The 72089-nt window shown below is 34.3% G+C and overlaps 3 protein-coding genes, 3 long non-coding RNA genes and 3 other non-coding genes across 11 annotated transcripts in view; 3 read left to right on the forward strand and 6 right to left on the reverse strand.

Annotated features, from left to right (window-relative positions):
- Positions 1-15846: 15846 nt before the first annotated feature.
- LOC145122714 (S-norcoclaurine synthase 1-like) lies at positions 15847-17700 on the forward strand. The gene is made up of 4 exons (XM_079058281.1): positions 15847-16501; positions 16583-16827; positions 16996-17320; positions 17427-17700. The coding sequence occupies exons 1-4, from the start codon at positions 16232-16234 to the stop codon at positions 17664-17666; spliced, it is 1080 nt and encodes a 359-aa protein (XP_078914407.1). The 5' UTR covers positions 15847-16231; the 3' UTR covers positions 17667-17700.
- A 15299-nt stretch (positions 17701-32999) lies between these two features.
- Positions 33000-37715, reverse strand: LOC145120907 (uncharacterized). The gene is made up of 3 exons (XR_013714415.1): positions 35432-37715; positions 34705-34782; positions 33000-33271 (listed from the first exon to the last, which is right to left on the reverse strand). It is a non-coding gene; the product is annotated as an uncharacterized LOC145120907 (long non-coding RNA).
- LOC145122901 (small nucleolar RNA Z101) lies at positions 36984-37075 on the reverse strand. The gene has a single exon (XR_013714798.1). It is a non-coding gene; the product is annotated as a small nucleolar RNA Z101 (small nucleolar RNA).
- LOC145122908 (small nucleolar RNA snoR14) lies at positions 37148-37236 on the reverse strand. The gene has a single exon (XR_013714804.1). It is a non-coding gene; the product is annotated as a small nucleolar RNA snoR14 (small nucleolar RNA).
- Positions 37332-37420, reverse strand: LOC145122909 (small nucleolar RNA snoR14). The gene has a single exon (XR_013714805.1). It is a non-coding gene; the product is annotated as a small nucleolar RNA snoR14 (small nucleolar RNA).
- A 10328-nt stretch (positions 37716-48043) lies between the features above and the next one.
- LOC145122243 (uncharacterized) lies at positions 48044-48508 on the reverse strand. Its single transcript, XM_079057876.1, has one exon. The coding sequence runs from the start codon at positions 48506-48508 to the stop codon at positions 48044-48046; it is 465 nt and encodes a 154-aa protein (XP_078914002.1).
- A 10595-nt stretch (positions 48509-59103) lies between these two features.
- Positions 59104-62341, forward strand: LOC145122851 (uncharacterized). Of its 3 annotated transcripts, none has more exons than XR_013714762.1 (7): positions 59104-59515; positions 59686-59719; positions 59800-59947; positions 60092-60530; positions 60725-61309; positions 61771-61870; positions 61956-62341. It is a non-coding gene; the product is annotated as an uncharacterized LOC145122851 (long non-coding RNA). The 3 variants fall into 3 exon arrangements; XR_013714763.1 differs by having other exon boundaries at positions 60092-60173; positions 60365-61309; XR_013714761.1 differs by having other exon boundaries at positions 60092-61309.
- A 2493-nt stretch (positions 62342-64834) lies between these two features.
- LOC145119966 (pyruvate kinase isozyme G, chloroplastic-like) lies at positions 64835-68468 on the forward strand. Its single transcript, XM_079055751.1, has 12 exons — positions 64835-65258; positions 65760-66011; positions 66122-66287; positions 66393-66527; positions 66608-66718; positions 66802-66890; positions 66972-67034; positions 67120-67295; positions 67394-67502; positions 67571-67719; positions 67798-67906; positions 68119-68468. Exons 1-12 carry the CDS (start codon positions 65022-65024, stop codon positions 68230-68232), a joined length of 1710 nt encoding a protein of 569 aa, XP_078911877.1. The 5' UTR covers positions 64835-65021; the 3' UTR covers positions 68233-68468.
- Positions 68469-70158: 1690 nt separating this feature from the next.
- LOC145121061 (uncharacterized) overlaps positions 70159-72089 on the reverse strand; it is a 2724-nt gene continuing 793 nt past the window's right edge. Inside the window, exons 2-3 of the long non-coding RNA XR_013714480.1 lie at positions 71674-71738; positions 70159-70350 (exon numbers count right to left, since the gene is read on the reverse strand). This is a non-coding gene — a long non-coding RNA (uncharacterized LOC145121061). The remainder of the gene's footprint in view (positions 70351-71673; positions 71739-72089) is intronic.

Raw genomic sequence — 72089 nt, forward strand, 5'->3', positions numbered from 1 at the left:
GATCACATAATTAATTCTAAATTAATTCTTGATCAATACTAATTAAATATTATTATTCTTATTATTAATATATTAGAACTTATAATATATTAATAACCATAAGTGTCTTATTTCTCTCATTTAGTCTATCCAAGTGCATGATGCCATGCAACCCAAATGGACCATGCCTGGTCGGGTCAAGTACATACCAAATATAGTTATGGACTTAGACACTAATCCAACAGTCTCTCACTTGGATAAGTCTAAAACTATTATTTCGTATGACTTCAAGAACCAACTGGCAATCGTAGCTCTCAAAAGCCGCTGTCGAACTCTGACCTTGTAACTGAACTCTGACCTTGTCAATGACTTGTCCAGTAGATAAGGGATCATATATTCCTCCATTCTAGATATCATATGGACTGAGACATGGATTATCAATCATTATCTCTGTCCATTTGTTGTTTCCCGATTTCCGATTCATGATGACTGACTGATTGAACAAATCAAATCAGTCCTGGCTTGGCCAAGCACTCACATGTGTCATCGCTAAATCATCGAGGGGCCCACAAATATCGCTTTTATCCCGAATGTAAAAGGAATGGATAAACTTCGACTCATATGGCTTGTTCTACTACTTGTTGAATCATACACAAAGGCACGTTTTATAACATCGAGTTACCAATGTGGTTTCATGCAATCAATGTATAACCAACTCATAGTAACAACTCATATCTCTAGGTTTGAAGAATATAAGATATTATCGTCTCATGATCACTCGTGATAAAATCCATGAAGTGATTCAAATGAGCGCGGGTTGAATCCAATACTCATAACTTATGAGCACTCATGAGTGTTGTAGCACCAATTTGTCCACCAACTTGGACCTCTACAAGCCAACTCATGACAGTCTTAATTCATATCTACTTCCAACATATGACCGACTGTGGATGGTTTGAATAACTTAATCATTCAGGAAGAGCGGCTTAGTTATTCTGGAAGTCAAAACATGCAAAGAGAAACACAAGAATAAATGAATCAAATATGGTATCAAACCCTATGAATATAAATAAACACTTTTATTTATCACCATACTGATTACTCATTATTCATTGTTTCGGTTTTATCAACTTTATACTTGAATTAAAACACTAGTTGTCCCATGCTCCAAGCATGTACACTATGTTTTTTCTTAAACAATAGCTTTGCCATACACCAAGTATGCACTCTATGTTTGTCTATGATCCTTACTTTGTGAACTAGATCGATTGAACATACTTTCGATGATTCTCTTTTCACACTCCCAAATCCTTATCAAAAAATGTAAGAATTCCAAATTCCTATCATTTATCGAAATTTGTTTAGATTTTAAACTTATATGCACTGACCTCTTGTAATGAAAGTGTACAAAGTTACAAAGACTTGTCAACAATCATTATAAGGTATTCCAATGGAGTTCAACTCCATGGAAACTAAGTCTCATATTCAAGGTACATTGCTTTGAACATGCTTATTGCATTAAGTTTTCTAATCTTACACAGATAACTTCCACCTATGGAGACAACTCCATATTCTCATTTTGACTATCACTTCTGAACAAGAGATGCCTCTTTTTTCAGAATATGTCAATATGGTCCTTCCAATATTAACAGTATACTTCCAACTGTCCTTGAGCAACCAATCTTTGGTAAACCTTAGATTGTCCTCGACAATTGCTTAATCCTTTTAGTCATATCCAATTCTAGACCTTTTCCCTTCTAGAAAGGACAAATATTATAGCACATGCAATCGATCCTGTACCCAAAGCAAATGGGACACGATTCATGATGTCTCACATAAAGACATGATTCTAGACCAGTCTTTTGCTACAATAATTTTTGTTTGCCATGTTCTCAAAATTTGACTATGAAGAGGGATGTCGTAATCATAATCGAATTTTGAGAACGCAATATATAGAATTTCCTTAAGTTGAACCAATCCAACATGAAATTCATATATATATTCTTGACTAAAACGATTAAAATCTCAATCTAAGCCTTTTAGAATTGAAATGAAGTATAATTTCATCTCCCTTAATTATAGCAAAACAACTTTTTCAACCCCTGCAACCTCACGAATTGAAACTTTTGTTTTCTATAATTAACATTGCTAACTTGCAATACTTATCATAATTATCATGCTCCCACTAACATGATGATTATCAGCATAATAATTATGCTCCCACTAGCTTTGACATGTATTCAGAAATTAGTGGACTTCTAGAAATCAATACTTTATTGACTTTCTTACCAAAGTTTAGATTTCTGATACGAGATGCTTTGATAAAACTTTATCAAAATCATACACCTTTCCTTAGATAGCATGCATGTGTGTCTAAACAATTTCAGAACTATGAAAAGGGATGCCATAATCATAGTCTCAATTGTTTAGACCTTTTGTCATCTGCTTCAAATCTTCTTGGTGGAAGTGTTTCCTCACCATCATTTTCATGAATCGGAGAGAAACCTTATGACCCTTAGATTTTATGGTGTATGTGTTCTTATCCATGTGAATCGTCAAAACCATAGTCACAAGACAAGGATAATGACAAATCCAAACTCATATGGACTGAACTTATGCAATCTTAACTTCTTGCCACCTGGCAGTACATGGCCTGCTATTGCTTCCAAGTTGTGATGCAACCAATTGAGAACTTTCAGAACTCCTATGCAAAGCCAACTTTAACTGGAATGGGCACAGAATATGTCAACACGATAGGTTATAAACCTCAAGTCGTGTGCTAGTGAAGAACCTCAGGATTTATTCTTGATTAGTTCTTGAAATTCTTTTTAGGATCTTTAAGACTCCCACTATCCTCTTGACATATAAGACTATCTTGCCAAATATTCAAGAGATAGTGCGGACTCTTTATCAAGACAAACACTTCACACAATTGGCCTTAGTTGGTCTTTGTTTTATCCAAAACATCACAACTTACCAATTTCAAATGTACAAGAGTAGGACACTTTTACTCTTACATTTGACAAGTGTTTTAAACCTTTCTTTAAAATATGTCACTCAACTTACAGTCTTGGAGTATAACTCTAAGACTTGTTTTGAAACGAAGTATGACTCATCTTCTTGATTTAACCATTTCAACAATTCATGACTCCCCTTCTTAGTCATAAGAATGCACTAAGATGTCCTTAGAAGACCAATTGTGATGTGGTTCTTTAATCATTAAGATGATCACTAAACATTATACTAAGGTACTCTCCCATCTTTTCAGATTTGAGAAACTTTAATCTTTCTGCCTAATTTGATTCTTCTCATTCGTTCTGTCATACATCGAGACTTTTCCAATGCTTCAGAATAGTCTTAACGAGCTTTGTGGTGGACATGACTAGTGCACAAGTATGTGTACTCGATCCCTTTAGTCCTTCACTTGATTCACACATCCATGTGAACAAGTCTTAATTTTCCAATGCTTGAAAGTTCTCATTCATCATACTATTCAACTTGCATGATTCCAAGTTTCTATCCAACTGAAGCCTTGGGAATGAGAATCTTTCCTTATTTGGTAAATTATGACACTACCACAAACGAAAGAATCAAGTCTATTTTTTTTTCAAATATTGCTATCAATGGAATCATATAAACAACCATTTTTCACAAATGCCACTTGTAAGGATATTTAAAACAAATATAAAATTAAAACCTTTTATTTTATTTCAAAACTTTGCGGAAAAAACTTATCCTTACAGTGCATATGCCTATGAAAAACTTGTTGTTATCTATTCCTAAGCAATATATCATAACTCCTAAGTAACAACTCAAAAATTCTGATGCGATCGAAATCCATCTTCGTGATCAGAATCAGCATGTACTTCCTTTAAGTTTCTTCACTTTTCTTTGATTCTTAAAGCATCAACATGTGACCCAGTCACATCATGTAATGAGAATCTCATAACAGAAACTTAACAGAGTTAGATAGTGGACTTTTACCTGAAGAAGAGTCAAACTTCTTGACTTGATCAACCTTTTGATCTTTCAGGTAAATAGGCAGCTTCGCAATCAATGCCCCTTCCTTTGGCAAGGTAAACATATGGACTCTTTGGTAATGGGACTATCTCAGACTTAGCCTTTCTCTTTACCATTTGGTCAACCGGGTTGACTATGGCCAATCCCTTTCCATTGGGAAGAGAATGCTTTTTCTAGGTATCCAATGTTACCATTGTCAATGTCCATTGAAGGTTTTGGAAGTTGATCTACTAATCAGATTTGCTTTACTAGCCTTCCAAATCATTGCTGATTCAGCAGTACCAAGCAAATAGATAAGATCATTAAGGGTCTTGTCATAGTCTGTATCATAGGAGTCCCAAAGGAACTCACTATGTGACTTAGAAAGTGATTGAACCACCAACTTTCTCAAGACTTTGACACCCAACTCTCCCGGCTTGTGAATACTTAACTTCATCTCCAAGATGTGATTACACATAGACCTTGCTTGCCAATAGGGATTGAGTGACCTTAAACTTTTCAAGAACTTGTGGGTTAGGGAGAATAACTGGAGGAGGTGAAAGAAGTAAAGTTCCAAGAGATTTGGGAAGATCATAGATGTCTGAACTTAGACATCTTTTGGGAGATATTCAAGATAGTTGATCTAAAGTCCTTAATATGACACCCAATATGAAATATTAAGGCTAGGACCCAACAAACTATTTTATAACTTAGAAGAGGGATGCCGTAATCCAAGCTATAAAATATTTTACTTGGATTTGAAACTCCTAGATCTTTTGAGATTCATTGAACTGTTCAATGGCATGTTTCAATCTCGAGTGTGCCCTTCAGGTTTTGTGACTGGGATGTCGAGGATCACAAAACAAGGTGTGAAGTAACCATGCAAATATACTTGGTACCCTTAATAATTTACCCCTTAATCGATGTGCCGGTTAACCACACGAGCTCCACCGATACTATGATAAATATTCAGTTACCCTTTGCCTACTTTGTTAAATCCAGGTTAGTGTGCCGGTTAACCACACACGCTCCACTAACGGTTTAAGCAAAGTGCAAAGTGTAATTTCATGGATTAGCACCTTATTCACATTTTCCTAAGTAACTAAGATTGGGAATTTATAAGTGTTTAGTTACTTAGTATTTATCATTAATACTTTTAATGAAGGGAGAATTATAGTCCTTGTCCTACCTGTTCGGCTAACGACCTCCACCAGTCAAGGAAGCGGTGGGTGAGAGTGGACACCCATTAAGCTGCCATTTTATAGGCAAAAACCTTATACCCCCCTTATAGACCGGCTTCGTGAATGAGGCCTACTAATGGTAAGACTGACTTGCTCTTATACATATATATATATATATATATATATATATATATATATATATATATATATATATATATATATATATATATATATATATATATATATATATATATATATTATTAACTTATAATATTATAAAGTATAAGGGTTAAATTTTAACTTTTAAAACTCTAAGGGCTTAACTTGGAATTAAAGTATTCTTGAGGGAAACTTTACATATTCCAAAACTTGAGGGCAAGTTTTGAAAATATTCAAAACTAATTAATTCCATAACTTATGTGTTTAAAGTAGTTTTAATTAAAAAACTCTTCAAGTTCCATAACTTGAGGACAAGTTATGGAAGACTTTAAACTAATAAAAGAATGTAACTTTTCTTTATTTTTGTAACTTATGGAACTAATTAAGGTTACACATTTTATTACTTAATGAACTGACTCTTGAACCTCCATAACTTGAGGACAAGTTATGGAGTCATAAAACCATTCAATGAAGACAAGACTCTTCATTTTGTAACCTTTGCCAACTTTTATGAGTTTTAAGAAACTTTAATGTGACTTTTCATGTAACTTGAGGACAAGTTACACAAACACATTTTAGAATCATCTCTTAGATTAAAATGGATCAAAGACACATAATCAATCAACCTTTTCTATTAATCTAAGCAACTCATATGAACAAGATAATTGGAATCAAACTTTTTCATGTAATTAACATAACACTTAAACTAATACAAAACATGAATCTATTGGCAATTATCTTTGAAATTGGATTAGCATGAACATTACCACATCAAAAACAAGTTTACAAGTTCAAAAACAGCTTAGGGTAATGTTCCTAGTCCAATTCCAGCCAAAAACATCAAACAGCAAGCTGTCAGCACCCAAAACTCGTCGAGTTCCTTGAGGAACTCGTCGAGTTCATGCCCAAAATGATGAACTCGTCGAGTTTTTTGCATAAACTCGTCGAGTTTTATGGTCTGGACAGTTTCAGCTTTGAAAAAACAAGTTTGCATCAAGTATAAGTGAAAACAAGCCTAGGCTCTGATACCACTGTTGGGTTTTGAGCATTCTAACACTCCTAAGTGTACATGCAACCCTAAATACCTTGCATCTATGTTTTCTCTATTATACATGCAAATATGAACTTTCCAAGGTATTTATCCTAACTAGCATAATAACATTGATTCATATGAATATATCAAGTTAGAATTACATACCCCTTTGATGTAGAATGACTTCATGAAGCTTGAGTGCCTAGTGCCCCAAGTGTGACACCTCAAATGGATCACACAACACCAAATACACTTGGAATAACTTGAGAGAATTGGAACACTTCATCAAATCGGCCAGCCCTTTCTATCACACATAGTCGCCGATTTTGGTGAATAATATGATGCTTATATAGTATGTTACAATTAGGGTTACACCATGTAAACCCTAATTGTCATGACCTTTCATTTCCATGACCCATGGGTTAAGTAACCTCCATGGAGCATCCATGGAGTATCCTATGGGTTTAACCCAACTTGATTATCCATGGAGCTTTGTGTTGGATTAATGTCTAAGTCCATAACTATATTTGGTATGTACTTGACCCGACCCGGCATGGTCCATTTGGGTTGCACTTCACCGACACAATTTATATGGATAGTCTTTTGAGAATAGTATATTTTTGATTTATATTAATATATTATAAGTTCTAATATATTAATATGGAATCATATTATTTAATTAGTATTGATCAAGAATTAATTTAGAATTAATTAAGTGATCAAAAAGAACTAATTAAATATGGACTCTTATATATATGGAATGGGCCAAGTTCATTTAGGTTGGGCTAAGATTTCATGGATGGTCCATGGAGCTTTTAACCCATGGATCCTATGTAAATGAAAGGTCATGGGTATTAGGGTTTACATGGATGTAACCCTAATCCTCCATAATATATAAAGGGGTCCTTGGCTCACAAAATTGGCACAAGTGTGTAAAAATAAGAGTGGGCCGATTTTAGTGTGCATACATATTCTCTCAAGTTCTTCCAAGGTGTTTTGGTGATTTGTGATTCCATTTGAGGCTTCCACACTATTGGGGCTAAGCTCTTAAAGCTTGAAGACATCAAGCTACATCAAAAGGTATGTCATCTAACTAGAACTTTGTAGTATAGGTGCTTCATAATATGCTAGTTAGGATGAAACCTTGGAATAGTTAATATTTGCATGTATAATAGAGAAAACATAGATCCAAGGTTTATAGGGTTGCATGTACACCATAGGAGTGTTAGAATGCTCAAAACCCAACACTTTGGCCCACTATATAAGTTATGGATGATTTACACAATCAACCCATATATTTAATTAGTCTTCTTTTGATCACATAATTAATTCTAAATTAATTCTTGATCAATACTAATTAAATATTATTATTCTTATTATTAATATATTAGAACTTATAATATATTAATAACCATAAGTGTCTTATTTCTCTCATTTAGTCTATCCAAGTGCATGATGCCATGCAACCCAAATGGACCATGCGTGGTCGGGTCAAGTACATACCAAATATAGTTATGGACTTAGACACTAATCCAACATTTACATGGCTCATCCAGAGGGTTTTGTCAATGCGAATTATCCCAATAGAGTGTGTAAGCTTGAGAAGTCCATTTATGGACTTAAGCAAGCGTCTCGCAGATGGAATCTTTGTTTCGATGAGAAAGTTAAAGAGTTTAGTTTTCTGCGAAGCGAAGATGAATCATGTGTATATGTCAAATCCAGTGGGAGTATAGTAAGCTTCCTCGTATTGTATGTCGACGACATACTACTCATAGGAAACGACATCCCGACACTGCAGGAAGTTAAGTCCTGACTCGGGAAGTGCTTCGCTATGAAGGACCTCGGAGAGGGTGCCTATATTTTAGGAATAAGGATAGTGAGAAACAGAAGTAAGAGACTAATAGGACTTAGTCAGAATACTTACTTGGACAAGGTACTAAAACGTTTTAGTATGGAGAATTCAAAGAAGGGGGAGTTACCAATCCAAAGTAATGCCAAGTTGAGTAAGACTCAAAGCCCGAGTACCGAAGTCGAGATAGCAGAAATGAGCCGAGTACCATACGCTTCCGCAGTTGGCTCGATTATGTATGCTATGACTTGTACTCGCCCTGATGTAGCCTTCGCTTTGAGCATGGTCAGCAGATATCAGGGAAATCCTGGCAAAGCACATTGGACCGCAGTCAAGAACATTCTTAAGTACCTTCGGAGGACCAAGGAATTGTTTCTAGTCCTCGGTGGGAGTGATGACTTAAAAGTGCGAGGGTACAGTGACGCCAGCTTTCAGACTGACAGGGACAACTACCGTTCGCAGTCGGGCTGGGTCTTTACCTTAAATGGAGGAGCAGTGACTTGGAAGAGTTCCAAGCAGGAGACCGTAGCTGATTCAACGTGCGAATCAGAATATATAGCGGCGAGCGAAGCGTCAAAGGAGGCAATATGGTTGAAGAACTTCATCGGAGACCTTGGAGTTGTGCCAACCATAAAGGAGCCCATGAAAATTTTCTGTGATAATGAAGGAGCGGTTGCCTTGACCAAGGAACCCAGGGATCATGGCAGATCTCGACATATCGACAGAAAATATCACTTTATTCGACATCGGGTGGAAGAAGGACTCCTCGTAGTGAAGAGGGTATCGTCAGAGGATAACCCAACAGATCAGCTTACGAAGGGACTGAGCAGGGTTAAGCACTTGCAGCACGCTGGGAGCATCGGGCTGAAGGACGATATTAGTTTAGATTAGATAGTTTAGAAACGTGTAATAGATAAATTGTAATTAACATTCGATGATTAAATAAAAGAGTATTATTTATTAGTAATGTTACTGTCTTATGTTAATTATTTACCTGTTGTTTCATTTTGCATGTTTTGACTTCCTGAATAACAAGATTATTCGAACGGTCCACAGTCGTTCATATGTTGGAAGTAGGTATGAATGAATACTGTCATGAATTGGTGTGTAGATTGTCTAAAGTGTATTAGACATAGCAAAAGTTTGCTACAACGTTCATGAGTGCTTATGAACTTAATTTGAGCATTGGAATAAACCCACGCTTGCTGGAATCACTTCATGGAATTTATCACGAGTGATCACAAGACGATAATATCATATGGTCTTAAAACCTAGATATATGGTTTATTATTTGCTAATTGGTTGTGCATTGATAATCCGTAAACGCATCAGTAACTTGATGTTATAAAACGCATTGTTGTGTATGATTTGATTAGTGGATAGTAAATGCATATAAGTCGAAGTTTATCTGTTCCTTTTATCCTAAGAGGGTAAAAGCGATATCAGGGCCCCTCGATGATTTGATTTGACTTATGTGTCAGGCCCGGTCAGGACTGAATTGATGTGTTCAATTAAGTTCTATGTCAAATAAATCAGAGATCGAGAAACTAATTGTTGGACAATAAGTATGACTATGTTCCATGTAATTGTCCGCACGATATCTAGAACAGAGGATTATACGATCCCTTATCTAAAGGACAGGTTACTGATAAGATCAGAGTTTGACAGCGCCTTTGAGAGCTACGATTGCTAATCGGATTGTATTTGCATTTATAGTTACTAGACTTATCCAAGTGGGAGACTGTTGGATTAGTGTCTAAGCCCGTAACTATATTTGGTAAGTACTTGACCCGATTGTGCATGGTCCTTTTGGGTTGCCTTCACCAAAGCAACATGATAGGATGATTTATGAATAAAGAGGTTATTATGATTTATTAATATGTTATATGAATAATATATTAAAAGAGAAATCATATAATTTAATTAATATTAGACAAGAATTAATTAAGAATTAATTATGTGGCTAAAAGAGATTAATTAAATACAGGGGACTGGAACTGTTAATTGTGTGATAGTTGATTTGGGCTGAGAATCCTTTGGGATTAAAGTGTGGAAGAAAATAGAGTGGGAGCCCATCTAATTTTCGTCCATGGCCTTATTCTGGAAGATTATTTGGACTGCTTAAGGCCTAAGCTATCCAATTAGGGTTTTGACTAAAACCCTTGCAGCACAAGTATAAATAGACCCCTTAGGCTTCAGAAATCGGCTAACCCTATTCCTAAGAGTGCAAGAGCCGAATTCTAGAGCCTTCAACCTCTCTCCAAGATCATCCTCTTGCTTGTGGTGTTTGTAAGCCATTAGAGGAGTGACATTTGTGACTCTAAGTTCCAAGGACAAAAAGATTCAAGATCTATAAGAAGAGGTAATCATCTAGATCTGTTTTGTAATGTTAATTTCGAATTATACCTACTAGATCTAGGGTTTGCAAGACTTGGATGAATGCATGTACAATAAAGAAACCTAGATCCAAGCATTAGGGTTTGCATGAGCACATAGGATGTTCTTTTGGCTTAAACCCATCAAAAACATCAGAGTAAACTCCCAGGTTGCGACTGTGGTGTGTTCCATGCGATCAACCCGAGCCCTTCCCTTTGCTACTGGAAGTACCTGAAACCAAAACTGAAAACTATAAGCACGAAGCTTAGTGAGCTCCCCCAAACTACCACATACCATACAATAACACATATAACACATATTGGGACTTGCCCACTACATCGGGCCCCGCCCGGCATCGGACCGAAGTTCGGCATAAATTGGGCCCCGCCCACTGCATCGGGCCCCGCCCGACATCGGAACCTTATTCCGGAATAACTTGGGCCCCGCCCGACATCGGACCGAACTCCGGTATAAACTGAACATAACATAAACATAACATATAACATAATCACATATACTGCATCGGGCTTGCCCGACATCGGACCGGAGTCCGGAACATGTAACACATACCATAACATGCATGAATCACGAAGACATCAAGCATACATAACTACTTCTCGGGACCATCCCGACATCGGACTGAAGTCCGGAACTGCTATCATCTAAACGGGCCGGCATTGTGGCCGTAGACCCGTTCCTACTGGAAGGAAACTCACCTCGTTTGACTCACTGCTGAAACTCTGGGGGAGGAATATCTGTCTGCTGCTCTGGCGACTCTTCGACTATAATTTAATAAGGAAACTTAGTCAAAACAGATACTATTCTTAGGGTAAAATGACCATTTTGTCCCTGGTCAAAGTCTACATCCTGGTCAAAGTCAACCTTTCAGGTTGACCAAACTCGCCGAGTCAGCCATGTGACTCGCCGAGTCCTAGAATTCAGAACCCTAGAAATCGCGACTCGACTCGCCGAGTCACCTCTTGACTCGACGAGTCCTTAAGCTACTTGCCATCGCGGTTTATTAAACTGACTCGTCGAGTCTTTTTCAAACTCGCCGAGTCTTGGCATAATCAGGGAAGGGACAAGATCCTCCTACTCGCCGAGTTCCTAATCAACTCGCCGAGTTCTACGAACATCATCGGGGTTTCTTCATCGGACTCGCCGAGTTCCTTATGAACTCGTCGAGTCCCATGCAGATCTAACCTAGTTAGCTGGTTTCACACTGCTACAGCTCCAAAATACAAATCTAGATTGTTTCCAAGGTCCATTTCTATAAAGTTGGAGACTTGATGGCTTTGCACACCTCAAATGAACCCAAACTAAAATTATAGCAATCTACTTTCATGAACATGGTCATGTCTTGCATAAAAACGGGTTTAAGACCCTTTTTATGGCTCTAGAGGCCCCAAACTATAGAAAAGCGGTAAAGTCTTACAACAATCCAAGAGAGTAGCTTTGTCTAATCAAAAGGGTCAAAAGACCCAAGAATCCACATGCAAAAGATCTAAGTTATAGCTCATCAAGATAAAAACTTTTTACCTCAGAAAGCTGCCAAAGATGAGTGTATTCCTGGATCTAGTTCTCTTTCCCCAAGCTTTGCTAGCTCAAGCTCTTGCACCCACCTTCAAAGGCACAAAACACACTCAAAACTCAAGATAGAGGCTCACAAACGAACTAGGGTTTTCTGGAGACAAGGAGGCTGATAAGGGAAACCCTGAAAAGAGGTTTAAGATGTTTAAATAGGGTGCAAAACCCGAGAATAGGGTTTCTTCCTGGCAGTCCTACTCATCGAGTCCATGCTTGGACTCGCCGAGCAAGCTTTTTAAATCCCGCGTCTTATAAGGCATCTACTCGACGAGTTAGGGCTACCAACTCGTCGAGTGGCTCAATCCTAGACACTTGAATAAATAAAGAATTGCGTACCAGGAACGGGACGTTACATTTATGCCATGGAGTCCGTCAAAGACTCTAGATTTGTAGTTGATACACCAAATCACGCTTGCATCCATGAATGGCTCCAAAATGCACTCAAAAAGCCCTAAACTACCCCATAAGAAGATCTAGAAAACAAATGGTCAAGGTATAGACTTGATTACCAGAAAGTGAAGAAAAAGTGATGTTGCTCCTGGATCTACAACCTTCTCTTGGAGTCCTTTAGCTTCTTCTTCTTCTCATAGGCTTCAAATCACACTAAAACACTCAAAAATGGTCCTCACACCCACACAAAGCTCAAGCTCACTCATTAGGGTTTTATGGACAATGGAGGACGGTGAGGGAGGCCACAAGGGTGTTATGTTCCTTAAATAGGGGGGCAAACCCTTAGAATTAGGGCTTCCTTCTGGCAGTCCTACTCGTCGAGTCAGGGCTTCGACTCGTCGAGTAGCTCACTTATAACCCACACATATTCTGCCTTCTACTCGACGAGTTAGGGCCACCAACTCGTCGAGTAGCCCTTTTCAAAATGAATAAAATAATAAAGTTAAATGCATACCAGGAACCAGGCGTTACACTATACCCGACCTGAAAAAATATCGGGTTACCCAATTACCCGAAAAAATGAACCCGATACCCGCAAAAATCAGACGGGTAATTCGGGTATCGGGTATTTTCGACAGGGCTAGTATATGATTATGTGTCAAGAAACTCGTATAAGTATTTGTCCAACATCAGTTACACTAAGATGAGGACAATAAGAATTATCATTGGCTTATGTCTAAACCAAGTATGTTATATATGTATTAGAGTTTAGAATGTGGACTTGGGTCATAGCTAAAGCTTAAGTTGATCTTTAAAAAATGGTAAACCGCATACCGTCTATGTTTAATTTGTCTAAGGGTGTATCACGTGGAATGTTAATTTTGAAGCACTAGAAATGTTTTGGGCGTGCGATTCGAATCCTACGTGTAATATTGGTAGAATTTTGTTTTTCAACCATTAGGTATTCATCGTTGGGGAGAAATGTTACTTTAGTATTTAGAATATTGAAATCTAAGAAATTAAGCCTCATATATATGTTTAGGCTTGATGAGTATGTTAGTGCAAGTAAATGTTATGGAAATTGATAAACATGCACTTGAGTGATGATTAGGGAAGAGCATTTGGACCGGGGAACCGACCGGAACCGGTACCGGAATCGGAACCGGATAGAACCGATCGGGCCGGGACTGGGACGATATACTTGTGAATTTTTGGAACCAGGAACCGGTAGGAACCGAAACCGGTAGAACCGGCAAAAACCGAAACCGTATGTTGCTATTTCTCAAGGACCGGTTACAACATTGAAGACACGGCAAGAACCGGTAGAACCGGCAGTCCGGTTCGGTTCCTATTTTCCACCAAGTTCGGTTCCTGGGCCGGTTCCGATGCTCATCCCTAATGATGATTATTACTATGGTAATAAATTACCACCAAGGCCGGTCCAAGCCAATCCGAGGCCCGGGGCAAAATACAAAATGAGGCCCTTTAAATATAAAAGGATATGGAAAAAAAAGTGTCTAAAAAAATATTAACTAAACAAATTAATAAAAAACAGAAAATTGAAAAGATTTGATGGTAAAGATGATGGACTTGGATAAAATGATTCTTGTAAGCCATAAAAAGAAACATTTAAAAATATACAATAGATAAAGGAATGTTTTTACAACAAATTTTAGCTTTTCTTTTACCAATTTAGTTGAAGACATAACATGTCTTGAGTTCAAAAAACCATTGAGTCAAGTGCACCTACTCTTAAAATACCAAAGAGAATTATAAAAAACTATCACCAAGGGCAAAATGGTAAGGACACCAACCAAAAAGAATTAGGTCTCGCCTGAACACTAGGAAATGAATTTTATGCAGGTAACTTAACATTTCAGCACATCAACAACATTGTATTAGGCCCAGGAGGATACCTCTGAACAACATCGGGGGTAAAATACATTAGACTCCATGAATTAACATTGTAAATGCAATTAGAGATCCACAATTGCTTTAACTTTACACAACAGATCCAGGGAACACACAACAGGAATGAACTAAACAAAACATGTAAGAAGAAACGAAAACCATCTATGTAGGTAAGTAGGAATCAGAAACCAAACTAAATCAAAATTAAAGTACTTGTAGATTGATTTATTAACCAAAAACTCCAACTTGGATCAGCAATAATTGTATGTATTAAAAAACACCGCAGGAAGAGAAACAAACGAATAGAGAAACAAGATGGCAAATTTTCGTTTTTTTTTTCCTTACATAATTATGAAACAAGGAGGATGTCATGATGAATTATTCACTTCTAGAAATTGTTGTGAAGTCATGTATAACGAGGGGACTTCATCAGACATTCGTGATTGCTTCTTGAAAAATGAAGCGTCGTCTGTTGGAAAGCCACACTAAAAAAACATAATTATAAAAAAAACAAAAAAAAACATGAAAAATGCAAGAATCGAACACATGCCTCTACCATACAAATTTATGTGCATAATCAATTAACAGTGACTTTGTTTCCTTACTTCATATTATATTTTATATTATCCAAAACTATATATATATATATATATATATATATATATATATATATATATATAAACCGATCGTAACACGTAGGGGCCCCCTGATTTTTGTGAGGCCCGGGGCGGTCGCCCAGCTTGCCCATGCATGCTCCAGAGTCGGCCCTGATTGCCACTAGTGTTAGAGATCTAGACAAATGAAGCTAAAAGAAGCTTTTATGTCAAAATGGGTTTTTGATAGATATTATTTATACATTCATATGCTATTTTGATCAAAGAGAAAGCATTAGTAGTTATATTTATAAGACTAAAATTGTACTTGCAGCTAATTATCTTTTTACATTTAGTATGTTATAATCTCTGTTAGACCTGGTTCGTATTATATATACCTTTTGATTGGAATACGAAATCGCATTAACCACGAGGGAATTTTAGGATAGGTGTATTCTAACAATTGTTTCGAAACACACATATAGCACACGTTTCATATACGGATTTGATTGATCATATCTTGGAAATCATTATACATGAGTGTTTGGGATTACTTTTTAGAACAACTTATTAACTTATTGAATTATTGTTTTTTTCTAAAAGTTAATAAGCTAAAAAAATGTTTGTAAAACTCAAAAGTATTTTTCAAAATTATTTTTTCATTAGTTTTGAAAATAAAATTTGAAAAAACATATAAAAGATGAAGTGGGGTGCCCGGTGGTGAGAAAAAAAAAAAAAAAAAAAAAAAAAAAAAAAAAAAAAAAGCTCTTTCCTATACAACCGATTACCGAGTTGGCTCACCGAACTCGAGATGTCTAGGTCAAAGGATGGTGTTTGCCAATGCCGATTACCGAGTTACCTTTACCTTGACGTCCATAGTGTGTTTAGATACCTTCCGCCGGCGCCGGCGCAAAATACATTCATAACAACGTCACACACACACGCCTATGAAGTCAATTGATAAAGCTCGGTCGCTCTGGCGGCCGGCCGAGCAAGCATCTCTTGTTGTTGAATGTTTAAAACAACGTCACAACTATAAAACAATCGATAAACAATTCCAAGGACAGCAATACATAAAGCAATGGATTCGATTACAAATCGGTGAACTCGGCAAACTTATATACAAGTTTCAAATTGAAGAAACCATGTGAATCGTACAGGTTAGGCAACGACGATGGAAGAAAATAACGAGGAGGTGATGAACAGATCTGAGTATGGTGGTTCAATTCCTGTTGATAATGTACAAGCGCTTGCTTCCAAGGACTTGAAAGACATTCCGATTCGGTATATTCGACCGGAAATTGAGTCGGAAGAGGTTTTAACTGATGAATCGCTGCAAATTCCGGTGATCGACATTAGCAAACTCGCCGTCGCAGGAAGACCTGGCTACGATGATGAATTGGATAAACTTCATCTTGCTTGTAAGAATTGGGGCTTCTTCCAGGTGATTAATTCATGCATACACACATGTATATAACATATGGTGAATTTTATTATTGATCGAGAGCTTTACTAATGCAAACAGCTGATAAATCACGGGATAACGGAAAGCATAGATGCAATGAAGAAGGTTACAGAGGAGTTCTTCAAGCTGCCATTAGAGGAGAAGATGAACTGTGCACAAATTCCGAGTTCCATTGAAGGTTATGGTCAAGCATTTGTGGTTTCTGAGGATCAAAAACTTGATTGGGGTGACATGCTCTTCATCTTACCCTTGCCAATCCCCCAACGAAACATGAGATTTTGGCCTCAAACTCCCCCTTCATTCAGGTAATTTCTATGTCTTTGATTCTTAAACGATCAAATTCAATCTGAATAAAGCAAAAAAAAAAAAAAAGGTCATGCATCTGTACTTATGTATTCAAAGTTCATAAATTTCAACTCAATCATGATTTTTTTTGAACAAAACATGATCTCATTTGAACTATTATGATCCAGGACTACTTTAGATGAATACTCAAAGGCGTTACAAGGTGTTTCGATGGAATTGTTCAAGTTAATGTCTATAAACCTCGGAATCAAACCTGCAACACTTAGCAACATGTATGAAAATTGCACACAAGGTATCAGAATGAACTACTATCCTCCATGTTATGAAGCAGACAAGGTTTTAGGGTTAGCACCACACTCAGATGCAACAGGGATAACCCTCTTAGTTCAAATCAATGAAGTTCAAGGTCTACAAATCAAGAAGAACTCAAAATGGGTGCCCATAAAACCCATTCCAGGATCAATTATTGTCAACATCGGTGATGTCATGGAGGTAATCAATTAATCTTTTAGAATATTATTATATGTGTAGGGTTAAAAAGCAAAAAGTAGCCATTTTAAACAAATGAATGAAAATATGTTGCTATTTTTTGAAACAGATAATGAGTAATGGAGAGTACACTAGTATTGAGCATAGGGCTATGGTCAACTTTGAAAAAGAGAGGATTTCCATTGCTGCTTTTCATAGTCCGGGAGTCAAAGCTATGATTGGGCCATTGATGGAGCTTGTTAAAGATAAGACACCAAAATATAAGACAATTGATTCAGAAGATTATGTGAGATTAGTTGTTAATAGCAAACTTGATGGCAAATCCTTAATTGATCATATGAGGATTTGATTTAATAGCAATTATTGAAGGTTTTATTTTATAAGTTTATAATCAAATATATGACTCGAAAAAATCATATAAAGGTTGACTTTTTGGTAATCGGATTTTAATTTTTCTAGCTAACTTATTCTTAGCAAATGATTCTTGTTAGAGGTGATGCTTATCGACATGTAGATGTGTTGTATGTGGCATTGTTGGAATGGTGGAAATCATCCACTCTTGCAATAAATGGGTGAATTCGAGTGTGATACTATGTTAAAACAATGTGTTTAATGTCCCATTATGGCCCTCTAATCAATTGAAAATAGTTGGTTTGAAGTGAAAATCAATTTGAAGAAGTTTTGTGACGAAAGTACAATCTAGGTTCTTATTGACAAGAACAATAATATGATTGACTAGTTTATTAATTTGTCATTTGGTGGCTTAATTAGAATATAGAAGGGAAAATGACATTGTAGCATATTAAAGTTACATCATTTGTCCGATTTGATCACTATAATTATTTTTTTGCGCAATAAACCACTAAACTCGTATTTGACCTATCAATTAAGCCCATTTTTCCGATTTTAAAAGGTTTATCGGTCATTTTAATTACATGGCATTTAATATTTACTTTTGGAGAGAAAAATATTTCACCTCATCTCTACCATTTCTAATAAACTTATATACATAGGAACTAACGGATCATTACGGAAATGGATGAAGAGTCTCAAATTTCAAAATGAAATACTTTAAAGAACAATCGTCATCCTCAAATTCGAGATCGTTTCTTCCAAATCAATTTTTACATTACAAATTTAATTTAAATATCTTCTTAGATCTAAATTTAATTAAATAGACTTTTAAGAAAACATAACAAATAAAAAAGAAGAATCATAAACGAGAACTTTCCATATTAACAATTGACTGAGTACTAATTGGCATATTCTTGGTTTACAATTCATACTTCACGGCATGATGAACAAACTAAAACTAAAAGGTTGTTTGATAGCTTCTTAATTTAAAAATTAAAAAGATACTCTTAAAAATTAGGTTTGTTAGCATCTTAATATTTCAAAAGCCTTTAAATTCAAACATGAAATTGTATTTGAAAAACAAAAAAAAGTGTGTGCTCCTATTTTGCCTTAAACAACATCTCTCCTCTTTTCTATTTCATACATTGACCCCTTTTCTTTCAGCACACTTCCACAACCTAGTCAGGTGTCTCCACCTTCGTTCCAGTTCCATCGTAAGGTGCCTCCACCTCCGCGAGGCACCACCATCATTACCCTCGAGTTCCGTCAATCTAGTCACATCATATATGGTTCACTCATTCCTCTATGGTTTTCTACCGCATTGAAATGTATTTCGTTCCAAAAAAAATTTAATGATTCAAACTAGGTTAAAACCTATGTAATACAAGGTTGAAAACATAAAATATTGTAAATAATATATATTAAGTGATTGACTATATGAGTTGATTAAATAAATTAAATACAAATGAGTAACATTAAAGGTTTATAAAATGATATTTGAAATGAGAAATAAATAATATTTTGAGTGCAAGATGTCATTGTCTATTTCTTGTTGGCGTGTCTTGAAAATGCATCAATATCAATAAATGTTTTGATGTATTTTTTAATCCAAAATAACAATACTTAGACTTTTTCAAAGCATAATAACAATGTATTTATGTTTTGTTACCTATAATAGCAATATATAACTTGTGAAACTTATAAAATGCTTAAAAGTTTCATATAGCATATTGATATTACTGAGACGCAAGTGTCTTGCTCTAATGGGTATGTAATTGTAGTATTATGTTTATAGAAATGCAAGTATGGTGCTATTATAAGAAAATAAAGTACAGTTTACAATTTTCCTATTAGTAAGTTACAGTTACATGGCACTATTATCCGTAAAAGATGTAAGGGATTATGCATAAAATTTAAAGTACAATTGTAACATACACGTTTTGAAATCGTCTTATGTAATTTGAAAAGTTAATAATATTATGAAATATTATGTGAAATTGAGTGTTGAGTTCTAACATATAGTTTTTACTAGAAATGACGTAAAACTACGTTTAGAATCACTCACAAATTATTGGAAGTCTTATGAGATTCCAATTAAAAGCCAAATAGTGAAATTTAGAGAAAATATAAAATTTGAAATAAGTAAAATTTTATTATTGAAAGTTGTAGATAATCTCGTTAGAAACACGTAGGCGAAAACCTCGTCGAAATCCGAGTTATAACGAAGAAGTTATGACCAATCGAAGATCCGCGATAAAACCGGCACGGTGTCGAATTACGTAAAAAGTGAGTCTTTGATAAACTACTTTTTATCCTTAGTGATCTAAATGAAATTCGTAGTATTCGTTAAACCGAGAAGTTCGATAAAAAGAACGCCAAAATCTGACTTCGTATGAGGAAGTTATGATTTTTACAAGTTTCAGCTTAGCAGTAGACAGCTAAAAACTCGAATTTTAGATCGAGTGATTTTTAGCCGACACAACCTAAACGAGAATCGAAGATCTCGTCATTAGCAGTATAACGGTAAAAAGTCTGACGAAAACGGACGTCGGATGAAGAAGTTATGAATTTTTAACGGATTTACCATTCCCGGTCTGTTAAAAATAATAATATAAAAATAAAGTCAAAATTTTCCGACGAAGTCTAAACGAAAGTTGTAGAGCATAATTTTCTCTACGCGTGCATATAAAGAACGTCAAAAACGGAGCCTGTATGCAAAAGTTACGGATTTTAGAAGGTCGGGGCACAATTTTCGAGAAATCTCGCAAGGATAAGGCTGATTTCGGTGAGTCATCGCGCCACGTGTCCGAGCCGAAGACCCAGCTGCTGACGCGTCGCCTTCTGATTCGTCCGTACAACGGCTCAATCCCCGTGTCTGATCCATGACTCATCCTCGCATGAACAGTACCCGCGTGTCGCTTCCGGATTCGACCAACTTCGCGACCAGTAGCCTTCCGACGCGCCTCGCACACCCGTCCGAAGCGAGGCCTCGCAGCCTGCCACCTGCTTCGCTCTGCCGCTGCCGCGTGTCGCTGCTGCTGACTCCTCCCTTTTGATCGGCCGACCCTCGCCCTATAAATACAAGGCATGCGAGCCTTGCCGAGGAAAATGGAGAAATTGCCAATTTTTCACCCTTTCTCAATATTTTTGGTATTTTGGCTTTCCCCGAAGCCCCGGGATTAATTCCAAAGCCCGAAACGCGCCCCGAGATTCTCGAGAAGCCCGAAAAATTTATCTTTTCGGTTTCGAAGCTCTACCTTCGCAGAGCCCGGTTTTCAACGACGAAAGTCATATTTAGAGCCGAAGTGCTGCCCAAATTATTATTTTGACCCCCGGTTAATTCACGGTGAGTTTAATATGTAGAAACAATTGTATGTTATGTGTTATATGTGCTATGTGCTTTTCCATGTTATCCTCTCGAGTTGTTGTATCCGCTATTTTTATAGCAAGGCTGTACCTCTGACTTGAAGTGTATGACATATTCATCACTTGGGTATTGGTATGAACCGTTGACCATGAAGTGTATGACATAGGCATCACTTTGGCTTCGGTAGAATAATATTCCTGAGTATTTTCCCGTGTTATTTTTATTTCTGGTATTTATGATAGCAAAGTTATACCTTTGACCATGTGATCAGTTTAAGAACTCAGATTCACAGTGGTACTGGTATGTAGCCTCTGGCCATGTAGAGCATGTCCCCCAGTAAGTGAATGACTCTATTCTATGGCATTGGCAGAAGGTTAGACAGGGCGTGAAAACCTGAAATCTACCTTAATGTTAATTAGAAATTGTTTGTCTTCAGTGCCATTTGGGCCGAAGCGTTATTGATGTTTATCAAGTATGGAAATTGTTATGTCTCAATGATTGTATATCTTTGAATCAAATCAATAATTGTTAGGGAAAACTTATCACATTATGCCTTTGTTGTTCCTTGCTCCTATTTGCTTCTGCCATATTGGTATATATATATATGGCATAATGTTATATTGTATCTATTATTGAACTCACTAAGCGTTATCGCTTACCCCTCCCAATGTTTTAACATAATGCAGGCAATAAGCACCCAGTATAGTTGGAAGACTTAGAATAGTTGTAATATTATTTTTTTGTATTTTGGTTTAGGTTTGTATAAATTTACAATATCCTGGGTAGTCATGTAAAATCTTAAAACATAGTCGATTTGTATCCAATCTTTTGTAATGACTTTATCAATGTAAAAATATTATTTTATGAGTATGCATGTAGCATGTTATGGAGTAACTATATTGTCAAGTATGAAAGTTTGGGGTCTTTCAGAAATATGAAAGTATAGAAAGGGGTTCTTTCAATCATGGTATCAGAGCAGTGGTTTAAGTGAACTAAATCCCATGGATTGGTATTTAGACTTAAACTATTGGAAGTTCAATATATGAACTGGAATCATTGTAAATATATGGATACAAACCATAGGAAACACTTAAGTGGGGTATTGGGTAGTAATAAACCCTAGTATTCTAAGACATTAACTTACTTCAAAAATTTTAGAGAAATAGTATATATGAACTAGGAATTTTGAGAATTTCTAGATTTAAACATGAATTGTTAAGTGAAGATGATACAATATGTATCTGATATATTTTAGGTTGAATACCTAATGGGGTAAGCACTAGAATATTAAGAGGAAATATGCCTTATATTCTAATATGTGCTAAAGGATAAGTAAATATAGCATGATTTAGGTTTCATACCTATATTGCTATTATTTGAGAAAGTTTAAGGTCTGTTGCCGACCTTGGTTTAGAAAATTTTATGTTTAGAATTCTAAGAATTTTCGTAATAGAATTTGCATGAAATTTTTCGAAGTAATAAAGATACTTATGATAATTGATATTGATAAATTTATTGATAAACGATCGAAGGATATCGTGAAATAATAAATATGGAATGTTATCGTAAATAGTGTATTAATACCTATAAAGTGGTATTATGCATTTAAAATATGTAAGATAATATAATAACATCTTTGGAAGAAAGATGTGCGTTTGAAATACATTTGGATGAGATAAATGTTTTGGCATAACCGATGAAGTTGTTCAACCGCTGTCCAGATTAAAGCAGTGATAGTTTATAGAGTCGGAAGAACCGAGGGTGGTGATAAATACTTCAACGGTATTGAAATTAATGTAGTAGAAGATTTAGAAGAATTAAATGAAGATCAAGGAAAAGGCTAATGAAGTTTTTAGACTTATTAGGCCAAGACTTTGTGATGAAGTATGTAGTTCGAGTAGTAACCCTATACAGGATGCTCAGACTTAGTATTTAATAATACTGAGTGATGATTGACTTCTATCACATCCTTATGGAAGTTCCATTGTGTGTTAAGCCGACTTTAACATACAAGATTGGGATAGTGAAATAGGTTATTCGATTGTGAAAAGGCTGAGTGGATTACTTGTTAGAGTAAGGTAGAGTACTTAGTTGAAGAAGTTATACACTCATATTATTGTATGAGAAGAAATGTTGTAGTTAAGAATGACAGAGAACCAAGTTGAAGCTAGTAGAGCTTGCTGAGATGTAGCTATAATGAAGACTTCTTAGGATAGACTCCTATGAAGTAGACTTAAAAGATACAACCATGAGAAGAAAACTTACTCAGATACAGGAATGACGATGTCATGAAAGGATAATGAAACCAACAAATATGTATGATGATTTGCATGAGTTAGAAGATGATGTAAGTAGTTGGAAACTATTTGTCATTACACTGCTAGAGGAAATTTTTGGTGTAGTATGTCTTGCAGAGTAGACACTACCCGAGAAAGAATTTATATGAAGAAATGGAAGTAAAATTTCTATCGACCTATGGAAAAATATTAGAATATTCTAGATCGAGTATATGCATGAGAAGAATCCTAGAAGGCGAGTATAGGTAATCCAATATATGTTTGATAGAAACGCGAAAACCCTAGTTGAGTCTAGGAGAAATTGTTGTATGTACTTGTTTGAACGCACTTAGGTGTGAAAATTTGCTTTGTGAAAACTTTTGAATGGTGACTTGGGAACTGCAAGACAATACTTGGGACGAGTATGAGTAGGTGTGAATAGTAGTAGAGGCCTATACTACTGGAAGCACAGGACTCACGCTTGGATCAGGCAAAGTCACAAGGTTACCAAGAAGTTAGTAAATGATTCCGTTTTATTCATGTGTATCGTTACCTTCGTTTCGGTAATGACTAAGAAGATAATTATCGTTCAAATCTTAATGTCATAAAGAATCGAGTCCGATTAGTATAAATCCGCGAAAGGAGTTGATTGGTTCAGAGAACCATGTCTTATATAGTGACAACACTTCAGTAGGAATACTGAAGAAGTAAATGGTCGAGGTAATCGATAGAAATATAACAATCTTCATTAAAGAATTGAGCAATCATTAGCCAGAGATGTGACTTGCTATGTGGTGTTACTGGCCACAAGAAATGTTTCCGCCCTACTCTTACTAGTCAAATGACGGGGAGTCAAGTTTTCCGTTCAACAATCAAAGAGTACTCCAACTCAAAAGGAGGAGGTGCCAAAAGCTCAAAGATGTGTATGTCCGAAAGCACGAATTAGAGATACGTGGTGCTATTCTTTCTATTCCAAAGCATCCACGTGTTGATCAAACTCTTTTTTTTTCATTTTCTTTATTCCATCAGTTTGATTCATTCGATCTGATTCTAATACAAGAGTTTGGTTCGTTATGTGTCTTGTGCGTTATAAAATCAAAGGTCATTAGAATAAGACCATTCGAGTTGTTGTTATAGAAAAAGTAAAGACCTTATCTTGGGTTTAGTCTATAAACCAAGAAGGAGCAGGAGTTTGCAATGAGAATTGAGTTTTAACTCAAAGATTAGGATCGAAAGCCCAATAGAGAATGATGAGCGGGTGCAGGTTTGAGCACCGCTAGTAATTAAGAAGTTTGAAGAGTTTGACAATTGTTTGGCAAACCAAAAGTTAAAAATCGTATATTTTAGATTACCACGGAGGAAGTAAGTTAGGACTCGAATGTTGTGACTAGTAATTTTCTCGTAAACTTTAGATCTGCTCACATCTTATTTGATTATGATGCCTCAGATTCTTTCGTGCCTTATAAATTCGCACATTCTTTTCAAATCGCTTGTTACGCAATTGTCCAATCATTTCATATAGATAACATAGGAAATATATTATTACTTGCTGATAAAGTCTATAGAGATAGTGTTATAGGAATTGAAAGTTATAATCTTCCTGCTAACCTAATTCCTATCTTTGATATTATTCTCGACATGAATCGATTGTCAAAGAACTACGCAGATCTCTTGTGCTACGAAGAGATGATATGCATCCCTATCGAAAGGAGGGATTCTATTTATGTCTACGGTGAAAATAATAAATTTCTTTCTTAAAAACTCATAAATTTATATCGAAGGGATATTCTACTTATCCGGCTTATACAGTTAATACCTTGAAAGAGGAGAAGAAAACTGTGAATGATAGCATTTGGATAATTTTCGACCGGCTGATGAAGAGTGCATATATTCTCGCCACACGTGAAACGGCTCCATTGGAGAAATACGCGTAAGTTTACTTAGACGAAATCATCGCGAGACATGGTGTGCCACTAAAGATTATTTCCGATCGTGATACTCGCTTCACTTCTCACTTTTGGGCTAGTATGAAAAGTGAATTGGGATCTCGAGTTGCTCCCAACACAGCTTATCATCCCCAGACCGATGGTTAGACGGAGAGAACAATCCAAACAGTAGAAGATATGCTCCGTGCATGTGTCTTAGAGTTCGGTAGTAAATGTGAACACCATTATGTTGGCATAATGTAGGACAGAAAATCCTTGGTGGTCCTGAAATGATTCAAGACACCACTGATAAGATTCAAATTATACGAGAAAGAATGAAAGTAGCCCAGGATCGACAAAAGACCTGTAGAAATGGAGGAGACGATCCATAGAATTCCAAGTGGGTGATACTGAAGGTAACCCCGTGGAAAGGTATTATGAAATTTGAGAAGAAAAGGAGATTGAGTCCTAGATTTGTTGGACTTTTCAAAATTATCTAACAAGCATACCGCTTGGAATTGCCTGAAGATTTGGCAGGTATTCATGATGTATTTCATGTAAGATTCCTACGTAAATGCTTGAGCATATATGATGAAACGATTCCATTATCCAAGATGAAACGGGATAATAAACTTATACTTAGGGAAAGTAAGAATGAGATAAGAGCGAAATATCCTCATTTGTCCAAATCGTTGTGATTTCGGGGACGAAATCCTCAAAAGGAGGAGGTATTTGTAACATACATGTTTTGAAATCGTGTTATGTAATTTGAAAAGTTAATAATATTATGAAATATTATGTGAAATTGAGTGTTGAGTTCTAACATATAGTTTTTACTAGAAATGACGTAAAACTACGTTTAGAATCACTCACAAATTATTGGAAGTCTTATGAGATTCCAATTAAAAGCCAAATAGTGAAATTTAGAGAAAATATAAAATTTGAAATAAGTAAAATTTTATTATTGAAAGTTGTAGATAATCTCGTTAGAAACACGTAGGCGAAAACCTCGTCGAAATCCAAGTTATAACGAAGAAGTTATGACCAATCGAAGATCCGCGATAAAACCGGCACGGTGCCGAATGACGTAAAAAGTGAGTTTTTTATAAACTACTTTTTAGCCTTATTGATCTAAATGAAAGTCGTAGTATTCATTAAACCAAGAAGTTCGATAAAAAGAACGCCAAAATCTGACTTCGTATGAGGAAGTTATGATTTTTACAAGTTTCAGCTTAGCAGTAGACAGCTAAAAACTCGAATTTTAGATCGAGTGATTTTTAGCCGACAAAAACTAAACAAGAATCGAAGGTCTCGTCATTAGCAGTATAACGGTAAAAAGTCTGACGAAAACGGACGTCGGGTGAAGAAGTTATGAATTTTTAACGGATTTACCAGTCCCGGTCTGTTAAAAATAATAATATAAAAATAAAGTCAAAATTTTCCGACGAATTCTAAACGAAAGTTGTAGAGCATAATTTTCTCTACGCGTGCATATAAAGAACGTCAAAAACGGAGCCCGTATGCAAAAGTTACGGATTTTAGAAGGTCGGGGCACAATTTTCGAGAAATCTCGCAAGGATAAGGCTGATTTCGGTGAGTCATCGCGCCACGTGTCCGAGCCGAAGACCCAGCTGCTGACGCGTCGCCTTCTGATTCGTTCGAGCAGTGGCTCAATCCCCGTGTCTGATCCATGACTCATCCTCGCATGAACAATACCCGCGTGTCGCTTCCGGATTCGACCAACTTCGCGACCAGTAGCCTTCCGACGCGCCTCGCACACCCGTCCGAAGCGAGGCCTCGCAGCCTGCCACCTGCTTCGCTCTGCCGCTGCCGCGTGTCGCTGCTGCTGACTCCTCCCTTTTGATCGGCCGACCCTCGCCCTATAAATACAAGGCATGCGAGCCTTGCCGAGGAAAATGGAGAAATTGTCAATTTTTCACCCTTTCTCAATATTTTTGGTATTTTGGCTTTCCCCGAAGCCCCGGGATTAATTCCAAAGCCCGAAACGCGCCCCGAGATTCCCAAGAAGCCCGAAAAATTTATCTTTTCGGTTTCGAAGCTCTACCTTCGCAGAGCCCGGTTTTCAACGACGAAAGTCATATTTAGAGCCGAAGTGCTGCCCAAATTATTATTTTGAGCCCCGGTTAATTCACGGTGAGTTTAATATGTAGAAACAATTGTATGTTATGTGTTATATGTGCTATGTGCTTTTCCATGTTATCCTCTCGAGTTGTTGTATCCGCTATTTTTATAGCAAGGATGTACCTCTGACTTGAAGTGTATGACATATGCATCACTTGGGTATTGGTATGAACCGTTGACCATGAAGTGTATGACATAGGCATCACTTTGGCTTCGGTAGAATAATATTCCTGAGTATTTTCCCGTGTTATTTTTATTTCTGCTATTTATGATAGCAAAGTTATACCTTTGACCATGTGATCAGTTTAAGAACTCAGATTCACAGTGGTACTGGTATGTAGCCTCTGGCCATGTAGAACCCAGTAAGTGAATGACTCTATTCTACGGCATTGGCAGAAGGTTAGACAGGGCGTGAAAACCTGAAATCTACCTTAATGTTAATCAGAAATTGTTTGTCTTCATTGCCATTTGGGCCGAAGCGTTATTGATGTTTATCAAGTATGGAAATTGTTATGTCTCAATGATTGTATATCTTTGAATCAAATCAATAATTGTTAGGGAAAACTTATCACATTATGCCTTTGTTGTTCCTTGCTCCTATTTGCTTCTGCCATATTGGTATATATATATGGCATAACGTTATATTGTATCTATTATTGAACTCACTAAGCGTTATCGCTTACCCCTCCCAATGTTTTAACATAATGCAGGCAATAAGCACCCAGTATAGTTGGAAGACTTAGAATAGTTGTAATATTATTTTTTTGTATTTTGGTTTAGGTTTGTATAGATGTACAATATCCTGGGTAGTCATGTAAAATCTTAAAACATAGTCGGTTTGTATCCAATCTTTTGTAATGACTTTATCAATGTAAAAATATTATTTTATGAATATGCATGTAGCATGTTATGGAGTAACTATATTGTCAAGTATGAAAGTTTGGGGTCTTTCATAAATATGAAAGTATAGAAAGGGGTTCTTTCAACAATGCCTATATTGGTACAAAAAGTTTTAACTTAATGAAAAAAACATCATTTTGTCGACTTTCTCAAATAAGTCGTTCTTTTATGTAATGAACAAACACCCCATATATAGCTTACAAGATTAAGTTATATCACTTGCCATATCGATTTTGACCTCTACAAACTGTGTTTTGTCAACCTAAACCCCTGTAAATATGAAACATAAAACTTCTGCGGAAAGCCTCATTTTCTACATCTTTTATGGTTGCGCTTATAACACGCAAACAAATAGCCATAAATTCAATTTCAAAGAACAAACTTATATAAAAATGAATATATATATATATATATATATATATATATATATATATATATATATATATATATATATATATATTGCAAGGAATAACAATGTACTTCTCATTTTTTTCCTTATTATAGAATTGTTCTTTCTCATGGATCAATGCCCTTTAGAAATTGGCTAAAATTCAAGAAATTTGAAAGAATAACAAAAAAAATATGTTTCTTTTTGTTATACACAATATTAATTGGGGAAAAGCATCGAACAAATAAACAAAGAGTGTTTCTTATCAACATCACGGTATCAGTTTTCAATAAATAGGATAACATCGTTATCATAAATAATATAACATGCATAAAAAGCACTTGTAATAATAACATTATTGCTACTTAACTACATAGTAAAATAATTTTAATAGATTAAATAAATATTGACCTTGTCAAAAACCTATTCCTTGAATCATAAATTCAATTGTGGATATTTGAAAGCTAGTTTAATTTATCTGATATATTAGTAACAAAATGTATATTGAAATCCATTGTTAAGAGTTCAAATCGATTTATCTAATTTCGAGAGTTAAAGGCAAATTGTGAACCAAACTTGATGAAATAATATAAACATTCCCATATTAATATCTCCTAGACTATCTTTTATCATATAAAAGAATAGTTTTTTCTAACTGAACGTGACCCCCGAGATTCATGCCATGTTATTTGAATATGAAAACTAAAATCCAAAATTAATGAATTCGCCTTTCTGAACCCTACTCAATGATAATAAAAAAAAATAAGGTGTTGTTTGTTTTTTCAGAGACAAAATGTCTGCAGTCTGCGGACCATATCTGCAAACATCTGCAGCAGAAAAGGTGGACCAAACATCTGCAGTCTGTAAATAGAAGACTGTTTGTTTTTTAACGTCTGCAGTCTACTAAAATAAGAAATTTTAATAAACCGATTTTTTAAACTTAAAAGTGTTTTTAAACATGAAAATTTAAATAATTTTAATTTTATAACATTAAAATATAAATCATACAACCATAGATATTTAAAAAAAATCATACAACATTGAAAAATAAATCAAACTTCTAAAATCTTATTGACATCACGTAAAAACAAAATTGCAACGCATGACTCATTCATCACACTCGTACTCTAATTTCACATATTATACAAATATTTTTAACTTATAGCCATCTCTATACATGTTAGAGTATGTGCTATCATTTTTAGAGAAAAAATCCAAGTAATTAACATATAAATGATGAATCATATTTAATGTAATCATATTAAGCCCCAACTCTTTCAAGCATTTCATCAAATGGTTGTCTTGCATCCAACGGTCATTTATTATTATAGAATTGAGCCTTCCTTTTGCAAATGCTACTATTCCCTGCAAATCAAATAAGAACTTAATTCAAGCAAATCTTTAGCCTAATGCTTCAAGCCTAATTAATACCAATGAACTACAAAATATTTGAATTACAAGCATTAAAACATCATATATAAATACTATTCCAGCAATAATAAAGACTAATTTCAGTTAAAACATAATTTCCAACAACTATATACATCTAATTTCAGTTAACAATGTCATTTTCAGCTAAAATGTGATTTTCAACATATATATATACATCTGATTTCAGTTAAAAACATGATTTCCAGCAACAATAATAACTAATTTCAACCAATTGAACAACATTTTTCAAATTTCAGCAAAATATATACATTTTCAGCAAAGAAATCTGATTTTTAACAACTACTAACATATAATATCAGCAAATAAATCCAATTTTCAACAAATGCACATATGATTTTTGTGTTTTAGCAAACTAATCTGATTTCACCATATAACAATTGATTTCCAGCAACTATAATAAACCCTAGAAGATAACATCTGATTTTAGGGAAAATGTTCTTACCGGTGAAAGTAGAGATCGAAGACGACGGTGAAGACGTAGTGGGCGACGGTTAACCTGTTTCAGTGGAAAATCCGGCGGTGAGATGGTGAAGATCGATGGTGGAACGGCTGAAGAAAATTGGTGGTGTCGTGTTGAGAGGCTGAAGAGGTAGCGATGGATGTCGGCGGCGGCGGCTGTGGACGTCGACGACGACGGAAGACGACAACTGGGCGGACGGTGAAGGCACTGGCAGCGAGAGGAGGAGGATGACAGGTGAAGGGCGGGGGGGTTGAAGGTTGAGAACGAAAGAGGCGATGATATGTCTAAAGCAATAAATGAAGTTTTTTTTTTACGTTTTAATAAAGTGTGCAGACCTTAGAAGACTCAAGCCCAAGGCTGTACCATGAAGACCTCGCGCAGATGTTTCTATGTCTGCGGACTTCTGAAAAACAGACAAACTGCAAACCCTTATGTTTGCGCGTGGTCTGCGGGGCGCAGACAAAAGAGGTTACACAGATCTGCAAACAAAAAACAAACACCCCCTAAAAAATGATACTTTTTAAGTTTTTACTTATAACTGAATTTGTATTACTTTTTTTTCTTTATTTCAATAAATATAATGAGGTAGTTTGGACAACTAATAGAAAAGAGGAAGAATGGTACATCGGTTTGATGTGTTCAAACCTTAACTGAGATGAAATTACAGGTGGTTGCTATTGCTAATCTTTGTTGGTTTGTTTCCTTCCTACATACTTTATATCATCATTGTTGTTTGTGTGGCCTTGATGTCATTGAAGATCTGGTATTAATTGCTCAGGTTCAAATTTCATCATACACATGCTCCTAAATTACAATTTTAGGCATGCTCTCTTAATAAAATAGTTTCAAAGGTTTAATATTTTTAATTAGATTAGTAGAGATCGGATTCATTAACTTATTCCATCAAACAAATGGGATGCATCTTACACCATCTAACACATGGTGTGCATCTTAATAAAAACCAACCATAAAACAATTAAACTCGTTCTTCAAACCCAAGCTCAAGCATCAAGATTAAAAAAATAAGAAAGGATTTGTTCCAGGTAAAATTATGTACATTGAAACCTCACTATACCATAAACGAAAACCCATTTAGAATCCAAAGCAAAATCGAACAGGTATAGGAGAAAAGAAACCAAACAATTAGAGAGGTAGAAAAGACATTTTTTAAAAGTGGATTAGCAGAGAATTAACCTGCAAACAATGAGTAGATATCGATAGTGGTTTCTCTTTTTGGAAGCTTAGATGACTTGCAATTCATGAGGAATAAGGGGAAGAGTTCAAATGGCATGAAAAGTTTTCTTGTTACTTTATAAAATTACTATAAAAACTCTTCTACTCACAAGCGGAAATAGAACCCAAAGTATAAGAAATCGTTGAATCAAATCGTAGAGGTTAGAATTAAACCCTTCAAATCGATAGCGGAGTCTTGTGGGTGGAGGAATATTTATAATCGCAATAGAGAGATGCGATACATGATTAATCATGGAAACAATTTTCTTCTTTACATATTTTGATGCTTAATTATCAACGTATAAAAAACAGTAATTTACTTACTAATTTTCTATGATTTCAAATAAGAAAGAAGATTTGTAATTTAAAACTCTCCTTTGTAAATGCCTAATTTTTGGAGTTAGACATAGAAATTATGTAAAAATCTCCAAGACATTTAAGTGGTAAAAACATAAGTTGAACTCCTAAAACACTGACAAGTGGCAAAGTAGAGATGTAGAAAAAGGTCATGTGGCATGTATAGGATTTAGAGATAGATAAATTATTAGAAGACAGATATTGAATTTTGATAATTCTAGTTTTCTTGATGCTTATACAACTATCATATTATCATTGTACTTAATACTTTTATTCATTATCACTGATGATCCTTGTGTTGCGTATTTTGATAAGTACTACTTGTTGTACTTTAGAAATTCTATTCTATAAGAGGTTATGTGGAGTTGTACCTTGAGAATTCTATTCTATAAGAGGTTATGTGGGGTATTGGGGTTGTATCTTGAGAATTCTATTCTATAAGAGGTTACGAGGTTATGGAGTTTTTGTCCATAATAGGATAATTAGAAAAACTATTTTATGGTTCCAAAAATATTTACCATACTAGTATTACTCTAATTTAAAAACTAATGAGTTTTTGTCCATAATAAGGCGATTGGAAAATTTATTTCTCATTCTAATGTGGTTTCAAAAGTGTTTACCATATTAGTATTTCTTTTTATTTTTCTTTACTTTTCGGTTTTTTGAATGTTTTTTTATTTTAAATATCTCATTTTTCTACATTTTCTCTTTTATTTCATCTTTTTACTGTCTTTTTTTTAAATAATAGTTTTTATTTAAGTTTTTTTTATCCTTTTTTACTATTTTAAATATCCATCAAATTTTAGCCATTATAAATTAAACGTACAATATATTTTAAGGTGCAAAAACTCAAACATTACACATAGAATATTTTTAAGGTAAAAAAACTCCAACATTGGTTGTTAAAAAAAAAAAAAAAAAAAAAAAAAAAAAAAAGCCTTAACATCGTTTGTTACAAAAAAAACACCACAATTAAAAAAAAACTTCAACATCGTTTATTACAAAAAAATACACCACAATTAAAAAATACTCCAACATCGTTTGTTACAAAACTCCAACATCACAATTAGCTTGAACTTGAACCGGTCACAAAATTTTACCTGTAGAAAAGAAAAAAGAAAAAAAAATAAGAGAAAATCTACAACAATACCATAAAAATGTTGTCTTTTTAATTATCTTGGCTTAGACGGACATCGTTTTAAATTATGACCCTGTTGCCTACAAATTCCACAAAGAGTGGCATTAATTCATTCTTTAATATGCATACCATTTTTTGGCTTTGTTGAACGAGGACGGTCTTTTTTATTTTGTAATAGTTCGAAATTTGGAAGTAATGCATTAAATGGTTATTGTGGCTAATACGCTTCATGAGAAAACAAGGAGAACTAAGATGAACATACAAGTGTGTGCCATCAATACTAATCACCGGTCGATAATAGTGAAACCCTTTGATAGAATGAGCAAAACCCAAAAAACACGCCTAAATTCAACTTTCATCCACATCGATGGATCTTGAAACACATCATTCAACTATAGTTCATGGATTGAACTTTTGAAGTGCGCCTAGATATTTTGGTAAAATGAAGTTGAAGGCGCATTTCAAAAGTTCAATCCAGGAACTATAGTTGAATGGTGTGTTTCAAGATCGACCGATGTGGATGAAATTGAATTTAGGCGTGTTTTTTGGGTTTTGCTCAATTTTCATTCTATCAAAGGGTTTCACTATTATCGACCGGTGATTTGCATTGATGGCACACACTTGTATGGTCATCTTAGTTCTCCCTGCTTCCCATGAGCGTATTGGCCACAATCACCATTTACTGCATTACTTCCAAATTTAGAAGTATTACGGAATAAAGGTCGTCCTTGTTCAACAAGGCTAAAAAATTATATGCATATTAAAAAAGGAATGAATATCACTTTGTGGATTTTGTAGACAACAGGGTCATAATCTAAAACGATGTCTGTCTAAGCCAAGATAATTAAAAAGACAACATTTTTATGGTATTGTTGTAGCATTTTTTTTATGTTTTTTCTTTTTTTTCTTTTATACTCGTAACGATTTGTTACTAGTTCAAGTTAATTGTGACGTTGGAGAAACGATGTTGAGTATTTTTATTGTGGTGTTTTTTTGTAACAAACGATGTTGGAGTTTTTTTTAATTGTGGTGGTTTTTTTTGTAATAAATGATGTTGAAACTACTTTTTAAATGTAGTGTTTTTTTGTAATAACGAATGTTGAAGTTTTTTTACCTTAAAAACATTTTATGTGTAACGTTAGAGTTTTTGCATCTTAAAATATATTGTATGTTTAATTTATGATGACTAAAATTTGATGTTCAAAAGTTTGTATAAGAAAAATAGATATTTAGGAACCACAAGTCTTCTCATAGATATTTTAACCATGGGGGTACTCCATAACCAATTGAACCGTGAGTGTTATCTTTGATGGTTCATTGTTTTCGCCCAGTGTAGTCTACGCTGACAATTTTGCCCGTAGTGTATATTTGGCGGTTGTAGGCATGAAAATTTACCTTTTGCTCGTGATGGTGTCTCTAATGTCGGTTAAGGTTTTTTGCCAATGCTTTCACTTGCTGCTTGTGTTTCTTCACCTGACGGAATTTGTTCTTAATGCTTATTAGTTCTGTTCCCTTAATAACACTTTTGATTTATATTCTTACTAAAATAAGTTTTATTCAATAGATTAACAGACACGAACAAAAAACACAAAGAATAGGTTATGTTCCCTTAACATTTGTTTATATTGTGCGTTTAAGTTTTATTTTGTTTGTTCGTTTAAGTAATTATGTTCGTATATAACCAATAGTTTTGTATTACATTTGTTTAACCGCTTGTGTTCAGCTAATTTAAACAAACATACATAAACCAGGTCATATTCAAGTTCAATCAATTATTTATAGTCCTACTCCTAGATATTTGAAAATAAAAATAAAGGAAAATGACTCTTCAAGGTAATTAACTTTTACGTTTGTACTCATTTGGTCTTTTTTTTTTTTGTATTCAATATACCATCGAACTTGTTGTTTGCGTTCACCATAACCATTTTAACCGGCTTTTGACATGTGATAGCCGGTCAAAGGGTTATAGTGAAACACACACAACAAGTTCGATGGTATATTGAGTACCAAAAAAAGGAAAGGGACCAAATGAGAACGAACTTAACAGTCGGTTACCCTCCTGGGTCATTTTCCCCGAAAAGTTAAATGGAATTAAAGTTGCAAAATTATCAAAGACTGCAACCTTCTTTGGCTATAACGTATATCAAGAGCGTTTCAAAGGGGTAACCTCGTTAAAACATGGTTTATGTTACTGTGGTTAGCTGTCAACACCTCTCTGCAAAAGGATATGATTGTGTATGAGAGGATTTATCAGCATAAACGTTTATCTCAATATATACTATGGTGATGTGTCTACAAAAGCAGCATGATATTATACATAATGATGTTGTATCTTATCCCATGAATTCGATAAGTAAACTCAAAAATCACAGCACTTGTGATTCCACTCGTTTATATACTTGTCTAGAATCTATGATACGATAAATCATTTGATTGAAAATGTAAATGTAGGCATGAAATGCGTCTGCTTAGTCAAGATTCCCTAATAAATATTCTAGTACGTTACAAAGTTATACATGTATGAATAATTTTATTTCGTGGGTTATGTTTTGAAGAGAAGCAAGAATGAATCTCATAAAGTCATTAATTACTTGAGATTTGTTGTAAAATGAGTAAAGGAAAAATGAATCATAAGGGTAACCAACTGTTGCATTTGTTCTCATTTGATCCTTTTCTTTTTTTTGTACTCAATATACTATCGAACTTGTTGTTTGTGTTCACCATAAACCTTTGACCGACTATCACAGGTCAAAAGCCGGTCAAAATGGTTATGATGATCACAAACAACAAGTTCGATGATATAATGAATACAAAAAAAAAAAAAAAGAACCAAATAAGTACAAACACAAAAGTTAATTAACCTCAATAGTTATTTTCCCTAAAAATAACCAAAATCATTTATTAAGCATAACTAACTTTTTTTAGAATAGGAATTCCATAAAAAAATAATTTTTGGCCGACTCCAAAATAACATCCTTGACTACGGAATTCATATTGCAAACTAATTTTCATACTAAAATTTCAAACACTTAAAAAAGATTAAATTCCACAAAATTTAACTAAGTATTAATAAAATATTTTAAAAGAACTTTAATATTAAATTCGAACTCTAAAAAATTACATGATTAAACTTTTTTAATTTTATTTTAATTCAAGTAATTTATTTTAATAAAATGTTAATTTTTAATTCGAATTCGAACAAATTACATTTTTAAACTTTTAAACCCAAGACATAATTCTTCTTTATGTAAATTGCACGTTTGGTCGCTAACTTATTTTTTTAAGTCAGAAGGTCCTATTGTTTGTTTTTATTACGCGCTTGGTCCCTACTGTTTTTTTTATTACGCACTTGGTCTCTATCTTACCTAAAAACACTATTATTAAAATAGAAAAAAATATAGGAGTAGGTAAGATGTGTTTATTTAAATAAATTAAAAAATCAATGGCAAAAAAATCTTTTTAGAAAAGAAATGAACCAATCCCGTAACAAAAACAAAAAGTGGAGAATAAAAATAAGTTAAAAACCAAAAGCGCAAATTATTCTAAACCATAAGATATTCAAAAAATAAAACTTATATTTACAAAAAGTTTTGTTAACTATCGAACAAGTGTAAATTTATAACTAAATATATTGAACATAAAAAGAAAATGATATCGATTCGCTTATAAAAAATAGTTGGCATCAGTTCTCCAAGGTGATAGCATCAAAAAAAGCTTTCAGTCGCAAATTACCCATTTGTTAATTGAGATTCATCATATGCCAAAATGTATTACAATAAACACAGATAAGCGATTATCTTTGCTATTTTAAAAGAAAATAATAAGAATAATATGATAAGCGATCAGAACCTGTCGAGATTCAAAGTTTAACATCAATCAAAGTTTGTCAGAGGATTGACAGAGCATTGAATTTTATCGTCACTTCGCTTTATACAAAAATAATTAAAAATACTAAATTTTAAAAAACACGAAAACAGATTATATCCTTGTATTCGTATATAATGGAAAAATTAACATAAAAAGCGATCGGAACCTGTCGAGATTCAAAGTTTAACATCAATCAAAATTTGTCAGAGGATTGACAGAGCATTGAATTATATCGTCACTTCGCTTTATACAAAAAAGAAGATCGAATTAACATGAAATTGTAGAAAAAATCGAAACGATTAACTGATGATTGCTCAGAACTTCTTAGAGGTGCTGCCATCAGCGACAAGATTAACTCATGTTTCTGGAGCAGTTACGATTTCCTCATAGCAAAATCAAACAAAAAAATCTAAACAGAAATCTAATTTTAAAAACTGAAACCAGATTAAAATTAAAAGAAAACATAACGATTTAATATCTTCGAAATAAAAAATAAAAAATAAAAAAAACCTTCCTGAACCTGAATAACTCCCCGAAGATCGCAGACGAAGGATATGAAAAAAAGCATTGCGATGTGAAATATAAATAGAGGCGGATGCGCTGAAAACCCTAAATTCAATGTTTTGGGCCGTATTACAGCTCACGGCCCAGTCAAACTTCATGACTTTGTTGATATGATTCTCCACTTTACTAAATATCGTTTTCTATTATAGTTTTTACTTTCTTCTTGACTTTTAAAATAGATTTAGAAAATCATTTTAATAAACCACGGGTTATAGAAAATTAGAAATAGAATTTTTAATTTATACTTAACACAATTAATCTAAACAACATTTTGTTTAATAGAATAATAGTTAAACAAAGGTTTATAAAAAAGTCAAAACCGATTCCTTACTTTGATTCTATATGAGATCTTTGACAATGCTTCACAATTTAGTTACTAACAACATCCTAGCATAATACTTCTCCATTTTCATGGATTTAACAAAAAAAAATACCGTATTGCAATATTGGATTTATTTTCTTTTTTTAACGTATGTTGTACTATTGGTTTGTGTTTTTGCAAGAATAATTGCAATTGTTATGTGTGATTGCAAATTGTAACTAATAGTTATAGTAGTTCTTTGAGAATAATAGTTACTTCCAGAAACTATGACATAGAATGGCAAACATATAAAAAAATTCAAGTGGTGTTACACAGTTAATTAAATCTCAAAATTGTAGTCGATCATATACACATGTAACATTATATGTAACATTATATAACGACCAAAAGGCTTATGACAAAATAATTTGTTCGTAATAAATTATTAGTGAGGACCATTTCATATGACGATGACAATATCATAATGAATCTGATTATATGTTCCCTTAAAGGACATGACATTGTATGCTTTATGATAACATATACCACATAGTTCATCATGCACTATGGGTATACGAGAAGCATGTACATATGCATCTACCATCAATGCATCTTAAATGTACAATATAATGTGATATTTTTTTAAATATAAAAGTCATAAATAATTCAATGTTTTTTCGTTCTTATAAATTAAGTTAATCATCAAGTGAGATGATTAGATATTTAATCATTGAAAAATAAAATGGTTTTGTCACTGTATCCCAACAATGTTTTGTATATTGGTTTAAATGGTTCTTCGTAATTTTTTTTTTCCTTTGAATGGTATGAACTTGTGTTTTACCTGTTAATTTCGTACATTTACCTGTTTTTGAAGGTTACACTGCATTGTCAATTGTCAATTAAGCAGGTGAGTCAACAATGACCCGGATCGTTGTCACGTAAATTTGTTACTAAATTCGTGGGGCCCTCTTTTAATATGCCTTGTTCATCATCACCACCACTGTCTCCATCTCCTTCACCTTCATTTAAATTCAAGCTTAAACCCACATTGCATTTTGTTCTGGTCTTCCCTTTCTACATCATCTCCATCTCCTTCACCTTCATTTAAATTCAAGCTTAAACCCACATTGCATTTTGTTCTGGTCTTCCCTTTCTACATCAGTATTCTTATAAACCTGAAACAAGATCAAAGAACTGTGAATACATTTTCATTACCCAACTTGTGATCCCTCTTAAACCGTGGGGGAGCTTTTGTATTTCTTCCATTTTTATGACCAGGGTCATCTCTAAAATTAATAAGAGGAGACCGTTACATTTACAAGAATCTTTATCTTCCTCTTAAAATTTTGAATAAAAAAGAAAGGAGATTCCTTTGCCACGCAGCTTCCACCTTCCCATTCAAGGAGTGGATGAGGTTTTTGCCTGCTGCTTAGTTAAATATTCTCCAATACGACAATCGGACATGGCGGAATTGCCGGAGGTATAAGCATACAGAACATGAACACGATCCAGATGGTGATGCAGGTAAGCGGCTCTCATGTGGGAGGTGTGAGTGTAACAGCAAATAGAATTGTGGGTATTGAAAGATGAAGGATAGCAGCGTCGCCAACCCTCCTCCGATTTCCTCACTTTGACTTGAAAATTTCCTCATTCTCATCTTCTTCCTTTCAAGGATGCTCCCCTTCGCAATCATCTTGGATGTTTCTGTTACGATTCAACATCAAGAACGGTTCCGATAAGAAAACAGTTGTCAGTATCAGCACCACCAAGAGGCGACGACACACCGGCACCAACAACTACAACAAAAAACTCGGGCGTAACAATATCTCACGTACGGAAATCACCGGTAAACCTGTGGTGGATGATAATTACTCAGAAATTAGAGGAAAGCAGGTAGATAAACCCACAGACAGACCAGTCAGCTTGCGTAGTTTATCCCAAAATAGTGGTCCTCTTGGCCGGAAAGATTTGGGGAAATCTGTGGTCAAATGGATAAGCCATGTGATGAAGGCAATGGCCACCGATTTTGGGGAGGCGGAGTTTCAGGGAGAGTTTTCTGAGGTCAGACAGCGAATGGGTCCATGTCTCACCTTCATTATACAAGCTCAACCTTACATCGGCGCCATTCTAATGCCCCCCGGCCTTGAATTTGTATGCTTAAAAGCCTACACTCTTCGATTATTTCTCATTTCCATATAGAGCTAAGGGACACCCTTCAACAACTTCAACATAAATCCTTGATTGAAGACTGGAAAAAAACCGAGTCATTAAGAACAAAGTGAAGAACCAAAAGAATGTTGATTGAAATCAGAAGATACGCTGCTATCTTTTATGATTTGAACCTCCGATTTCTTGTGATGCAATTCATACGTGATTATTGATTTTCTCTAAAACAAGAAGCAGAGGGAGTCTTCGTTGATTTCATGGCCATCACTGTTGAATTTAGGGTTATTGTCGGCCCTATGACGTGGCAATTAAGGTGGGAGTTAAATCATTGACTTTGCATATTAAACCTGCTGACTAGGAAAAGTTTACCGGATGACCCTTCAATTTTTTCAAAATGACATTTTAAACCTTAAAACCTGAATTCGTACCCTTAGAATGCAATATTAATAATAATAATAATAATAATAATAATAAAAAACAAAAACAAAAACAAAAACAAAAAAATCACGAGGGACTATTTAAATCAAATACGAAACATTGTTGGGCTATAGTGACAATGACCCAAAATAAAATAGTGGTCTTGATCAATCATAAGACGCTTTGAAATAAAAATTAGAGTTGTCTCATATTCTTTTTCATGTCTTAGTGGGCTCTTTACCCATTCAATCATTGCAAATTAGATTTGATATCACTTGATGGCATAATCATAACGAAAATAATGGGTTGTAAGTGTTGGTTTTGTAGGATGCAAAATGCTTACAAAAACACAACAAAAATTAAATACAAGCAAAAATGAGAACTCGAGCAATGACATGGTCACAAAACTACATAAGCAACTAAAGCACAAACATATGATGTTTATATACCACTTATGTTCAGATGTTAAATCCATTTGTAGTAGGGTTGAATGCCAATGTGTTATAAAGGAATCAAAATATACTCCATATATTTGTATCTACATATAGGCAGGATTAGCGTCTAATAATTTAATGTCAGATCACTTGATAAATATCTTACGATGTAATAGTATACGAACCTAAAACCACATGTAATGGTGTTAAAATTGTTATTGTAGAATGGTAGGATTGTATTTCAATAGGTATGGATTAAATGAAGTTTTCCATTAGGATTTAGTCGTTTAGCATTGTTAGGTCATAAATTGTGGTTTATACTTTGATTTTCATAAGCTACTAGAGTTCTCGGTCTAGGACCGACAACACCATGTTTTGGTGTTGTTTGGACAGAAATCACATGTGATTTCGGTTGGGCTTAATGTTGTTTTGTTTGGGTTTTAGGCTTGGGCTTGGTTATTAGGTCTAGGTATAAATAGCGTCATTTGAGTGTTGTAAGTGGTGTGGGACGTTTTTGGGGGCTGCCATAAGCCAAGAACGAGATTTAGAGTGAAATAGAGAGAAAACCATGTGTAATCAAAATCTTGTGTACCGGACGATTAATCAATATATCGTGTGCATTAAAGATTCATTTTGTGTTCTTATTCATCTTATATCTTGCATTATACACTTTGATTGGATTCCGCACCATCAAAGTGAATCCGATTGATACGTAGGAGAATTTGAGACTTACAAGTGGTATCAAAGCAACGATTGGTAGCAATCGGGTTATTGCAAAATATTTTTAAGAGTTTTTCTAGGAGTTTCTTGGTGTTTTTATTTTATTTTTGACAAAATTTTGGCCAGTGTTCTACATGTTCTTCATTATTTTGGAGTTTTGATCGAGTTTGGCATTAAAAAGTTGAAAATTTTGCGTTTTTGGCAAGTTTTGGGGGATTTTGGTCGAAATTTGCGAGATTCCGACGGCACTCCTCGGTCCTCGGTCAAACCTAGAAAATCTCGGAGGCACAACAGCGTTCACGGTCAGCAGCGAAGGTTTTCGATCGATGCAAAGTTCTCGGAGCGAGAGTTTTCGGTCCGTAACTTCTGTTCCCGGTGCGACTGATTTCGGTTTGGACTTCTCGGCTTCGGTTCTCAGTTTCTCTCGATTTCGGTCCGAGATTTCGGCCTGTCCTCGGTATGGATTTTCAGCCCCTCGCATCCTCGGCTGTAATTTCGGATTTTCAAGTTTTTGGCTTATTTTCAGTCCAAAAGTCATATTTTCGATCAAATAACTTTGTTTTCGGTCGTTAAGCTTCGCATTTGGTCAAATACTCTCGTTTTTTGTCTTAAAATTTCATTTTCGATCTAGAAACTTTTGTTTTCGTTTAAGGTTATTTTATTTTTTTTTGGACAAAAAGTTTGTCTTTCAACTTTTGACTTTCAACTTTGACTTTCAAATTTGACTTTTGACTTTTGACTTTCAAATTCAACTTTGACTTTCAAGTTTGATTTTCAACTTTGAAATTCAAGTTTTCAAGTTTGACGTCCGAGGTTTCAAGTCAAAGGGCATTTTTCTTGGTTTCACAATCAGTTCTACTTTTGGTAAATTATTCTTTTTGGTGAATAATGAGTTCTTCAATCACCAAGGTTAATGAAGCTTCATGCTCTCAGTCCTGTGAAGCTAAAATTAAATCTTATCGTGATCAATATGAATTATTAATTAGGGAAATTGAGGACCTTAAATATGAACGATATACTATCAAAAAGGACCAAAAACCCTTAAGAAATCAATTAGAGCTGAAAGCCAAAGATCAAGGAAGACTGAAAAGAAAAGAAAGCAATAAACCAATTGGGAGATTGATAGGACTAAATTATGGTTTATTCTAAGTGAAAAGAAAGTTATAAACCAAGGGGGAGATTGTTAGGTCATAAATTGTGGTTTATACTTTGCTTTTCATAAGCTACTAGAGTTCTCGGTCTAGGACCGAAAACACCATGTTTTGGTGTTGTTTGGACCGAAATCACATGTGATTTCGGTTGGGCTTGATGTTGTTTTGTTTGGGTTTTGGGCTTAGGCTTGGTTATTAGGTCTAGGTATAAATAGTGTCATTTGAGCCTTGTAAGTGGTGTGGGACGTTTTTGGGGGCTGCCATAAGCCAAGAACGAGATCTAGAGTGAAATAGAGAGAAAACCATGTGTAATCGGAATCTTGTGTACCAGACGATTAATCAATATATCGTGTGTATTGAAGATTCATTTTGTGTTCTTATTCATCTTATATCTTGCATTATACACTTTGATCGGGATTCTGCACCATCAAAGTGAATCCGATTGATACGTAGGAGAATTTGGGACTTACAAGCCTAAATGCGGGGTTTTCACGATTTCATATCGGAGGGCAAACCACAATTTGAATGGCCATGTAACCACCTTTTTTATAAGAAGGGTCATTGTGGAAGGCTATAAAACAATGTTAGTTTTCACATGGTGCAAAAATCGTTACACAAATATAACGAAAAATAAATACAGACAAAACTGAAAGGCCAAACAACTAGATCATACTGACGCCTATATAAAAAAAACTAAAGCACAACCATATAATGTTCATAATACATACATAAAGTGATAGCAAAGTACAAGTTACATATCATGTATTTCCTCCTTTAAACTCATCGACATCTTTATTCTTGAAAATCACTTATATTAATACTTTTAATATTGTTAAAATTAATTAATATAACATTTTACTACTAAATTTTTTAGCCCCAAATAGCATGTATTACATTGAAGCTTCAAACATGCAATTGGAAATCTCATTGGCTTCTTCAAACATTTATAAAATGGTGAAAAAAAGACAATGAGTGATCCAAAGTTGGATAAAATACTTATTTTAGTGAGTAACTATTATTTTACTTATTTAGGTTTATAAAAATTATAGTTTTCAAAATCATATTTTGTTTTGGGTATTGTATACGGGGAATGCAATCGATAATATCAAATTGGATCAAAGCTGGTAAACAAGAAAGCCATAACATTGTCCATGTTCAAATTAAACACATCATTTTTTACATAAAAACGTTACACAATTTAATCATTTTACATACGGGCTTGCGATATTCATTACATCTTCATGAAATCTAAGACCATTGTATTCACGTATTGTCATATTATTGATTATAAGACTCGTCTAGGTTATAACAAAACGAAAAACATGTATTGTAATACTTCCACATTATAAAAAGCTAAATGACACACATGTCATACCAAAATATACAACAAAAAGATAAAACATGTTGTACCTATAAAATTACAACCACAATGTCTTTGGTAAAATGCTAAGGTAAAACATACATCATATATTTATATCAAATCCATAAAGTTAGATCTAAAGATTGATAACAAAAACTAAAGAAAAAACACGAAGGATGCCACATTTGTCATAGTGTTGCGGTTAGCAACATATCCATATACAATATCCTTTTATGATTATTTGTTTTCCATATACGAGGCCAAAAAACAATTTGCATAGATATGCAATCACGTCTTGGTCACCAACTGAACATTGTTAGGTTTCACATGGTGCAAAACGATTACATAAATAGAAGAAAAAAATACATATACGGGAATGAAAACACAATCAACGAAATCATATAAGGGACCATACAAAAACCTATAGCATAACCATATAATGTTTATATAACACTTTACATCGAGTTGTTATGCTAACTATAACATGGTTGTGTATTCACATATTGCAAAGTAACCAAAATATACTTCTTTAATAAGTATTCACACCCAAGCAAGATCAACATCCAACAATTGAGTGGTTGCTCACCTGATGAATTACATACAACATCATAGTGTATGAACCCTAAAACTCCATAGTGACAAACTTGTATCCTTAAATGGATAAGGTGTAGGGTTTGGTCAATGGTGTTATGAAACTAAGTAATGTCACCTCTCATTCCAACATGTTATAACATGAAGTGGGGGTGGTGTTCCTAGGGGTGGATCCATTGTAGAGTCTGGGGTAGCTCGGGATGCCCTTCCAAAAAAAATTTAGTAATGTAATTTTTTTTTCAGAAGATTTCATTTTATGTTGCGATGAAACCTCGAAAAAGTTTGGGCTACCCTAAAAAAAATTTATTCTACCATTTACTTTGACCCTGGCTCCTTCAGTTCCCATGTTATAACATGGTGTTAAGAGAGAGAGAGAGAGAGAGAGAGAGGGAGAGGATTTGATTAGGTGTTGCCTCCCGTTCTTGTTACCACATCTCATAACACCATATCTCATAACGTAAGACTGGAGTGGTGTTCCAGCCGTTACTACCGCGTTGAGGTGCCTCCACGTAGGGCAAAATACCCCTCAACGGGTTCGTACAGAGTAGTCTTGTAACATTTAGTTCAGGATAGCAATTGTCAAGTTTAAGTTTTCAAAGGATTTAACCATACTAATGGCGTGAGGAATGTATGTCACGTCGTGAGGAGTTTAATAAGGGCGCGTATCATTTTTGGGCTCACGACGCGAGCACATATTGGCTCACGATGTGAGAACTGTCTGGAAGGAAACCCTAAGTTGGGGGTTTTATTCTTGTATTTAAAGGAAGTGAGGGCTAGGGTTAGCCCACCCTTAGCCTCCATTACCTAATTGCACTCCCCTTTGAAACCCTAGCTTCCATATTTGACCTTGAAGCTCTTTTGTGGTGTTTTTAACCAATGAGAAGAATAGGAAGAGCATCTAGTCCATCATTTATGCATTCAAGTCTCATCACCAAGCATTTACACATCATCTGGACCTTTTGTGAGTTTCAAGCTCATTGCTTTATGAGTCCATTAGTCTAAATCTAGATTTTAATGCAAAAACCTTCATTTTCAAGATGATATTGAGGTTGGAATCCATAAAGTTGCCAACTTTATGGATCTCTAGTGTTTCTTGAGTAGTGTAGTTGCTAGATCTGGAAGATGGTAGAGTTTTATGAATCTTGCATGAGATTTGGTGTCATTTTTACCTTTTGTGCCCTAACTAGTATTTGGGACATGCATGTTTAAAAAGCCATGATTTTTATGATGTTCTAGAGTAAACAAGACACTATGGAGGATTTGGTTGCTTGGCCAAAAGAGATTAAGAGCTTCTTTAAGAACTTTTGATCAGAACGTTCTCACGACATGAGCACAAGGAGTGTCACATCGTGAGCATGGCATTCCTCGACTGTTTTGGACTTATTAGGTCATGACATGACCATTAGGAGTCACGAAGTGACTAATAAATTGTGGGACTTTTGAGTATGGGTTTAGGGTTTAGGGTTTTGAGTATGGATTGACTTTGACTTTAACCGTTGACCTTGACCAAGTTTGACATAGGGGAATTTTGGGTATTTTGAGTGGTAACTGAGAACTGATTACTATTTGATGGGTAGGTGACCGGTAGAGCTGATATTCGGAGTTGTGTCCTGTTCAACGATCTTTCCATACTGAGATGTGAGTTTTCCCATCGTACTTGTGAGTCGAAGGCACCAATGCCGACCCACTGTATTATGTATCATGGTATAGAGGATGTTGCTATGCGGCAGTGATAATTAGATTTACCTGTTTTTCTATTGATTGGTCATGCGATTACCTGTTTGTTGGATATATGTTTATCAGTTATATATATGTCGACATAGTATGGATGGGTTGAGGTAGTACCGCTTTGTGCGGTAGCCAACAAACCCGGGAGCAATTCAGACATAAGTTGTGGGCCTGAAGGGCAAGCCGGACTTATGCTGTGGGCTCGGGAGTAGGCCAAATATGAGTTGTGGGCTTGAAAGGCAAGCTAGACTCATACTGTGGGCATATGGGTAATCCAGTCTGTTAGTTGTAGACCCAATATATGTTGTTATATGTTGTGTGTTGGTACTTTGGGGAATCTCACTAAGCTTTGGCTTATAGTTATAGTTTATTGTTTCAGATACTTCTGATGATCGTGGGAAAGCGAAGGCGTGATCATGCACATCTTCCAGTTTTTATGACATCGGTTCTTAGGATACTCTGATTTTGAATAATATTTTGGAAACAATGGTTTTGTAAACACTTTTTTGATTGAAATGGGTTGTTTTTTAAAAGTTAAAATTTATTGTGATTTTTGGGATGTTACAAGTATAATATTTTATCTCAATACCATAGGAGGAAAATTAGGGTCTCTACCGAGCATGGACTCTAAAGCAGTTTGCATTGGGCCCAACTAGGGCTGTAAACGAACCGAACGTTCAGCGAATTGTTCAGCGGGAAGTTCGTTTATGTTCGTTTATTTAATAAATGAATGAACACGAACACAAATTCTCGTTCGTTTAGTTAAACGAACGAACACAAACAATGGTCTCGTTCGTTCGATTATGTTCGTGAACGTTCGTTTATGTTCTTCGTTTACGTTTGTTTATGTTTGTTCATATAAGTTCATTTTATGTTCACATATGCTTAATCGTGTTTGATTACATTACTATATTATATGTTCATTTATGTTTTTTTATCTTTGTTCGTTTATGTTCGTTCGTTTAACTTGTTTACGGACATAAATGAACGAACATGAATAATGTAATTTGTTAAACGAACAGACATGAACAAAAAAAACTTGTTCATTTATCCATTCGTGTTCGTTCATTTGTTCGGTTAACTTAAATGAACAAACATGAACAAACCCCCGGTCGTGTTCGTTCGGTTCGTTTACAGCCGTAGGCCCAACCTTTATGAGACGCACTCTCCCAAGTGTTAGCCTTCAAGACTGCAACCATTTCACCCTTTATGCATTTTTTTGGAAACAACTATCACATAAAACAGAAACTGGCAATGAGCTAGAACATTACAAAGTGTTTAAAGGGTTTTGGTTCCGAACGGTCCAATTACAATTAACCCCTTTATATCTAAAAGAAAACCAAAGAAAAGAAAATTTACGAATAAAATAAAAAAGATTATATTTTCTAAGTCTTCGATTCTCATGAATCACATCATTCCGGTATCTCCAAATGCACTAAAGAGTCGTATATACCACCACTTCAAGCACCTTCCTTTTATGCACATTAACATTCACATAATCGAGCCACATGAATAAGTCAACAAGCGCTGACATTTGATCGAAATGAATATCAAGCCATCTCTGAATAGCACTCCAAATACCCCTTGCCATCTCGCATCGCATAAACAGGCGAGCCACACTCTCCGTCTCCAAACCACAAAAAGCACACCTAGAACACGGAATACCATTCCCTTTATGTTGCGACGCCACCTTAGTAGGAAGTCTATCCAACCTTAAACGCCACACATAAATATTTACTTTCCTTGGAACCCATTTACACCATCTATTACTCACTGAAGGATCAGGAAGCACCCACACCTCTATCCATCGTCTGGTATTAACCACCGTAAACAGTCCATCCTGATCAACAGACCACACCCATAAATCCGGGCAGTCCACTTCACTCCATCCCTCCACCATCTTCTCAAATTGAGCATATAATCTACCCCCTCTAAAGCCTCTCGCCCATCTTCTCAATTTAAGCATATAATCACCATTTATGCATTAAGTCCTCTTACCCATTACAATGTCTTATAATGTGTTTGTAATTAATATAATTGTTGACTAATTATCGGAGTTGTGAGACCCAATAGGTTCATATAACATTGACAACAATATTAGCTCGTTGTATCATAGATAGATGTCAGTTTTTGACCAAAATAAGGTTATTAAAAAAAAACAGTTACCAATATAGTATAGTTTCAAAAATATTTATTAAACTAATATTTTTTTTCATTTTCTCTCAATTTTTCATTTTTCTTAATGTGTTTTTATTTTAAATATAAATTTATTATTATTATTATTATTATTATTATTATTATTTAGTTTTCATTGTCTTTTTTTAATATCAATTTTTATTTTCTGTTTTCAAATATACATCAATTTTCTAATAAAAGAATAAGATTATTCTCCTTTTGACATGTGTCACACATTATGCATCCTAATTAATGTCATTCCATATTGACTATTCATTTCAAATTTTGAATTTTGAATTTCTCTATCTAATTACATAAAATTAATAACATTAAAATAAAGTTAATACAAATTATAAAGAAATATAATTTCACATATTTATAAAAATCAATGATTATAATTTTATATAATTAAAAAAATATCACTTAATTAATAATTTATTTAAAATAAATGATTAATATTTTTGATTTTTAATATGAAAGTTTAACTAATTCTGTAACCGTGGTTCCCACGGATTATAAACTAGTTTAACATAGATATCTATATTTCTTGACGTATTGTTTTAACATAAATATCTACAAAAAAACTGTACTCTTTTTCATATAATTTTTATTCACCAATCTATATTTTTTGAGGTATTATTTTTTTGTCGGCAAGGCCTTTACGTTCTCGAAATAAATCTAACACTTTGGAGATAATTTGCTCTACACTAGACTCAGGCCCGGCCCTGAGGTTGTGTAAGGTGTGCACCCTCACAGGGCCCCGAAAAAAATAGGCCCGAGTTTTAGACATTATATTGTAAATATGTAATATATATTCAGTTACGCAACTGTTTTCAAAAACGGCTTCTAGTTCAACTGGCAAACGGTACAATTCCTTCTTCTAAATGAGCCTCTGTTCGATCCATGGCATCTGCATTTTTTGTTTTTTTTATAGTAATCATTGTTTTAGTAATAAATAAAATTTTCTTGTACATATTTTAGAGTTATAGTTTCCTATTTCATGGTGAATGTTTAATTCTTGTCACCCCACTTTCAATCAAGTTTTTTATTACTCGTTTTTTTTACACTGTTTTTATTAATCAGCTTTTTTTTTTTAATTTTCATCATCACTTTTCTTTATTTTCTTTATTAGTTAGTTTTTTTATTCCCCATTTTTCTTGTAATCGTTTTCTTTAATTTTTTTCTAATTGTCCTCACTCACGTTGATTGATAAAAATTTCAATTAATCAGTTTTCTTTTGTTTTTAAACTTCGTCCTCACCATATCAGAATATATATATATATATATATATATATATATATATATATATATATATATATATATATATATATATATATATATATATATATGGCCTAGTTTTTTTTTTGGCACAGGGCCTTCAAAATCAACGGACCGCCTGACTAGACTATTTCCATCATATAAATATTATATATTAGCTTTAACGTTTTTGAGTCAAACAAAGATGTTGATAATGTTTTTTTAAACAAACAATGTTAGGAGTATTTTTACCTTAAAAAGATGTTTAATGTTGGAGTTTTTACACCTTCAAGAATATTGTATATGTAATGGTATTTTTAATTTAAGATTGCTAAATTTTGATGTTCAAAATTGTTTGTATAATTTATATAAATAACGTCAAAGCATCTATGTTAAACGTATATTAAAAATAACCTAAATAAAGAAAATAAAAGAATGATGTTTTAGAAAAAGACAATAAAAAACTATAATAATAGAGAAAAAAACTGATATTTAAAACAAAAACACATTAAGAAAAATTAAAAATATAGAAATAATAAAAATAAAATACTAATTTGATAAATATTTTTTAAACTATACAAGATTAATAAATATTTTTTCAATAACCCTATTTTGATTAAAAACTCCAAACATGCATACATTATCAATAACATCGAAGGAATGAAAAACAAACTTAAGAATATGTAGTATGTTATTTTTGATTTATCATAAATCAATACAAATCTCCAAAATTATAACTAAATAATTACAAGCTACAAACAATATCTACAACGAAAAAAACTATACCCATAATAAAAGTAGACTTAATCCCAACGTAATGTAATAAGGAACTCTAAACCACAATGGGTATTTTTTTGACACACCAGTCTAGTGAACACACCAATCTATTATAGGTTTTTAATTTAGGCACCTGCACACTAATTTTGCACACCAAGACCGAGTGGTATACTAAGCACGGGCATGTTCGTGGTTGAGTTGGCCACGAACAACGGGCGTGCACACTACCCCATTGTTTCGTGGTGGCTCGTTGTCGTTTAGGCTCGTGTTCGGCACAACGGAATCGCACGCCCAATCAAGTCGAAGCCCTCAATTTGACCGTTACTATAGCCGTTGAACGGCTAGTTTGTTTAAAAAAAAATTAACCAATTTATTTACCTATAAATACAACATTTTTACTCCTTATTTTTTACACCATTCTTTTCTTTCTCTATACACAAACTACACACTACATCTTCACAACCAAAAACCATGGATCCCAACCAAAATACCCCTCCAAACTACAGAAATCGCAAACCCGATAACGCTTTTGCATTAGATACAACACCTCGCCAATTCCCGACTATGGAGTCACCTCAAGGCGGTTTTATCAATCTACTTCAAACCGGTTCCCCTATCCAACAAACACCACTTTTCCAACAACAATATCAACCTTTTACGTCTTTCCAACAACAATATCAACCTTTTCCGTCTTTCCAACAACAACAAATTTCACAACAATTTCAACAATTCCAACAACTCCAACAACAATCGTCACAACAACAACAACCACCAATTTCACAACCACCACTTTCGTCGGATTTTGTTGTGGAAACGCAACCTTCACCACTACCTCAACCAAAAAAGAAAAAAGGAAAAAAACTGGCCCGACCCACTACCACCCAAGAAAGGGTCCCATGGACAAAAGAAGAAGAAGAAAAGTTAGCGGAGGCATGGGTGGCGTTCGAGAAACCCCGATGGAACCTCCCAATAATCGGAAAGAGCAAACGGAAGGAAGTTCGCAATCTTCCGGTTCAAAGCGTTCGAGAAACCCCGATGGAACCTCCCAACAATCGAACGGCCGAACACACATCGACATCAACGACGATCCGCTAGATCTTGAAAACGACCAACCTCTACGTCGGCCCGTTGGAAGAAATAAAGCAAAAAAAGCGGCTTCAACATCTTCAAATTCTAGTGTTATGGATATGTTTGGCGATAAATTTGATCGATATGTGAAACTTCAAGAAACGAAGGCCAAGGTGATGACTAGGATGGAGCAAAAAATGATTGAAGCACAAACATCATTTCAAGAGGCACAAGCGACGATCCAAACAAAAACCGATATGAATATCTTGAAAATGAAAGCGGACGACCTCGAGGGAGAAGACTTGGAACTTTTCCAAGCGATGAAAGAGTCGGTTCGAGCCCGACGTAGGCGTATGGGATAGTTTATTTTATTTATGGTTGAAATTTTTAGTTTTTTTTAATGTTTTTTTTTTATTTTTTTTTATTTTAAGTAATGTAATTTTTATTTTTATTGTTAGTTTTATTTTTTTACTTCAATTATTGTAGTTTTTATTTAATGTAATTTGGTCTTTTAATTTAATGGAAAACTAGTATTAAAAAAATGATTTTAATTTATTTTTGAATTAAATTTAAATAAAAAAAATAAGATGGAGTGGTGTGTTAGTGGTAGGTATCCCACGGATGGTATAATTTTGATTGGAAACCATTGCCGTTTTTTTTTCCTTTCTTTTTTATTTTTTATTTTTCTGTACACTCATTTACTCAATTTTTTTAATAACATAACACACACACTCTCTCTCTCTCTCTTATATTTTATAATATATTATAACTATATACATATGCAATGCTTTTTTGAGGTAATCTTTTTAACGGACATGGAAAAAATTATGACTTTATATTTTTTTAAACACTAATACATTTTTTATAATTAATGATATTAGGTTTATGAAAATAACATAAAAAATTCTAAAAAAGACATTTGTAGCTTACGACATTTGTAGCTTACGTCTAACAGAAAAACAAAATTAATCAAAAATTTTATGCTATAAAAAAAGATGGGTTTACACAAATGGAAAAAATAAAATGTATTAAGTTTTTGATTTTACGACTAAAAATAAGGATAGAAAAATTGATGAGAATTTATTTAAAATTTTATTTTTTATATTATTATATTATACAAATAATATTATTGTTGGTTTTTTTTATCTTAATACAAAATAAATTTAAAATTATTATTATTATTGTTTTTTTTCTCATACAAAATCAGTTATAATTGATTTTTACCATTGATTTGTTAAATAAGTGGCTTAGATTGTTTCTTAGATTATTGTTATTTTTTTATCTTATTAAAAAATAAATTTAAGTGGCTTAGATTGTTTCTTATATTGTTGTTTTTTTATCTTGTTAAAAGATAAATTTAAAATAAATACTAATAAAGTTAGTAATAAAAATATAATTAATAAATAATAAAGTAAATAATAATTATGTTATAATGAAGTACGAAAATAAAAGATAGTCAAATAATTATTATTAGATAATGATTAAAAGAGAAGTAAGAGAGATAGTAACAATACAAGCCACATAAAGCTAATGGCAAAACACGAAAGGAAGAACAACACGAAAATAAAACAACAAAAGACAACTGAAATTACAGTTTAAGAAAAGGGCATTGAGACCAGTTTGCCCATACTAACTCCTTCCTTTTACCCCTGTTTTTCACCCAAAGAAAAGTCATAGATTTGACAATATCTATGACTTTATCGGGTGACAGCCGGTTTTTCTTGAACACTCTATCGTTTCTTGCTTTCCAAATAGACCATAGCATACAGTAATAAATGGCCATAAAAATCCTCTTTCTTTTTAAACATGACCCCACTTGGCAGCAAACTCTAGAATGTGATTCACCTTATGAAAACTTCCAGCTTGCACCCTGCACCATCTCAATATCCCCTCTGTGACCATCGTTGCATAAGAGCATGCCACAAGAGTATGGTCTGGACATTCTTCTATCTCCTCACACATTCGACATGTCAATGTTTCCACAATTACCCCTCTTTTTGACAGTTCATTTGCGGTTGGAATTCTGCCCGCTTGCGCCCTCCAAATGAAACATGATACTTTCAGTGGTATTTCTTTAAGCCAATGAAAATTAGAGTTAATGATAGGGGACCTATAATCCCATTTTTTCCTCATGGCACACACTGTATATGAGTCATCCGGTGTTAAGCCACATTTCCAGATTTCACTTGTGGGACCTTGTTGCTTGGAAATCACTGAACAAACAGAGATGTTTTTTTTCATGAGATCATTCTTTATACCGGCAATATTGTTCCATACCCCGGGTAAAGTCTTCATCGAGTAACAGTCATCAGGTTTGGAACGGAGGTTGTGCACGCTATAGATGATCGTTGCCCATAATTGTCCAGGTTTAGTTCTAAGCTTCCACCACCACTTCATAATGAGGGATATGTTCAGAGCCTTTATTGTGCTAACGCCAAGGCCACCCGAGTCTTTAGAAGCTGCCACTTTGTCCCATAAAATCCAATGAATAACCTTCCTATCATTTGATCCACCCCAAAGGAATCTATTCCTCAACCTTTCAAGTGTCTCGATGACGCCCTCTGGAGCCACAAATAAAGATAAATAATAAGTTGGGAGGTTTCCTAGGACTGATTGGATGAGGGTCAGTCTGCCGCTGAAGGATATATTTTTGGATTTCCACTTTGAAAGTTTTTCTTTGAATCTGTCAATGATCGGTTTCCAATGTTTCTTCAACTTCATATTGGCACCAACCGGGACACCAAGATATGTAAAAGGAATGGAGGATGGTTCACAGCCGAGAGGTCTCGCCCAATTTGTCACCTCATGTGTGTCAACACCAATTTCAAATACTCTAGATTTATTGAAGTTGAATCTGAACCCCGATGCAACGTGGAAGCAGTGTAAGATGTGTGATAGGTTATTTATGTTTTGTTTCGACCACTCCCCCAAGAAAAGGGCATCATCCGCGTATAGCAAATGGGAGAGTGTTGGCCCCTCATTTGGAAAATTAATCTCATGGAAAATGCCTAGCTCACACGCCGACTTCATCGCTATACTAAGTCCCTCCATGGCTATAATGAACAGGAACGGTGAGAGTGGATCCCCTTGTTTGACACCTTTGGATATCGAGAATTCTTCGGTTGGGCAGCCGTTTACAAGTACTGAGGACTTGGAGGAAATAGGACATCCTTTTAACCACATTCTCATTTTGTTACCGAATCCCATGTTCACTAGATTTGAGTCAAGGAAATCCCAGTTTAGTGAATCAAAGGCTTTATCGAAATCAACCTTGAAAAGAAGTATCTTATGTTTATTCTTTTTTGCCCATGAGCAAATTTCATTCACAACCAAGGGCCCTTCCAATATATTCCGACATTCAATATAAGCTGATTGTGCCTCATCAATGCACTTCCCCAAGACATTCTTCAATCTTAGCGAAAGAATTTTCGAGATGATTTTATAGACGCAGCCAATAAGACTGATCAGTCTATAGTCACTAATTAGAAGGGGATCCTTGACTTTAGGAACCAACAATATGAAGGAAGAGTTACATGACGAGTCGATATTCTCATATCTCTCGAAATATTTAACAATCGCTGCAATGTCTCCCAAGAGAACCTCCCAATATTTTTTAATAAATTTAAACGTGAAACCGTCAGGCCCCTGTGCCTTTTCATTACCACACGCCCACAATGCATTCTTAATTTCACACAGGGAAATAGGAGATTCCAAATGTTGCATTTCCTCGCTATAAATTTTCTTGAAGCGGTGGTTGTTTAGTTTCGGCCTGACAGGGTACTTTTCTTTGTATTTTTCAGAGAAAAATGAATAAACCTTCTGTTTTATAGCTTTTGGATCCGTACACCATTCCCCATTGATCAGCAGACCATCTATCATATTCTTACGGTTGTTTTTATTTATATGTGCGTGAAAAAACCTCGTGTTTTCGTCCCCATCAATTGCCCACTTGATCCTGGATTTTTGTCTAAGATCAAGGGCCTTGAGTTTTTCCAGCTCAACTATTGATTTATACCCCGAACTACTAGCCTTGATCTCATCCTAAGTTAATTGTCTTGTCTCCGCCGCCATATCAAGATGGTCCATCAGCTTCTTGTGTCGAGACAGTTCAACTTCCTCTTTAGGATGGGCAGATGCTCTCCATTCTTTCAATCCTTTCTTGACATGCTTGAGTTTAGCATCTATGTACAAGTCAGGAGTACCAAAATCAATGAATTTATTCCAACAGGATATGAATGCCTTTTCAAAATCATCCCTCAACAACCAGGAGTTAAAAAATCTAAATGGGCAAGGACCAAAATCTCTATGAGTGGATGACAACAGAATAGGACAGTGATCCAAAATTTCTCTTGGGAGAGCAGTAACTGAGACATTAAGAATAAGATTTAAAAATCTTGGGCAAACCAGGAATCGATCAAGCTTACTAAGTTTGAGGTCTTAATTACGAAAGCATGTGAAGCGATGACCCCCCATTTTCAGATCAATGAGGCCTGTTTCATGTATGAAGTTATTGAATTCCCTAGCAGCTCTTAGACAGAAGACTGAATTTAACCTCTCCTCACTCCTTCTTACCACATTAAAGTCGCCTATCATAATCCAAATTCCTGTCTTAGAGTTTTTTAAGCCGATTAATTCTTTCCACAATGCATCTTTCTCAAGAATCGATTGAGGCCCATAAATATTAGCAAAAATCACATTCTCACTAATACCCCTCCATGTATCAATGTTGATTAAGTAATGTCTAGATGAAATAACCTCAAACGAATTAAACAAGTTCGTGTCCCACAAGTTCAACAAACCCCCATACCTTCCCGATGAATTGACACGACTGTCTCTAAAATTTTCTGCACCCCAACAAGCTTGAACATCGATATTTTCTGCCTCAAGTAACTATGTTTCTTGAATTGCTAAGAAGGAGATTCTATACTTTGATTTCAAATTTCGAATCTAATCCACCTTGTATTTCTCCCCTATTCCCCTTATGTTGATGGATAGAAAATTCATTTAGAAGTTCTTGTCTCACCCGATACTCCTAGGATTCCTGCCAACAGTTCGTTGTTGGCGTCGATCTCGAATCCAAGCATAGCACCAATTTCAGCAGTTGCTTCGATTTCGCTGATTTGGAGAGGTTTTATTAGTCGCTAGAGGTTGATCGAGGGAAGAGATTGGTACCATCTCAGGCCGATGAGAGTCAAGCACTGATGCGTTTCCATTTTCATCGCTGAATAAAGCTTGAACAGGGTAACACGATAAGTCTTTTGTCGGGAGAGAGAACTTGAGAAAATCGTCTTTTTTTTACGAACGCCCATTGTTGATACCTTTCAATTGGGATGTTTGAAAAATGGGGGAAGGGGTCTGCCTGTTGTATGTAAAAGGTCCAAAACAACCCGACTGGGCTAATCTGGAAGGAAAGGAGGTGGACGAGGTGGGCCTTGGGGAGCCCAGCAACGGATTATCCATTTTACAATCAACAGGTATGACCAAGTCAACTATGCCCCGATCGAATTCCTTAGGCTTATCTCCACGTGCTTCATTATCATCAATTGACTCAGTATCAGTGGGAATCAGAACCGTTTTCTCTTCATTGAAATGAGTATGCGCCTTTTCGGATTCCAAGATCGTCGGGGGCGCTTGGGGCGGGACTGATGTTGCGTACGGGTCATCGGAGGTGGCTTCTTCTCTGAAGATCCCACAACACTTGTTTCCGTTGCTTTTCCTATTCATATCTCCGACTATTTCACCATCTTCAATGTCATCCATCCACGTATCTGAAATACCCTCTTCCTCTTCTTCAGAACCATTCACGCCATCGTCTTTGTCAGATTCAGCGACTTCCGTGTCCCCATCAGAATTATCTTCAGGTTCAGATTGATACGGTTGATCAACATCATCGAACTTGAAGGGAAACCACGGTTCATCTTCATACTCAACCACATCAATGTCAAACGTTTCCTCCCAAACTTCAACCTTAATAACTTCATTGATCTTTTTCTTTTCTTCCGTAAGGATGCCGATTTTTACTACTGAGAGATCCAATCTATCCGCAATATGATCAAACGGTATAATTATCTTCCCAAACTTCTTAACAATGGCAGAGAAATTTGATTCACTCCATAATCTTATAGGCAATCCAACTATTCTTACATTTGCAACGCGATCAAATTTGTAATCATTCTCTCCACCAAGCTTAATAAAGCTGAATATACCCTTCCAATTTTTTTCGTTCTTCAAGAAATCCTTAGCTTTAGCATATGATCCAAATTCGAGAATGGCCTTCATACCTCCCGCGTATTTGACCTTCATATCCATGTCACAATGGATAGAGAGCAATGCCGGAAGATGTCCGAGATGGTCTTATGATTTCACCTTGCCGATGAGAGTGAACCCATTAATCCATCACACCATCTTTTCGTTAGTAACTAGACGAACAGGCGCAAGGTTGGGTGGTAAGTTTTTTGAGAGGATTTTGACTTTTTCACCACCTCTAACAGCTTCTGCGTATGATCTATCACCCGTGAATCCACCTCTAACGTTGACTGGGATCGGCACATGAGTACGACTCCATCTTCTCACCACACTGGGTGGCAGCGATTTCTCTGTCCTTTCATGCCTCGCTATATTTATCTCCAGCTTATCGTTCCTGCATATTGTACCATTCAGTTTTGATTCTGGTATCTTTTTATCAATGACTCCCTCAAATCAAATGAAGCCAAAATTCTTCCGATTTTTTCCTTTTCTTCCTCCAAAGTAGATATCTGACAGCGTCCCAAATGTCTTGAATATTCTCCTAAACTCTTCTTTCGTCGCACCATTGGGGATGTTGGAGACGAAATAGCCTGTTATGTCAGAATCGTTCTGACGATTCACTGGTTTTTTTCGGTTCCGTACCTCCGTCCATCCGTCTTCCATGGAAAAGTTAATAAAATTAGATAGGTATGTCATAAAATAGGATATCTTTAATGTAGGATTGTGTGTTTTTAGTAGGACCCAACTACTAAAGTAGATTTAATCTTAATGACAACCGAACTAGAAGGTATATATATATATATATATATATATATATATATATATATATATATATATATATATATATACCTTAATAAACATTTAGCCTTAAATGCTGAATTTTAAGAGGTACAAGTCCTTATGCAATTTATTCAATAAATTTATGCAATAAAATCTTATTAATTCATCTGCCGAGTCAATGCTCAACTCCAATTGAATCGGTCAAAGGCCCGACTTCCCCCTTTTATCTTCGTCACCACCGTTCAGCACCGCTATCTCCATCTCGCATAGATCTTTAAATTATGGTTCTGAAACCCTTAATGGTGTATGTTGAGTCGTCTCATATAGGTTTCATGAATCAATGTTAATTCGATTATTCCAATCGAATATTCCAACTCCGCTTTCTCCGTCTCCAACTTCAGACACTCAATCACTATGGAATTCAAAATGGTATCAAAAAAATCCCACCCCACAATCTTTCTCCGAATTGGGTACAGGAGAACCCACCTAACATACCCTTCTTCGTTTCTCTCTTTGGGTTGCGAACTCTGGCGCTCTCAAGTCTCACCATCGGAACATTCATCACGAACCGTCGCTGTCGCCACCACAATTGAATTGTGAACCGGTAAGAATCATCTTATCGTTCCTCTTACATATTTGGATTTAAAAGTTGTACCTCTAAAACCCTAAACCATCTTATCGTGTTCATCGGCAACTTTCTTTATTTTTTTGCAAAAAAATGGGATCTTATGACTAAAAGCTCCAACAAGGTATTTTTTTCATCAAATCTTGCAGGAACTATAAGCCAGAACCCACCGAAAATGAAAAGGTAAACATCTAAATACTTTGAGGTACTTTTTGCTAATAATTTCCAATAAGTTACTCCACCTTTACCATGTCTGTGTTCAGACACACACTCGCACCGTCTCAGAAGAAAACCTAGATTAATTAAGACCAGGACTTGCTGCTTCGCTCCATCTATTCTGACAAAAACTCTCTATTTTCTCACTCACATTGCGTCAGAAACCCTATATCTACTATGTGTTGCCATCAATAGGTATGCATTTGTTTTTAGTATTTGATATGCTTCTCATCATTTATTTCTCCTTTTTATGGTTTATTTATTCGATTTATATTTTTTTTTATGTTTGTGTAGATTAACAATGGTATGAAAAGTTATTTTGGTGATGTTTTACTGTAGGTATGATTTGGAGTTTCATTATGGTTGTTGTTTTGATGGAGGTATGATTTGGAGTTTCATGATGGGTGTTGTTATGAAAAAGGTATGATTTTTGAGTTGGTTTCATTAAGGATTTTATGTATGTGACTATGCGTGATATTGGCATTATTGGCAATTATACTTTATGATTTTTCCTTCTTATGATTTTAAGGTGGAATTAGGGATTATATATCATGTTTTTTAATTGAGGAAATACTTTTGTGCCAACACTAAACATCTGAATGATTCTCATAGGTAACGAAAATTGATAATGTCATCCCAGCAAACAGAGCTTGCCTCCTCAATTAATCAATTTTTTGGAATATTGGTTATAAAATAGGAGATATGTGTGTGTGTGTGTGTTTTGGTTTGATTTTTTTATTGTAGGAATTATAAGCCAGAACCCACCAAAGATGAAAAGGTAAACATCTAAATAATTCCTTACTATCGTTTTTCACTGATTCGTTTGGTTTTTATTTTTTTATTTTCCATCCCTAATATCTATTTCACATATATCGAATGTTTTTTCTTATCATTATGTGTGTGTAAAGCCCAAAGGGTTCTATGATCCAGTTGTTCATCAATGGTTTCTGATATATGAAGTTTTAATTGCAGAATTGTGCTGAGAAGTGAGATGGAGTATTTCTCGGTTATGACTGTAGGAGAAAATTTTCTTACTTATGCATGGAATCTGTATTTTTTGTGAGAAATGGAAATTATCCCACCATGTGTGTGGTTCTAGAACTTGCTGAGATGGAGAAACTGGAATAAATAACTAGAAGATAATGGAATAGCAGTTGAGACATGAAAGCAAATTAATTTAACATGGTCAACACGTATAGCAGTTGAGACATGAGAGCTAATTAATTTCACAACTCTTTTATATAATGTAATTTGTTAATTGATTTCAATGAATGCAATGGGAACATCTAGAATATCAAGTCACATAGATATACTTTCTCATGTTTTGTATTTGTATGACATATGACTTAAATAATCAAGTTTCTTGGATTGACAAGGGCTAAGCATATTAAGTCAAGGGTTCATGCATTTGCATTTGTGAAGATGGTTGAGAAACTACTTTATGAGATGCCAGATGATGGATTCAAGGTCAAAACACAACATTTTATCATTTGATGGGGCAAGTGGCTGACCTCAGTGATGGAGGCGGAATAAGCATTTTTCCGACCTGAATCTCATGTGAGTTTGACTTCTTATCTCTTACATACCACTCCATCTATTTGGCTAAAATTTTGTTAATGATTTTTTTTTCAAAATTGTTCAATTTAACTAACTTTTCAAAGCCTATTAGGTGTTCGATGGAATGCTTAATATATGTTTTGTGTTGTTTGGCCTGAAATTTGGCGCTTCCACATTGCAATGTTACTGGTGGGGGGATTTTTCCATTAGTTTTGACCATTCTAACCCTGCTTAGGCTTTTATTTTGATTTTTCCATTGTTCAATTCAACCAAGTTTTCATCTATTTGTTAATACCTGATGCTTTCAGTTTTCATGGTTGTTGTTGAGTGAAATTTCCAATAGATTGGACCATTCTACCCTTATGGGTTGGATTTTTATGTATAGCCTTAAGTTCTTAGTTTGGTAGAAGCTTAATTGTCCTTTGTATGTCACTTTTTTCCTTTCTTTGATGTTGTTGCAGATTATTATGGTTTGGACCATGCTACCCTCATGTCTTTAGTCAATAAGTCTGTATATATCAATCTATCCAAGAGAAAGCTAACTATGTTTGCAAGGCAATGGTGAGTTTTTTTTTTTTTTGTTTTTGGTTTATCAACTTAAGTTCTTTTAAAAACTGCATTCTTATGATTTATTACTTTTGGGTAGTTCTTTTACAGTATGAGAATGATCAGGATGCAAGCAGTGGAGTAAAAACAAAGAAATTGGAGCGTTTTCTTGAAGAGACATTCCAACTGCAAAGATGCTTTATGATAACAGGACAGAAAGTTATTGAGATACATTCCAAGATTGTTTACGGTCTAGATGATGGATTTGGCATGAAGAGATTTGCTGGTTGTCCATATCAAAAGGAGACATTGAAGGCCCTCTTGCTTGGGATGGAATGATACATCATAGAAACTTAGCACTTTTTTTTGGTGTATTTTGTAGTTTTGTGGAATAGTGTTTTGCTTAATTTATACAGGAAAATAGCCAAAAGTGTTAGGAAAACAAACAAACTTTTGTTGAGTTGCAGAAAGTATCCCCTTTTATCATTACTAGGTTAAGATCATATTTTTTTAACATAAAAACCCATGTACTGGATTACACTTTTTTGAGAAAAATAACAACATGGTCATATTTTTTAACATAAAAATCCTTTTACATCATATATTAAAACTACCGGTGAGGTAGGAAACGATAATGTGCATATTGCAGTTGAAGATAATGTACAGAAGTTCTATATCTGATTTAATAGTCTGTTGTTACATGATTTCAGTCTATTCATCCTATAAGATTTTTTTTTTTGAATATCAAACACACACACACATCCTCTAATTGTATTCTTAAATTTACACATTTGGCCAAGATGAAATTTGCACCCTCATCATTTGGGAAGGGATATAACATGGACAACTTTACATCGTACAATTTCGTGAATACACAAATCATCGTTTTCAATAATGTGAGTATGGTATGTTGTTTGAATACAATATCATTTATTTTCGAGAGAACCTGTGCCATATATTGTTGTTTTTTGTTATTTCATCCCCTACACATATGGTAAAGTGATCTTCTATATTGGAAAATGAGAGTATGAGTCTTCTTTTTGTGATAATATAGACTGGAAATACAAAACAAAGAAAATGAGAGTTTCAGATGCAGAAAAGCAATTCAACATAGACTAAAAATAAAAACCTTGTTGAATATTACAAACGCACAACCCATCAAACCTGTCAAAGTTCCAGAAATGTTATGATTATTTGGAGCTAACATCTAAGTGATTAATTCAATTTGCAAGGAAGTGACACAAATGTATTTATCAGCCTTTGATGATTGTAAGAATTAAAAAATTAACAATATTTTGTAACTTGGTCAATACTAAACACAAATTTAAGTATATTAAGCTAACATAATTCAAAATATAGATAAACTTACTAAATGTCACATTCTCAAACATAAATTGATCCAAACACCTATCTAGAAACTATCCGTTGAAATGAACTATCCGACAGAAAACAGTCCCGCTAAAAGACCACAAGGAACTACTTCACACCTAAAGGAAACTGATCGTCGCATTGAAACTGATTGCCAAAACAAATTATTCGCACCCATCGCTTGGCGCGGGTAATCGACTAGTGTGTGTGTATATATATATATATATATATATATATATATATATATATATATATATATATATATATATATATATATATATGTTCAGGTTCATTTGAGACTATGCTAATTTTGTGAGACCGTGAGACGCAATCTAAAAATAATTTTAAAATGCAAAATAAAAGGAAAAATCAAAAAATTCTTTTTTAATTATTATTTTCGTAGTTTTATTTACCTAAAATAAATAAATAAATAAATAATAAATAAAAATTACCGTTTTTTTTAAATACATGAAATATTCTAACAAAATATTACACTGTAAATATTTGAATATGATTTTTAGAATGTTAGAATATTCTAGTATTCTACTAGAATTGTCAGATATGTAAAATATTCTAATATTCTAGTAGAATATTCTAATATTATAATATTCTACTAGAATATGTAAAAAAACGGTAATTTTATTTATTTATTTATTTTTGGAAAATATAAATGACGAAAATAATATTTTAATATTTTTTTGAAAAATTTCAATTATTTTGTATTTTAAAAATGTTTTTTTATCTACAAAATGAGTGGCTAGGATCGGTGTCTCACGATCTCACAAAATTAGGCCGTCTCACATGAACCCAACACACACACACACACACTCACTCTCTCTCTCTCTCTCTCTCTCTATATATATATATATATATATATATATATATATATATATATATATATATTTCTTAAATAAAATATCCATTATACATTATTTAATTGTATATTTATATATTTAATGTTGAAGAGTTTGTTACACCTACACGGCTATTACTTATTATGTTTTTAAACCCTATAAGAGCGAGGTTTATTTTAAAGACAACGTAAAAAATTGTTAGGCTATAGCGACATGCTAAGACATGCCATATTAGATTTTTTCTTCCACCTAATATTTCGTCATAGAAAATATATACACTTAAATTATGGGAAAAAAATTAAAACAAAAATACAAATAAAAGATGACCAATCACAACCTTCTGATTTAAAAAAAAAACAAATACAAAATGACCGATAACAACCCACACCAAAGAATCTCTTCTTCTCTCTCTTCTTGCTGTTGAACCAGCGAGCTCCTCTCATCTCCTTTGCATGGTGTAGGGGTGGTGTTTTGCTCATGTTAAGCCTTTGGCGAGTGGGCTTGGCGCCCCACTTCCCATAGCCTTATGATAGATATATTCATTGAAAAAATTGTGATAATATATACATTTAAATCGAAAGTATTGAATCAATCATTTTAAATTCTTATCTTAAACGTTTTATTTAGATATTATCATTTTAAATGTGAAATTATATTTATATCATGATATAAAAGAAATCCCAAATAAATCGAAAAAATACAAGCAACACAAATATATATATTTCAAAAAAAAAATAAAATTGTTGCATTTGAACCATATTCGCATAGAATTATCCTTCAATGGGCCCAGTCAAAGTCCAATTTTAACGAAGCAGGGAGTTGAAGTGCTCCAGTCAGTGGTTCTCGACACTTGACGTTGACATTCGAAGCTCCGACGGCTGCCTTTCACAAACGCCGATCAACCTATCTCTGCTGCTGTAGGTTTTCATTTGGTCTGGTCTTCAATGGCAGCAATCAATTTACGGAATCCTGGAATCTCACCGGCACGAAAATCAGATGGCGACCGACGTCTTTCTTCGGTGAAGAACCTTAATGGATCACCACGAAGCTTTTATGAATCCATCAGTTTGAATCAGCAGCAACGTGTTCGGAAATCTGTTTCCTCGTTGGCGGTGAAGTCAATGAAGATCGTTGAACAGAGCCAGGAACCAGCCTTTTCTTCCAATGGTCCTATTTTCCCTGTAAAGCTCTCACTCTTCATATATCGTCTTAAATGGTTATTCGAATATTCGTCAATGTATATCCTGCTCGCATGTCTAATTTAGAGATTGAAACGTTCTTTTAGGTTTTTGAGTTTTTGAATCTAATCAGGTGTTTGGCATCGATTGATGCGCACTGGTCAATTTATCGTAAAGCTAGGAAACGATTGATTTTGACCTGTTAACATACTAAAGTGAAGAATCCATAAGATGCAATTACTTGTAGGTACTCAAATTTGAAATTGTTTCCTGCGTAGATAAGCTTTGTAATACACAATCAACGCAAGCTTTTGGTTTGCTATGATTTCTATACTTGATTAGCATATTGTGCAAGGAGCCTTAGCCAGAAGCAAAAAACTGTATATGATATATATGTTTGTAGAAAATCTATATCTACATCAAGCTCTTATATGATTGTAACTGTATATGATATCTGTTTTCACAAGTACTTAGGAAAACTTGGTTTCTTCTTTTGAGTTTCAGTCTAGTGACAGCAATTTGAGGCAACCTCAGATTTCTCTAGATGTTCAAAGGAAAACAAAGATAGTATGTACAATTGGTCCTTCAACAAGCTCACGTGAAATGATATGGAAGTTAGCAGAAACAGGGATGAATGTGGCACGACTTAACATGTCACATGGGGATCATGCATCACATCAGAAAACCATTGATATTGTCAAAGAATACAATGCTCAGTTCAATGAAAAAGTCATAGCTATAATGTTGGATACCAAGGTATGCATTTTGTTTTCATCTCTAAATTATTAAGCACAGAATCAAAGAGATGAAAAGTACATATAAATGTATTCCTTCTACTATTTTTCACATGAATCATGTTACTTCAGGGACCTGAGGTCAGAAGTGGAGATGTAGCTAAACCAATTCTCCTTCATGAAGGGCAAGAATTCAATTTCACCATTAAAAGAGGAGTTAGCACAAATGACACTGTTAGTGTAAATTATGATGGCTTTATAAATGATGTTGAACCTGGTGACATACTATTGGTTGATGGTAAGATTACCTCATTAACACTTCTAAAAAACCTACAAGTGACAAAATTTGTAAAATGTTATATAGATATTTCATTGTGTAAAAGTACTTTTGTTTTTCTTGAAGGGGGGATGATGTCATTGGGTGTTAAATCCAAGACTGGAGATTTAGTAAAATGTAAAGTAATTGATGGTGGAGAATTGAAATCAAGGAGACATCTCAATGTGCGTGGAAAAAGTGCAACTTTGCCTTCAATAACAGGTTTACTTTCATCCTTTTTTACAATTACTTTAAAATTATTTGTTACTTTGATTGAATGATGAATTTGATTCCATTTACAGATAAAGATTGGGAAGATATAAAGTTTGGAGTGGACAACCAAGTTGATTTCTATGCTGTTTCCTTTGTGAAGGATGCTGAAGTGGTTCATGAGCTGAAAGATTATCTGAAAAGTAAGGTGTCTTTGTAAATTATAAAATATTATTTCCATTCTTTTTATTTTAACTAAGCTTCTACAAAATGTATTATTCTGTAGGATGCAATGCAGATATCCAAGTGATTGTAAAAATTGAAAGTGCAGACTCAATAGTCAATCTTCCTTCCATACTTTCTGCATCTGATGGGGTTAGCATTTCAATTTCAGTGATTTATATTCTCGTTATGATTATAATATTATTATTAAACTTTAATTATTTATGTATTAAGGCAATGGTTGCACGTGGTGACCTTGGAGCAGAGCTTCCAATTGAAGAAGTTCCTTTGTTGCAGGTAAAGTTAAATTATTAAATATTAATAACCTTGAATATTTGTTGCTAAATTTACATAATTTTATAATTGATTGTTTAATAAATAGGAAGATATTATTAGAAGGTGTCAAAACTTGCAAAAACCAGTTATAGTAGCAACAAACATGTTAGAAAGCATGATTGATCACCCAACTCCAACAAGAGCTGAAGTTTCTGACATTGCAATAGCAGTAAAACAAGGTGCTGATGCTATCATGCTTTCAGGTGAAACTGCTCATGGAAAGTAAGTTTTAGTTTTATGAATTTAATCAATTTATTAATTATCTGTTATTTACTAAATCATATTTCAAAATGTTAAAATTCAATTCAAACTTATCTCAGTTTTCCACTAAAAGCTGTGAAAGTTATGCACACTGTGGCATTAAGAATCGAGTCAAGTTCGCGAGTCAACTCGAACTCGGTTTCTCTTTCTCGTCACTTGGCTTACAAGGTATAAATGAATATTTGAAATTTGTTTTTTTTGGAATGCAAGGGTAAAATGGTCATTAACTTTTGTAGAGCCATATGGGTGAAATATTTGCCTTCCATGCTGCAACAATAGCCAACACTGTTGCTACTCCTATCATTGTCTTCACAAGAACAGGATCAATGGCTGTGATTTTAAGCCATTTTCGCCCTTTCTCAACTATCTTTGCCTTCACAAATGAGTGAGTCCACATTTTCATCTTTCTATAAAATTGAATCACATTGCTATTTAACCCTAAAAAAATCATAAATTTGTGCAGAAAAAGAGTTAAGCAGAGATTGATTCTTTATCATGGTGTGATGCCAATTTATATGGAGTTTTCTGATGATGCTGAGGAGACTTTTTCAAGAGCCCTTAATATTTTAGTGGTAAGTAAAGTAATTACAACGGTGGTCCCTATAGTTTCATTTTCTTGCAAGTCTGGTCCCTTAACTTTTTTTAAAAGACAAAGACAATGTGCAAACTAGTAATTCCAGAAATTAGTGGGGTAGTCTATAACTTTTTTTGTGTAGCTTTCAGTATTTTGTTTTTGATAAAATAAAATAAAAAATAAAAAATTATTCTTTTTTCATTTTATCAGGATAAGAAGTTAGTGAAGGAAGGGCAGTATGTTACGCTTGTTCAAAGTGGAGCACAACCAATTTGGCGTCAAGAGTCTACTCACCACATACAAGTTCGTATGGTTCAAGGTTGATTTTTTCATACAAAGTAACTCTTTATACAAAAAAAGGGTGACAAGGGTATTTATGTCTTTTTAACAAACAAGAAACTGGTCCCACCTTTTTGTCTCAATGCCAACTTTCTGGAAATGTCAATTTGTTTCGAGCTCAAAATTTTCTTCTTTTGTTTTTTGTAACTGTATATTACATGTAAGAAATGTATGGTGCTCCTATTAATATATGCATATATACTACAATGTTCATTTTTGTATGTAGATGATATTAGTGTAAAAAGGTCTGTATGGATAAAAATATAGGTTCTGTCTAGATTAAATGTTAATGGAAAAAAAAGAACAAATTTTTCTATGGTTTACCAAATAATAACTTAAACATGAAATTCTCATTAACTCAAATAAATATACGTTATTTTAGAACAATTTTGTTGACTAATAATATCTGAAATTACAGATCCTGTCTAAATTTCTTAATAAAAATTGGCTCAATAATTTGGTAATATAAAATTCACAATTGGCAATCTAATATTTTAGTATTTGCAGTTAATATATATATATATATATATATATATATATATATATATATATATATATATATATATATATATAGTTATAAACAACAAAAGTACAAAATTTAGGAGGCCAACTTGTTGGACTGCTCATTTAGAGCTGTCAAGTCGAAGTTACCTCTAGAAGATTGAAAGAATGTGATTATAAAACATTATTTTTTTTTAAAAAGGATAATGACAAAAAATACCAATAACTTTTGTAGAAATTTGTGAATTTACTTGATTTTAGGTTTATCAAACCGGATGTTTGTAATTTTTTTTTAATTTTATATTTTTTTTAATTTTGGTTTATTAAAGTCTTACATTTGACGGGGATGTTTGGTTTTATATTTTTTTTGGTTCATAAAACCCTTAAGTTTGGTATTTTGGTTCATTAAAGTCCTTAAGTTTGATAGAAATGTTCGATTTTACCACTTAAATATGCAAAAATGTAAAATTGAAAAAAAAAATTGTAAAAATCTGGTTTTAATGAACCTAAAACCCAAAAAAGAGTAATTTCGTAAATTTTTGCCAAACATAAAGGTTTTAATGTCATTATCCTTTAAAAAAAACCTTTGAGATTTAGAACTCAATATAAGTATATGATTGAAAGATTGTGATTATCAAATCTATATGATTAAAGGGTTTAACTAAACTAACTATTAGAAAATGACCAAGTTTTTTGTGTATCATGAAAATGATAATATCCGAAATTGGTATTTCGAAATGTATATCACCATTTTTCAACCATATGTCACATTTTAAGTCATTTTACTGTATCTAATTTCCATTAGTTATGCTTCTTTAAAATTTTGTTAGATCTAAGTAAAAAGAATCATTTTCTTGAATTTCCGAAATTGTTCATAAAATTTCAGGCTTAAAATTCTTGAATATGTTTTTTTCCCTCTCTGTAATCTGGAACGGTTTGGAATGTCAATATGAAATGTAATTTTTTTTCAAAAAATACTTTAATATGACATAAATTTAGTCTGAAACAAGAAATGGTCATTTTCCCAAAACAAAAAAAGACATGGTCATTTTTGTCGATAAGAGTATTCCTAATGATTAGTTTAGTTAATATCCTAAAATTAAAACATTGGTAATAAACAATTTTATTAAAAAAGGGGTCAAGTAGAATACATACCTAATGGTTAGTTTAGTTAATATCCCAAGATTAAAAAATTGGTAATAACCAATTTTATTAAAAAAAGGGTTAAGTAGAATAGATATATTTTCTAAGAGTAAGTTACACGAGACGTTCATCGTTCAAATGTCAAAATGCACGTTCAGTTTTTATTTTTTAAATTTAACTTGAATAATTTCTCATTTGTTATAAACTTGCACGCTTTAACCCCCGTTAGTTATTTAAAACACTTATTTAACAGAATACGTTGCGGAAGACTTATTATGATTGTTTCAGAAACATCACCAATGTTACTTTCATGTCAAAATAAACTCATCATAATATAAAGTTCATAAAAACATGATGATGAAAACCCAACATGTCCAAATGGTATCATAACTAAAGATACTAAATTATACTACCCAAAGATTCCCATCCTCACCAAGGCATCATGTCAAGCTACCTGTTCTATTCCACAGAAACCAACAAGCAAAGAACAAGTGTTAGCATAAGCTAAATGAGTCAATATAGTACAGTGTTAAGAGAACACTCATATCATAGATGGATTCACACAAAACATCCACACACAGTCAATGACTCACTAGCAATACATACAACATCACACCACATAACAAACACATGTTTAGCTCAATTTATTTTAGTTCTTCAGTTAGAGCTTGTTATATTAGTTACTCTCCTCAACGCCATTGTAACTAATTTAATCTCACCGCTTAAATATTAATATATAATATTTTGTTTCTCCGCTTTACATTAATAATCACTCACCGCTCATCGTTGTAATTATTAAAGTATTACCTCCTAGTTAGGGTCTATTTATTCACCGCAAAAACCTCCCCAAAGCTAGACCCCGTTCGCTACTAACGTGACCGGCACGACCCAATGCACTAAGTGAGGCGCGACTCTCATCCGTAATCATTGCCCCCGGCGCACTGCGTTCGCTACTCCGACGGTGCACATACGTATACATGCGTTGTCGTTCAGGATTGGTACGAACGGTGCCAATTCCAACAGATACACCTCCCAAATCCCACGTGATGTTTGCGCTGGTCCCACCGCTTGACCAACATCACTCCAGCCCCGGTATACCAAGGTGTACCAAGACCATGTCCCGAGTGGTTGTCTAGAAAAGCCAGTCGGCGTCAAAGTTGGCTTAAGCGCTTTTTCCTATAGGTATCTTTCAACCCATTAGGCCATCATAATATCCGGATTGGGTATATACCTAGGTCTAGGTTTCTACCCTTCGCCCCGCTAGTGTGTTCCCCTTTTTAATTTAACAATGATTAATTAATTAAGGAGTTACACTTTACCCTTTCAAGTAACCATGTAATTATTACGAATATTCTTTTATTAACATATTACCTCTTTAAGGGTTATTTTCATGCAAACATGTAATTTCATGAAGTTATTACATTTTACATCACACACTATTTCCATACACAATACACCAATGAAGTTGATACAACACTAGCATGCTTGTCCTAAAACATTTTAAACAAATATTCTCAAACAAAAATTAACATGCTCACATCACATAATGTTCATTCACTTCACTCAATCTAGCATGACCCTAACTCAAATCTCACACCAAACAAGGAAGAGTCTAGCATGCAACACCCTAGATATCATTACACATAAAACATTTCAACAATATTTGCATAACAACCAATCATCAAAAGGGCACATGCATCCTAGATAACTAGGTTCATCCCAATCCATCTAAGATATGGGATACTCCTAACAATGTACTTTTAAAACCACAAGTTGACTCACCTTTGCCAAAAATATGACCAACTCACACTTCAAATATTGTATTGGTTGAAGTATCACCCTTGCCCCTATTGCATTTCAAATAACAAGGTTATTGGAGTTCTACAATGCCAAAGATGACAAGTTTATAAGCCAAACACATAAATCAACTAGCAAGTAAAACTCCCAGTTTTGAACCCAAAACAGCCACCTGTTTAGAGCTAGTTTAGCAAACTTAGAACCTGTATAACTTTCGTTTTTATTTCATATTACAGAAGTTAAGACTTTTAGCTTTTCAGAATGTACTTTTGAAGGTCCAAACGATTTTTCTACAATTTTATATGATTTTTACAAATCTGCCTATCAATGCAGCTAAATTCTGACCAGCTGGTGAAAAAGGCGATTTTCACCTAAGTTAGAAGCAACAACAGGTTCTGGAA

Source organism: Lactuca virosa, chromosome 6, assembly GCF_052849685.1.
Source record: "Lactuca virosa cultivar CGN04683 chromosome 6, Lactuca_virosa_CGN04683_v6, whole genome shotgun sequence".
Classification (NCBI taxonomy): Eukaryota; Viridiplantae; Streptophyta; class Magnoliopsida; order Asterales; family Asteraceae; genus Lactuca; species Lactuca virosa.

Coding starts and splice junctions, on each gene's coding strand:
- LOC145122714 (XM_079058281.1), top strand. CDS start 16,232: ATGGAAGAAAATAACGAGGAGGTGATGAACAGATCTGAGTATGGTGGT. Junction 16,502..16,582: donor AGAATTGGGGCTTCTTCCAG/GTGATTAATTCA, acceptor TAATGCAAACAG/CTGATAAATCACGGGATAAC. Junction 16,828..16,995: donor CAAACTCCCCCTTCATTCAG/GTAATTTCTATG, acceptor ATTATGATCCAG/GACTACTTTAGATGAATACT.
- LOC145122243 (XM_079057876.1), bottom strand. CDS start 48,508: ATGGTGGAGGGATGGAGTGAAGTGGACTGCCCGGATTTATGGGTGTGG.
- LOC145119966 (XM_079055751.1), top strand. CDS start 65,022: ATGGCAGCAATCAATTTACGGAATCCTGGAATCTCACCGGCACGAAAA. Junction 66,288..66,392: donor TGACATACTATTGGTTGATG/GTAAGATTACCT, acceptor TTTTTCTTGAAG/GGGGGATGATGTCATTGGGT. Junction 66,891..66,971: donor TACTTTCTGCATCTGATGGG/GTTAGCATTTCA, acceptor TTATGTATTAAG/GCAATGGTTGCACGTGGTGA.